Source organism: Rhinolophus sinicus, linkage group LG02, assembly GCF_036562045.2.
Source record: "Rhinolophus sinicus isolate RSC01 linkage group LG02, ASM3656204v1, whole genome shotgun sequence".
NCBI lineage: Eukaryota > Metazoa > Chordata > Mammalia > Chiroptera > Rhinolophidae > Rhinolophus > Rhinolophus sinicus.
In genome coordinates this window covers 118,122,934-118,195,022 of record NC_133752.1, presented here as the reverse complement: position 1 = coordinate 118,195,022, position 72,089 = coordinate 118,122,934, and the positions used below count along the sequence as shown (strand labels likewise).

The 72,089-nt window shown below is 34.8% G+C and overlaps 1 protein-coding gene and 1 long non-coding RNA gene across 3 annotated transcripts; one reads left to right on the top strand and one right to left on the bottom strand.

The window, feature by feature from the left end:
* Positions 1–20,203: 20,203 nt before the first annotated feature.
* On the bottom strand, positions 20,204–58,906 carry DCN (decorin). Of its 2 annotated transcripts, none has more exons than XM_019742150.2 (8): positions 58,550–58,906; positions 54,453–54,702; positions 42,294–42,406; positions 35,887–36,100; positions 34,993–35,106; positions 30,494–30,587; positions 27,086–27,224; positions 20,204–20,942 (listed from the first exon to the last, which is right to left on the bottom strand). In XM_019742150.2, exons 2-8 carry the CDS (start codon positions 54,667–54,669, stop codon positions 20,748–20,750), a joined length of 1,086 nt encoding a protein of 361 aa, XP_019597709.1. In that variant the 5' UTR covers positions 54,670–54,702; positions 58,550–58,906; the 3' UTR covers positions 20,204–20,747. The 2 variants fall into 2 exon arrangements, with proteins under 2 accessions (XP_019597709.1, XP_019597710.1); XM_019742151.2 differs by lacking the exon at positions 58,550–58,906 and adding an exon at positions 55,430–55,603.
* A 1,541-nt stretch (positions 58,907–60,447) lies between these two features.
* On the top strand, positions 60,448–69,540 carry LOC141570068 (uncharacterized). Its single transcript, XR_012493881.1, has 2 exons — positions 60,448–61,919; positions 66,393–69,540. It is a non-coding gene; the product is annotated as an uncharacterized LOC141570068 (long non-coding RNA).
* The last annotated feature ends 2,549 nt before the right edge of the window (positions 69,541–72,089 follow it).

Here is a 72,089-nt window from a genome sequence, read left to right as displayed (position 1 = left end):
GATTGGCTGTAGATATACTCAAAGTTCAAAATAAATTTCTTTTCTTTTGATTAACGCTATGATGGTTCAGAACACATACTTTTCCCAAGGAGTTAAATTAATTAAAGATTTAACTATGTGAAAATAACATATAAGATTAAAAATATTCTGGGATTAATATATTTACAATGAACACTTTCCTACGAGTCCAGTAAGCATATCTTCCTAAAACTACAAAGTGTTGAAGATTTAAATAACCGAAAAGTGTATTTTTCAGTACCAAAGTCATGCAGCATGTTTTGAAAATGATATAATGTTGACTCATTATAAAATAGGTTCCACTAAAAACAAATTGATGTCTAACATCGAGTGGAATAAGTACTCATTATTTTAGTGTTGAAAGCCTTGGTTCTGAAATTTAATATGTACCTTTCATTACAAATATTCTTTCTCAATTATAACAATATTTGCAAGGAAATGGTTGACCTGTAAGATTAAGTAGTTAATACACTTTCAGATGATACACATTTTCCAGAGTTATTTGGTTTTCCCTAAGCTTCAAAAGGAAATTTCACAAAATAGCTCTGGGGTTTTAAAATACAAGTTGTCATTGACTTATTCATAAACCACAAAGATGTTTTCATGATAATTACTTCAAATTTGAAAACTCTACTGTGCTTCTAAGTTTCCCCTCTGCAGAATGTGTATGTTTGGATACTCACCCGAACCTATTATATTCCAAACCACGTCCAATTTCTTCCTTTGCACAACAATGGAATTATATGATGTCAGCAAAAGTCTTTCTAAAGTTTCCACGATGAAAATGGGGCAGATACATTATAGTAATCCTGGCAATGATTTGTTCGTTGAAATATTTTCATATTTAAAAAAAAAGCCATGTTGTTTTGTTCCTCCAGTTAGAATGCTTGTGACTCAATTTTTGAAATAAGTCAATGATTTGCAAAGTTGGCTGTTGATCAAAATCATTGAAGGAATTTTTTTAAAAATGTAGAGTCCCAAGAGATTTTCCTGGGAGGTACTAATTAAATTTGTGTGGCTGAGGAATCTACATTTTCACAAGTACCAAAAGTGATTAGGATAAGAAGAAGAAAATAGGTAAGTTATATTCTATTCATTCCTCTATTTTTGCTTCTCTATGTACTAGAAGATCTGACCACCCAAAGTTTGGAGGCCTCATGCTAATATCAGGCATGATATTCACACTATTGAAATGATCTTCTAAGGACCTCAGGATCCAAATGCCTGATTTCTTATGGTCTTCTGCATGAGCCAAAGAGCCACTTTATAGCTCTTATGCTTTTTCAGTCCTCTTATGGAAATGGTATCTCCGCCTTTTTTTTTTTTTTTTTAATGAAAAATGTGTGAGTGCAATGGAGGAAATTTGAAGTTAAACAGAAGGACTCCAAGAGGGAAGCAGAGATGTGTTCAGCATGACCTGTCTCATGACTATCTTTTCAGTCCACAAATAATGCAAATTGGAGGAAAGTTGTTAAAAAAACTCAAGGTCTTCAGGAATATTCCTATTGGTCAGATATTACAAGTCTGAAAACTGGATAGTCACAGAGTATTTATTCATTTTATATTGATTGAAAATGAATGTACTACATTCAGTTGTACAAAGAAAATTGGAATATTTATTTTTCATTTTTTTGTTTAGTCTCTTCTACCAGCACTGGATGGTAGGAAATTTAAATTTGACTGGCATTTTGTTAGTCTCTATCTATTTAAACAGTCTCTTTCCATTTAGATTGTCCCCTTAGTCTTCCAGGGTTTAACTCCCTCATCATTATCTTCCACAAGATGGAATCTGGATATGGAGGACACTGAATATATCTTCCTGGTGTCAGGGGATGGAGGTAAGGAAGGAGGGCTACTGGGATCTCTATTACGGTTCTTTTGTCCCTCTTGGTATCTTCCTGATTAATCCCTGCAACAGGAGCCTGAGGTTCCTGAGTTTGTAGTCTCTCATCTCTGAGGTCAGTCACGTTGTGTCAGTCCTCCGTGATGGTTCATTGCACACCATCTCTGGCTGGCTTTGAGTAACTTCTGATGTTTGGCTGTGACTCCCAAACAAACTCTCTCTTGGATGGCTGATTCTACAATAACAGAAACAAGGTCAAAGTTCCTTCAGTATAGTGAGGGAGAGAGAAAAGGGACCAAGATGAGTTCCATTATTAGTCTCCTATTGCTGCTGTAACAAATTACCACAAATTTAATGACTTAAAATAGCACAGGTTTACTATCTTTCTGTTCTGGAGCTCAGAAATCCAAAATGAGTTTTACTAGATTAAAATCGAAATGTCAGTGGAGCTGCATTCCTTCGGAGGCTCTAAAGGAGAATTCATTTCCTTGCCTTTTCCAGGTTCTAGAAATGCCCACGTTCCTTGTCTCTTCAGCTCACCATCTTCAAAGTCAGCAATGGTCAGTTGCATCTTTCTCACATCACATCACATCACATCACATCACATCACATCACATCACATCACATCACATCACATCACATCACTCTGACACTGACACTTCTGCCTCTTTCTTCCACTTTTAAGGACCCTGTGATTACATTAGTCCTACCTGGATAACCAGGATATCTCCCTACTTTTATTCTGCCAAGTATCACCCTTAATTTGATCAAGTACCTTAACTCCTCATTGCTACATGATGGAACATATTCACAACTTCTGGGAATTAAAAAATGGACATCTTTGAGAAGCCACTCTTCTGCTTGTAACCATTTCCAAACGTTTTGTCGAACTATAGATACATTTAAATAAAATCTCCAAATGTGTTTCATTATAAGAAAGTCTGCTCTTTAGGTCTATGTCTTCTAATATGTTTCATAATAATTTTTCAAAAATCAATTCTAGGCACATCACATGGTGTCTCCTAATTTATACTCTATATTAGAGAATTAGAGTTTCTACTTTTAAGATTTTAGTATTCAGTTAGGGAAGTGAGTTGAGATGCGATCTTTAGTAGAGTAATTAAGCTGTCACATCACCAAATTGTGAATTTAATATTCCTTTGGAAGTCAGGGAAAATAAAATTATAATGAGTTTATTCTGGGTCTGGTTAATGTCCTTTCTGGGAATAGACATTGGAGTAACTTAAAAAATACACTGAGAAATTTGCCTGTGGGTATGTGGGTTGTATTTCCCAAAAGTGATGCTGTGCTCTAGACTGGGCAACCAGAAGAGGGAGAACATGAGTCCTCGCAGGTCTGCGTCTATTTCTGTGATCTTCATGATCATGACTCAGAGGAATCCTTAAAAATTCATTCTCTCATTTTGCCACTTCGGAAAAAAAAAAAAAAAGAGAGAAAGATGAGTACCTAATGGAGAAACAGTTGTGGAGTTGTGCTGGATTATGGACCACAGTCATTGAAAACATTTCCCCAAATTTCTAATATCCTTTTGTCCATGAACATCCCAGGATCCTTATGAACACTGACTCCCCTCTTTCCTCCGTGTCCTGCCTACTTCCCAATTATATTTTCCTTTACTGTACCTTTAATTACCTTGTGATAAATGCAAACACCTGTCCTTGTCCTATGTACGTGTGTGTATTTAGTAGTACGTATCCTGTCCCCACAGAAGGTGACTAAAATGAACAAGGAAGTAAACAAATAAAGGGGGTGTCCCGTTACTTTTAGACTCACTACTTCAGATTTATTAGCCGTTATATAGGATTCTTACTTACATCCCCTATGACATAGTATATATTTGGGGAACAATCCTTAGAAAAAGAAAAAAACAAGGCAAAGTAATTATTCTATAAATATAGTTAACATATATGTGGTTAGTTTTGAACCCTATGCCTCCCTTCCTCAATTCCAAATATCACTTTCTGCCTAGGAATATTTCAAAATATGGGAAGGAAAAAGCAACACTAGGAAAAGAGCAAGGGTTCAAACATAAATGAAATTCCCAGGTCTCCCTTTCCCACAAATACACAAATCTTTCCACCTGAGGTGGTGAAAGATGTCCAAGATACTATTATGTGTTTGATAACTGTGACTCCAACGTACCACGTCTCATTGTACATGCAGAGCTCCATCAGTAGTTCATTTTAACGTCTTATTTCTTCAAAGAGTATTTCATGGTAATGATTGCCAGAGAAATTCACCAGTTTACCATTCTAGACAAACACAATAACGATCATTAACATTTTAGTGATTGGCAATAGAGAAGCCCTTTCGTGTATATTATTTGACATGATCCTTATTAAAATCCAGTGAAATATAAATTATTAATACTAAGCTTGTGCTAAAGATGAAGAAAAATCAGGCCTCAGCAACAGGATGTCTGCCTCCAAATTCCATGACTTCCCAGCTCTGCCATCTTTGACAGAGGCAATATTTTCTCTAATGTTTTCCATATCCCTTTGTGTACTAGCTCTCTCACCAACTCTCTCCACATTCCCCACTCAACTCAGATTCTTCCACATGCTTAATAGTACCTAGAATCCCTTGGGCTTTGCTCTCAGCGTGTTATCTACCAGTCTCAGTTACTCTTGTTTGTTTCTGTCATAGCACCTATTACAATTTGCCTTTTATTTATATTTCTGTTACTGTGTGTGTGTGTGTGTGTGTGAGTACGCACGCATGTGAATGTGCATGTATCCCTCAACAAATTAGACAGTACTTGCTTTTTATGTTATTTTCACTGTAGTGCCTCCAGCATCTCTCATAGTGTTTTCTGCACAGGGTAGGAGTTCACATAGGTGTGGAATGAATGGACACATAAATGAAGATCATGGTTTAATCTAGTCAGACCTAAAAAAATATTACATATGATAAAGGATTCTGGATTCTATTATAGTAGGAGCCTCTTGAATATCTTGTAAGAATCAACTCATAATGGAGGTAGTCCAGGGATTCTGTGAGGTCTTGCGAAATGTTGGGAGATAACAGAAGTTTCCCACACTTCTCATGCCATATCCTGAAAGCATTTAAGTTTGGTCCTTTTGCACCGCAGTAGTCTTTTAAAACTTCTACTTCTCAAACAATTTATGTTTCAACAATATTTATACTCTGAATCTCACAGATTTAACAGTCTCTCATTGCCAACTTAGCGCATACTATTAACACTAACATTGCATGTGCGTGATTAAAAAAATACAGAACTTGAGGACAGGTGGTAATATTAGTTCTTTCACTAATTTGTTGGTTTTTGTTGGTTTGTTTGTTTTCCTGGCAATCATTTAACTTCTTTGGGCTCTACAATCATTATCATTATAATGAAGTTAGAAAAGTATAAAGAGACAGAAAACAACCACAACAAAAATAATAGCAAACAGAGATAACGAGAAACCATTTGGACCTATAAAATGAAACTAATTTAAGAAACATTGTTTTAATTGGCAAAATGTAGTGGAATGTTCATAGGCTTTGATCCAGTAATCTTCGTATCTAGATATCAAAATATTAAATGATTTATAATCAGAATAATACTTTTTTTCAACATTATATAATATGACGTGGAAAGAAACTCTAAAGTACAGGATTAAAAGCATGAATATGTGACTATGTGGTAAATTCACATAATATAATATAACACATTATGAAAATTATACTCTTTATATAATGAAGTAGAAACATTTCTATTCAAATAAATCAGTAAAAGCGTGGTATGAAAATTCATAATTTTTATTTGCATTGATATAACAGTACGCACTTGCACCAGCATACTGTGTTCCTCTGAAAATAAAACTGGGTCTGTGGTGCTTGGCTTCAAAACACACATTAGGGCTTATGTTCAGGGGATGTCATCCTGAAAAATCATGGCAGGGCTTATTTTCTGGATAGGTTTTATTTTTGAGGAAACACGGTATATATCTAACAATGAAGGAAGTTATAGTGAAATCATTGAAACAATTATCTCCTTGAGCTAAAGATTCCTTTTAACTTTAATATTATACATTTACACAGCTTCATATCAAAATAATTGTCTCAGAGAGAGGCAATACCTAACAATGATTAATTCCTAAATGCTGATGCAAGATTCCTTACTTTATGTTTTTTTTGTTTTTGTAATTATGATCTAATTATCTTATTTATGTATTCTTACCCCAACCAAAAATAAAGTGAAGAATTTGCCTGTTAAACTTATGTGAGCATTTTGGATAAACCTTTGAAAACTTTTAATTTAATTTTCACACTGACAATTATAGTAGTTTTAGGAAATGAAATGATATTTTCTGATTCAAATTTGAGAAAAAATTATAATACAAAATTAATATTATGTATTCTACAAATTGCATCACATTTTCAAATAATGTGATAAATATTATATTTTTTCAAGCACATCTCCCCTCATTTTTATGTCTATATTTATTTTGAAGAAAATAAATACTCTGGGTACTCAGAAAACATTACCTCACCTCAAAAAAATACTGTTTTCAATAGATGTCCAGTCTGATATAACCAAAGAAGGCTTTTCAGACATTATGCGCTAGTGTAAACATAGGAAAACCTCAGACAAACCTTTGCTCTGTTTGCAAAAAGGATTCTTTTAGGTGACTGTTTTTAAACTTCCTTAACTCTGCTTTTCCATTTCACCAGCAACAATACCTTACAGTTTCTGAAGACTGATCCTTAAGGTATCTAAGTCACCAACATTTTCAGAACCCAATACTACAGATGTGATTTTCCCTAATTTGTTTGCTAAAAATAATGTGGTGTTTTACCACAACTGCAGTTTTCTGGGTTCAGAATCCAACCCAGAGAATTTCATTTGGTTTTCTAATTTGGTCCAGCTGTTGAAGAAGAACAATCTTCTTTTCTCTGTCCTTTTCTTTCTCTCTCTTTCTTTTCTTTCTTTCTTTCTTTCTTTCTTTCTTTCTTTCTTTCTTTCTTTCTTTCTTTCTTTCTTTCTTTCTTTCTTTCTTTCATAATTTTTCTCAGAGAAAAATTTCTCAGAGAATAAATTTTCTCAGAGAGAGAGAGAGAGAGAGAGAGAGAGAGAGAGAGAGAGAATGATCATCATCATCATTCTTTGGATGCTCATGACAAAATGGAAGTAACCTTGTTGAAAAGAGTGAATTTTCAGTATCAGAAATGCTACTAGCACACACTCATTTCATAACGTAGGTGTTTACAAGGACTGCATATTTACAAGGAGTGATGCAGACTTTACTAAATGTGCTAAAATTGTGTCACCTTGAACTTATTTTTTTCCCTTCTAGTATCCAAGTTACTCCCTCAGATTCCTCTGGCAGAACACAAGTTACAAATCATCTCTATTAACTGGACTTTTCCCCTGAACACTCCAAATTAAGGAAAAGGAAATAAATAAAAGCAAATAGTTTGCACAGTTTTGAACAATAATCCAAAACCTGAGTAGTTAGTTGTGAGGGTATGTATAGAAATTAACCAACCAGTCTCCTCCGTTCAAGCATTCATTCATTTATTTAATCATTCATTCAGTCAGTCAAGATATATGGAATGCCCAACTATGTGTCTAGAATTATCCTATGTTTTTGACATACAGCAAAGAACAAGACAAAGTCTCTCCTCTCGAGGAGTTTATCTCTCTGGGGGAGAAAAGATAATAAACAAGAAAACAAGATAAACATAAAATAGTTTAAGTACTATGAAAAATAAAACAAGAAAAAGGGATGGGAAGTGATGAAAATGTACGTTGTTTTATAAATGATTATCATGCAAATGACATTGGAACACAGGTCAGAGTTCTAGATAGAGGGAAGAGCAAGTATAATGCCCTGAAGTAGGACAAGCTTGGCATATTAGTTCTGAGAGTTGGACAAGGAATTTTCATGCACAGCCTTATAGATTGAGTTATTGTAGAAGTGGTGTTGTTTAGAAGTGGAGTAGAAAAAGGGAGAGAGTTGAAGCAGTAAAATCACTCAGAATGTATCACATCCAGGTGACATATGATGGTGTTGATTGGTTGGAGATGATGAAAATGGGACAGATTGAGGACATGCTTTGGGTGTTATGCCAGTAGTAGTTGCTGACGGTTTATCAAAAACACTCCCAACACTTGAATGAACAAATCAGTGACTATCATATATTGACAAGAAACAACCTGTGTTTATTTCAATAACTGAAGGCAATGAAAATCATATTATGTTCTCTTGGACGACAAAAGGCTAAGAATATTGCTAATGATTATCAGGAAGTAGAGTTGAAAAATAGGTACACTAATTACTACTAAATGAGTAAAACTCATACTCCTTGTTTAAAATTCAGTGGGTTTATTACCAGTACATTATTCTGTTCCCTAGTAGTTTAAAAGGTTTGCTTTACTCACATTTGTATTTATTCCTTCTTAATTTAATTAACCAATGTGTATTAACTACCTACTATAACCCAGGTCTTTGTGAAATAACATAGACATAGTGCATACACATAATTACAAATTTTTCTATGAAAATTCTGACAATTTTGCTCCATTTTCTTTTGAAGTTTAATGCTGTAGAGAAGTCCAAGGCAGGTATAATAATTTTCCCTCGGTAGACAGTCTCTTTTATTGTTGCTTCTGTCACGTTATGCCTGTGTGATTTTGTGTGTGTGTGTGTCTAGTATTATATTTATTTTTGAAATCCAGTTACTTTACCAGGTTTCATTAAGATTGTTTTTTTCATTAATTTTTTGATACTTCATGGTCCCATTTTAAGTGGCAGATTAAAATTTTCAACTCAGAGAAGGTTTCCCTGTTTTGCCTTTGATTATTCCTTTTGCACTATTTGAATCAGTTCATTTTTAAAGAATAGCAATTACTCACTGGATGATTTTCTTGTACTGTTTTTATTTTTCATCACATTGGATCATTCATCCCTTTGTCTTTTCCTTTTGCCTTATTTCTACAGTGTTGATTTACCAATTTACTGTCTCTGAAACTATATTATTTTTCTCACAATGCAATTTTATTTCTTTAAACTATGTTTGTATATCATCCAGTTTTCTATTTCTTTCTATTTCAGTATCTATTATTTCACACACACTAGTTCTTCAATATTCATTTAGAGTAGAAGTAGAGCTTTTCAAAATTTCTGTTTTCTAGATCAGTGGTTTTCAAAGCAGCGCCTTTTCCCTGCCACAACTTCAATTCTCCCTTTTATTTTATGTTATAGGATCCTTATTATTTACATACCGTATCTCAGTTACTTTTCCTAAGTAAGTTTTATAGTGTCTTTATTATTACCCATTTAATCTTAAAGTGATAAACTGATATGTCTAATGCCACTCATCTTGTAAACAGACACACAAAAAGAGTATCCCAAGTCATTTTGACCATGGGTTTTTAATCTTTATGGTTGCTCTCCACTATCTTGGAAGCTGATTTAGATTCTGAGGCTATAGTTCAGGCTTCCACGTGAGCTGTCTGGGTCCCCTGGGCATATTCTCCTTCAGCTCTGAGACCTGGGCCTGCACTAACCCCATAACCTCTCTGGGGATTTCCACCTCTGAGCCAGAGCTGCCCTGTTCTGACCCATTTGTGTATCAGGGATGTGAACCTCTATGCATGGTGAGAATTACCTTAGTCAATTCAGGCTTCTCTAAGAAAATACCACAGACTGGGTGGATTAGAAACAACAGAAATTTATTTACCAGAAATCTGGAGGCTGGAAATTCGCAATCGAGGGCCAGCACAATTGGGTTCTAGTGAGGACCCTCTTCCGGGTGCAGATGGCCAACTTCTCATTGTCCTCATATGGCAGAGAGCAGAGTAAGGCAAGACCTCTGGAGACTCTTCTCAGAGCACTCATCCCCTCATGAAGGCTACACCCTCATGGCCTCATCTAATGGTAACTACCTCCCCAAGTTCTCACCTCTTAGTGCCATCACATTGAGGCGATAAGTTTCAACACATGAATTTTGCAGTGTCACAAACATTCAGTCCATAAACACGATGAAATGGATAAATGAGAGAATGAGGAGGTAAGAGAGTGAAGGAGTAGAAGGGATACCATAGAACAGGCAGAGGGAAATTTTTCTCCCCAACTCTTGTTAGCAACTCATTTCTTTATCGCCTAGCTGATGAATTAGGTCTTTATTTAATCTCATTTGTCTATCAAAGTCCCTGTCCTTTTACATTATTTATTTATTGTCTCTTTTTTTCTTACAAGAATATAAATCAATTGCACAATTGGTTGTAAAATAACAATGAGACTATATCAGTGAATACACTTGTCAACTAAAAGCTGCCATATCAATATAAAATAGAACTGCTATTATTATAATTGCTACTGAAAGGAAATCCAGAGAATGAATATAAACTAATGGTTGTTAACTAAATTTATTGTAGAAATCATTAATATATATGTGGAGAGAGAGAGAGAGAGAGAGAGAGAGAGAGAGAGAGAGAGTCAAAAAAAGTGTATGCACATCTTAAGAAAGGAAAATTGCATTAAAATTGTAATACTGAATATATACTAATAAGAAAAGATGAATACAAGTCAAGTTTGACTTCTGCAATTATAAGAGGTGCTCAAAGTGGTTACCATCAGAGTCCAGACACTTCTCATTATGGCAAACTACTGCTTGAGCTACGCTCACCAAAGTGTCCACTTGTATACATTTCTTTGTCTCTCTCTCTGTCTCTCTTGCTATATATATCACACCAAATAATTATGCTGTACACCTTAAGTTTCTATGTTATATGTGAATTATATATCAAGAAAGCTGGAAAAGAATTAATGTTTTTTTCATGTAAATAAGCAACAACTTCAAATCAGTTTCCTGTTTGTAAGAGTCAGAAAGAACCAAAGTCAAGGAGTTCTAATACAGTACAAAAAGACTGTTGACATTATTACCTAATTTCCAACATTTGTCAACTAAGGCTGGAGGCATTATTTCTGAGAAAGGAGTTTAAAAATGCACACAGGCTATCAGAAGAAAATGTACGCTTTGTGAACATGACAGCATCTTTTAAACCTTGGCTACCCTGTACAGCCTACTCATGAGTAAAGTTTCCCACACTGACTTTTCCTTTCAGAACTCTATGAAGTGCATTGCCACTCATGTTAGGGAAATAGATCTCTAATATATTTATCAGTGAGACTGAAGCTAGGAAGAATTACCATAGGAAAAAAATCTGTCTATTAATACAGATGGCATGGGAAGGATCTTAATCACAATAACACCATCCAGAAACATCTGGTTTCATAAGCTTTGTTTATCATTCCCGAGACCTCAGTAAAAGCTGTGTGATTTGTAGGTGGCCTGGTATTTCTTACAGTGTTCCAGATGTTTTTCCTAAAGTCAAGGACAGCCACAGGAAATTTGTCTAGCATTATAATTTTTAACGATGAACGGGTACACGACACTTTTGACTTTCATTTTCTCCCAGAACCTTCTCAGACAATATCTTTTTATTCATTTTTAAAGTTTATTGAAATAATATCTCAGTTTTACATCCCACAGTTTTTACTACAGAGAAGAAACTATACTTTTTTTTTATTTTCTCCATATCTACCATAGTTCCTGTAATATTCCAAATCCTCAATAAATGTGTGAATTAAAGGAATAAATGAATGAATAATTAAATTAATTAAAATTTTATTTTCTATTTTATGAGCATGTTAATATTGCAAGAGGATATTCACTCTTATCCCTCATACACACATAACTGGTTTTGTGATAAGATGGGAAAAAGTAAATTATTTCAAGAGAAACATTCTATATTTTTCACTTATCAATGCCAGACCAAGTGACTATATGGATTCTTTATAAACTAGCAATCGATACAAATTACAGAATTGTCTATACTAGGATTCCATGAAAAAAATGACCTTAACTGTGGAATTTATACGTGTTTCCATAGTTTTCTAATTAAGTGTGTTGGTACAGTGCCTGAGGCCCACTGAGGTCTCCTGTTGTTTCAGTAATATGCCTTCTTCATGGTACAAGACTGTGTATTCATAACTGTCAAACCACCGGCAAGTTATCAGCCCACATTTAAGGCAGGCTGCACTTTTGTTAATGTGAGCTCTTGTGGGAAACAGAAACTTGACTGTTTTTATCCCATTTTAAACTCGTAAGAGAAAACAGGGATTTTTTTCAAACACGATAAAATTCTTTCTCCTCAAGAGATTTTTCTTTCTTAGTGTCGTTCAAATAAGGACTGTTTTGGAAATGCTGACAAGATCTCAGCAAAGGCATCCAGTGTGAAACATATAATATGTTTATTTACCTTAGAAACCAGAAGAACATTGCAAAAGGCCAGAATTGGCCCTGCAAAATGTGTTGTTAACATGTACAGTTTGACTGCTTAGGTTGGATAAAGTCAGGTAATTTCTGCACTGATAAAGAAAAACAATCCATTTTCTGGCATCTTTCAAATGTCTAGAACCCAACTCTCTCCCCTGAGCTCCAGACACTTAGATCCAACGCCTCCTTGATACGTCCATGTGGAAATTGAATAGGCATCTCCAAATGAACACATCCAAAACCAAACTTGATTTCCAACCTCTCCACCTCAGCTTCCTCACTGTCTTTCCCATCTCATTCAGTGGTGACTTCATCCTACCAAGGGCTCAGGCCACAATTCTTGGAAGAAGAATCTCTGTCTTTATTATTTTTCCCTCACACCCCATTTGACTTCTCAGCCATCCTTGTCCTCTGTATCTTCAAAACATTTCCATATCGCGACTCCATCCCACTACCTTCTCTGCTACTATCCAGCTCAAAACCATTATCAGCTCTTGCTTGGTTATTACAGTGACATTCTAAATATCTTTCCTGGATTGTCCCTGTCCCTGTACAGTCTATGCAGCCAGAGGTATCCTTTCCCAGACAGTTGAATCAAATCATTCCTCTGCTGTGGACGCTTCAGTAGCTTCCTGTCTTACTCAGAGGAAAAGATACTCTTTAAACAGGCCTAAAAAGCCCTATAAGATTTAGGTTCCCATCACCTCTCTGATCTCATGCCATACCTGCGTGTCTTTCCTCCCTTTAGTCTATTCCCATGTACCCTCTCTGCTCTTACTAGAACATGCCATCCATCTTCCTAATTTAGAGCTCCTTTCTTTTGGTTTGCTTCCTTCCCTCCTTGATATCTCTGCCCCAATGTCACTTTATCTGAAGGTCTTTCTCTGACCATCCTAGTATATAAAATAGCAAGTCCCACCCTCTCACTTTCTTATTTCCCAGTCCTGCTTAATTTCCTCCATTTTGTCTGTCATGCCTCAGACTGTCCCCTGCACTGTAACATCTGTTGCATGCGGGTGACATTGGCCATTGGTCTATCTCACAGGAGGTCTTTAATAAATATGTGTTGAATAAACAAAGTGATCAGTGTTAGTAGGTACTCATATATTGGGCATGCACAGAATGGCTAGAGTATTTTGAGTACATTTTCAAATTGATTTGTGTCTCTATGCTTGCACATGATTGCCTGGAAACATGAACTCAATCCTCACAGTTCCTGCTGGAATAAGGAGCTTGGAGAGAAAGTCTCCTCCATCAATAGCTATACATTGCTGGGAGTCATGTACTAGGTGGCATCTCACCTAGGCCTTTTCTAATTATCTCACACTGCGGAGGTGCAAATACAGTTTCTCTTACTTGAAAACTATTTAACTCCATTTGAAGGTTGTTTTACATTCCCGGATGTTAATGCTTCCATTTTATTTTAATAAGTTTAGTGTTTTCCCTCTCTTCATTTTTCTTTGTTTTTCACTCTTATACTTTGTAGTGTGAAATTGATAGCTGTCCCAGACCTGTGACTCAAAGCAACTGTGACAGATGGTTCACCAGAATACATAAACAGATCCACTGAAAGAAATTATTTCACAATAAGTGTGGGAATTAAAAATGAGCAGCAAAGTCAAGAACAAAATGACTGTACTACCAAATCAGCAACCTATAATACCTGTTCTGTGGGAATCTGAAGGGCCATAGGGTCTTGTAAACAGTTCGGTGTGCATTAAAAGCAGTCTTGGATCAGGCTTTTCTGGAACTTTGGATGACTAAGAAGCTGTGGCATTTTTAGTTTCCTTGTGGAATTGAGTGTTTTGTTTTGTTTTTTTGTATGCATGAAAGATAAGGCAATGAGATTTTGCATCTGTAGCTGGAATGAGCTGTGGAATGAAGGAGTTCCTTGGAACAGTATTATGGTGAAAGAGGAAGGAAATAAAAGAAAGAAAATAGTAACAACTTAGCAAAAGGAGTGAACCAAAAGGAAAGCTGAGACCCACATTATGCCTGATTTATGTGATGAGAATGACATAGCAATTTTCATTGTCAAATCAAGGTCATTGAAGAGAAATGCATTAAAAGAACATAAATACTGTGTTATGGAAGATTTGGGTCGCTCGAATATGGTAAGATGACCGGCCTTAAGGCAGAAAGGAGTACAACCTGTTTAGCATAAATGGGTGAAGGGGGCTCACCCAACTACAAAGGGTCAGAAGCAAAGTCACACTTTCCAACCTCTTATGCAAACAACACAAAAACAAAACTATTAAGAAAAATGAGCGCAGAAAGTAAATAGCCATTTTTATAAAGACAAAAAGAAAGTGAGCATTAATGGTTGAATTGTGTCCCCCAAAAAATATATTAAAGATCTAACCCCGAGTACCAGTGAACGTGAACTTATTTGGAAATTGGGTCTTTGTAGATGATCAAGCTATTCGTAGGATGAGGTCATACTGACTTGGGATGGGGCCTAATCCTACATAACTGGTGCCCTTATAAGAAGAGGAGAACAGACACAGATACACAACGCAAGAAGAGAGAAGGTCATGTGGAGATGGAGGCAGAGATTAGAGTTCTGCTAAGAATACCTGGAGCTACCCAGAAGCCAGAGAAGCACGGAGGGGTTCTCCCATAGAGACTTCAAAGGGAGCTCAGTCTTGCCAACATCTTGATTTTGAACTTCATGTCTCTAGAACTATGAGAGAAGACAATTCTGTCATTTTAAGCCACCCAGTTTGTGGTACTTTGTTACGGTAGCTCTAGGACACTAAAACAGTGGCGGTTTCTCACAGGGGCTGTCGTGCGGGGAGTCTGGCGGGTCTCTGCTCCCGCTCCCCACAAGAGAACGCAGGATATGGTGAGGCCAAAAAGGAACACCCACGGAGCCATAAGTAAGGGAGTCATATCACTATATTCTCGCTGGCGGCATCCGCCTCTCTGCAATCTGCTCTTGCTAGCTCAGCCACCATCTTCTTGCTAGCCCCCATTTTTTCTGCTAGCGTAGCCACAGCAGTTATATTAGTGGCCAATGGCTCACTGGTTACAGCTGACGGCCAACTAGCCACAGCTGATGGCCATGCAATCACAGTTGATGGTCATTTATTACCTGAGCCAACACCTTTCTATGTGAGGCTGAGAGCCTGGAAACTGCTTTCTGGAGCTCTGTCCCCACAGGGGCCAATTAGTGAGAGACAAAACACAGACATGGAACAATAGGAACTGAGAGGACTCTACTGCTTTGTTCCTCGAAGTATGAACCAAGGAGCCGCAACATTCCCGGGAACTTGTTTGAAATACACGATCTCAGAGCCCAGCCTAGTTCTGAAACCTAATATCCCTTGAGATGATGGCAGCGCAAACTATGTGGCCCAGGGAATACCAACAACAGCACCAACATATTTGAAACTTTTTCATGCGCCCGGCTCTGATGTAAGAGTCACACCGTAAGTTAACCCACTTAATTCACACAATCTGCAAGGGATGCACTATTATTATTCCCATTATATAGACAGGGAAATGAGTCACGGAAAGGTTAAGTAACTTTCCTAAGTCATGCAAAAAGAAAATGTTGAAGTCAAGGAAATGAGCTGCATGTATTTTTATTTGAAAGGAAAGATACACAAGAAGAAAAAGTTGATACTTGAAAGAGGGGTGCCAAAAGCTCAGAGTTCTTTCTCCTTTCATTCCTGAATAAAATTAGAAATAGCTTTCCTGCTGCAAAAGGTGTGTTGAAAGATCTGCCTTGCAAATAAAAGTCCAAAATGGTCTTCCTGTTCTATCTCCACACATCCCTCACCCAGTTGTAGGTTAAGCGTGTGTGGTAACTGCGAGCTTTTTCCCCTACAAGAGGAAAGACACCATATGGAAGAGGCAGGAATAGGGGGAAGAGTGCAGTATTCAAGGTCAAGCTCAGAGGAAAAAAGAAATCTAGTGATGACACCAACCTTAAACACACGAATAGAAACTACCTTTTTATGGTGGTTGTGGGAGTGGGATCTTTTGGGAGGTATAAGAGAGAAGAAAACGAAAGACATGTCCCCTCTCCTATTGAACATTCTAGGAAATTGATGCTTTGTGACCCAGCAGTAGTATGGAAAGAGGAAAAAAGGTGACTTCCTCTAACGCTATCCTTAGCTCTGTGTGTATCAAATGTAAGGTAAACTGCGGCCTCTGCTTCAGAAAAAGGTAAGGCAGCCCAGTGACCCTCCTTTATGCCAGCCTATCAGAGAAGATGTGCCTAGGCACAGCTCTGAGTCTTTGAACTTGCTCTTTGCCTTGAGTAACCTCTTCCCCTAAATCTCCCTTTTGAATTCTTCTAATGCATTCATTGAAACCACCTTAACCATTATCTCCTGAGTAAAGTCTCCCATGTTTCTCTGTGCTTATTCTGCTACCCTTGGCAGAATAGACCCCCACCGCCTTCCTTTGAACCACTGCTGTAACTTACATATATTTCTATGATCAACTTTATCCTTCCGTATTTCTATGATTGTGTCCTTTGCTAAGGATGGCATCTTCTTCATTCTTATAACCCCCATGACTAGCAAAGGCCTAGTAAATATTTTTGCATGAATAGAAATCCAGTCTGTATCATGGAAGTCATATTTAAACTCAGTGGGAGCTTTTAGAATGTGACATCCAATATATCCAGTAATTCTATATGGCTAAAGTTTTAAATTCACTAAAATTAAATAAAATTTACAATTCATGTCTTTGGTTCTATTACATTTCTAGTGCTCCACAGCCATATGTGGCTGGTGGATACTATCCTAGACAGTATTAAAATAGGAGATTTTCAAAACTGAGCAGTGTTGTTGTAGAATATTTTCATTTTTTATAAAAAAGTTCATTATTTTAAAAATGTAACAACACTAATTCCTACTTATGGGATTACCCATTATTTTATAGCCCCGCACATTATTTCAGGGAAGATGGAAGATACTGTGGATGTTCAGTGATTTTTCATTATTGGACACAAACATGTTTTTGATTTCTAAAATAGCAAAAGGCAACACACTGAAGTGATGGAAACTTTGTCTTTCTTACTTACAAGCTGTGTATCCATGGGAAATTTACTTGAACCTCTCTGGAGGTTAATTTGCTCATCTGTAAAAGGGAAATTAAACAACCATTCATAGCCCACAGGGCTATTGGAAGTATTAAATGAGATACTGTATATACAGTAAAGACATACTGTTCAATAAAGGACAGTTATTATCTTTATAGCATCTGAACCTCAAGACCCTAACCTATTAACAACACAATGCAGAGGAACTGCATTCATGGAATCTATTCCTGGAGATAAGAACCATGAATAGCTTCCTTTCTTAGTGTTTAAGACCTTTGGTTTTGACAATTCTATGAACTGTTTCAACTATTGCAAAAGCAAAGGCCAACCCTACCTAGATCAGTATACATCAGAGTTATAATGCTGACTCTGCATTTGCTACTTATCTCCATTTCATCATCTGTGAAATGGGAAGAGTATATTCTTATAGGATTTTTGTGATAAGTAAAGACATGGTCCTAAAAGAGGCTAGCACAGAAGCTGGCAATTTTATGCACTGAATAAACTCCAGAAACAAATATCTATTGTTGCTGTTGTTATCATTTTCATTTTTCTGTCTGGAGTTTTTTCATATCTACAATATATCCAGTGATAGTTTATTGAGTGAATGAATGGAGTATGCTAAATAGCCTCTTCCAGTTATTGCCTGATTTACTTGTAAGACTATGAATAAATATCACTAACCTCATCATTTCATGAAAGTCTAGCATATAATTAAATAGCTTATACAAAGCTTTGTGCATTTCAGGCAGTAACTGGTATAAAGGAAAATGTGACTTTAATTGCAACAGCTTAGAGCTCTGCTTCGAGTCTCATGAGTCTCATAATTAACCAGGTATTATTTGTTTCCTTCCAAATTTATATATAATACATAACTGACTTCCCCTTAATATTGACAGTGTAAGTTTTCTGCTTACACTTTGGTTTTTAACACTAACTATATTTATTTAAATAAGTAAACTCTGCTTTAGTCGAAGCCATTTTAAATATAGCTGGTGTTTAATAATGGAAAACCAGATTCAGCTAATCATTTGACAAAGTTTTAAAGTTTCATCAAATATATATACATATATATATAATATATAATATATAATATATAATATATTTCATCAAATATATATACATATATATTATAATATATAATATATAATATATAATATATTTAGTAGCATCTCTGATCAATGCACAAAAGTCTAAAATAATTGTGATTCAGAAAAAGTGCCTGGAATGACATATGATATGCATATAATGTTTATCTGAGATTTGTAGAATTTGTTGTTCACTATTCCTACAATTATAATTAGAGCGCTGGGCTAGTTATTCTTCAAGTGCCTTGACTGGATCCATTTTCCTCCCTTCTCTGCCCTGCCTCAGGAGACGATATCATCTCTCTGTATCAAACTAAAAATCTCTGCACAGCAAAAGAAACCATCAACAAAATAAAAAGGCAACCAACTGAATGGGAGAAGATCTTTGCAAACAACACCTCCAAAAAGGGGCTAATATCCAAAATACATAAGGAACTCATACAACTCAACAACAAAAAAATAAACAATCCAATTTAAAAATGGGCAGAGGACCTGAATAGACATTTCTCCAAAGAGAACATACAAATGGCTAATAGACATATGAAAAATATGTTCTGGCTTTCTTGATGGTTCTCTTCCCTTTAGATTTGAACAATCAGAAGGTCTGTATTAAACGAGAAAGGTAGATGCCCTGCTTCAGTATCTCACTTGTGGCAGGAGTTGTATTCCTCCAGAAACACGGACCCATGGACAGAGAAATCCTCCCTAGTTGTCACCTCACTTGGCTCCAGAATCTCAATTTCTTCCCCTGTTTATTTCGCCATATGGGTGGGCATGGCTTTCCACCAATGCCAGTCTCTGGATGCCTCGTCATCTTTTGTTTGATGCGGTAAACTCAGTGCACACTCTATCATAGTCCCTTCATTAAATTATCTTCATGTGAATTCTCTGGGGGTAAATGCTGTTTTCTACCAGACCCTGCCTTGTACAAAGGAAAAAGAAAAAAGCTTTGTTGCCAAGTATTTACCAGGTATTTGGCCACAGGAAGGTTATTTAATTTCTCCTAACTTTAGCTTACTTTTCTACAAAATGAGAAAAACAATAATGTTTACATATTTACTCTGTAGGATTGTTAAGTTGGTATGCAGTGATTAGTAAGAATCTCATGACTTTTCCTGGAAATACTGCACTAATGTTCTTTTGTGTTCTGAATGGGGTAAATGATAGGGGATATTCCTACATTGCAACCATAAGAGAAGCCAGACTGCAAATGTCATGAAGGAGGGAAGAGCTGAAAGAACTGCAGAGATGCTCAGCTAGAAATCTGATCACTGCAGCTAAAGGCTCACCAAATAGCAGGACTATTTTGTATTTCCCTTTATAGTTTAAACCAGTTTGGATCTGGTTTCCAGTATTTGCAACCATAAGTCATCCAACGTTGTAAAAGAAACAAACTGTCTTCACATGTTTACTTATTACTTGTGGATACCATAAATATACTTTTAGATAAATATGTACTCTTGGTAGATCAGCTCTTTTTCCAGGTTTGTTGAATGGTCGGCTTTGATAGTTGTTTATGGATCCTGCAGAAAAAAAATCTGAAATCGGAGGTTTAACTAAATGCAATAAATATTTCTAACACATCTAGTAATCATAGAAATGTTCAGGTAAGCAGCTTGATTATACACAGGATAGTTTTAAAATTGATTTAGTATCTTAGTAACTGAAAATATCGGTTTTCTAGTCCAATCAGAAAAAGTCAGCTTTGTGCTTTATCATCTTAACATTAAATATAGATAATGTAAGTTACAATACACAGATGTTAAAAGACAGAGGTCAAAGATATATCTAAGAACTTGAAAAGATGTTCTGCTCATATCAAAAAAGCAATGTCTATTATTTTCAGAAAGTTTAGAGAAGATTTACAATTACACTTGCATACAATAGTAATTTTGAATGTGAACTTGTGAATTTATTTTTTTCAAAATAATGACATTAGCAAAAATTTTACATAGCCTGTATTGAATTTACATATTCAAATGAGGCTTTTCCAGTAATAATGGGGACTGATACAGAGCTAGATTTTGACGTTTATGTCAAAGGCACTATCCACTCTATGAGTTACAGAAGATTGATCATTTTAAACTTGATTGCTTCTGAAAATTAAAAACAAAAAGCTTTACTAAATTGTTGATATACATATTTACTCCAAATTTTACATTTAGTGAAATAAGAATATCTGCAATAGCTCAGTTAACATCAACAGAAAACTTCAAAAAAAGGATTCTGAAAATGGCAGGCAAAATATTTTTTTATTGTAGGCAATTATTTAAACTGCATATTTGGCTGTATGCATGATAAGTCATGTGGGAAAAACATCCACATTACAGTTAGGTTTCCAATATCTAGCTTTATTTTCTTTTTATTTTTTTCCTAGCAATGACATTAACAGGATTTTGCCAGATTATAAAAAAGAGGGTTTTCTTGGGAGTTACTTGAAGTTTCCGAGCTGAATGGCAGAGCGCACATAGACACAACGGAAGGTGGATGGCTGGATCTCCCAGTACTGGACTGGGTTGCTGAACAGGCTCACACCCGAGTAAGAGGCCTTTTTGGTGTTGTATCCAGGTGGGCAGAAGTCGTTAGAGCCAACTGCAGAGATGTTGTTGTTATGAAGGTAGACAACCTGCATCATGAAATAGACAATGATTATTTTCTTCTGAATATATTGAGGTCCCTCACACAAATATTTTATTCTTTTTCAGTATTTTCATCCTTAAGTTTAAATACCTTAATGCTTTTTAAACCAAACTTTTGATTTCTCTCTTCCTTTCTAAACTCACTTTTCCCTCCCTTCATCTCCTCATTCAATACATGTCATCTCAATCTTTACAGACGCAAAAGCTAAAAACATTGTCATTGTCCTTGATCTTTCCTTTCTCTTATACTCTCTGCCCAACCATCAACAAACCCTGCCTGCTCAACCTTCAACATGTACATATCGTCCAATTCTCCTCCTGTCTACTCCCAAATCCTTTTCCAAAGCTGCTGTTTTCCTCTTTTGGATTATTGAAGAGGAATACTGATTGTTCTTCCTGCTTCCTCCCTTCTTTCTTTCCTTCCTTCCTTCCTTCCTTCCTTCCTTCCTTCCTTCCTTCCTTCCTTCCCCACTTCCTTCCTTCCATCTTTCCCTCCCTCCTTCCTTCTTTTCTTTTTTTTTTAGTTCATAAAGCAATTATTTTAAAAAGTAGGTCCAGTTATATCTTCTTTACTTCAACACTCCATTGGCTTCCCATGTCATGCAAAATAAAATTCAAAGTCCTCACCTCAGTCTCCAAATCCTACGTGATCTGACATCCTTCTGCTCTGACCTCATCTCCGCTCACTGTTCAATCTAACCAACCTGGCCTACTTGCTTCTCCTCTAATATATAAATCACGGTTCCTCCTTAAGCTGGCACACACTGTTCCCTCCATCTGGAATAATGTTCTCCAAGATGCCTGCGAGGCTTACTGCCTCATATAATTCATTTCTCCATTCCAGAGAAGTCTTCCCTGACCATCCCCTTCTGTCCCATTCTGCCATTCTCTGTCTCAAATACACTCCTTTATGTTTCTTTATAGCAATTCTCACTATATAGCATATTATACATTTTTTTTCCCCTCCTCTACAATAATAACTCCATGAGGAGAGAAACCTAGTCTGGTTTGTTCATAATTGTATCTCCAGCGTCTACTAGAACAGAATAGGTGTTCAATAAACATATTTGAATGAACAAATGAATGAACTCATAGTTATTTCAGAAACTGTGTCTATATGGAATATTATGGTTTTAAGAAAAAGATAATGATAGATAACTTAATGAAATTATTAAATTGTGGAAGTAATATATAGTGAAGAAAAAGAGGGTATACAGCATTAGAATTAAAATAAAGAATCACAAATTCTAGTGTCACAGTGTTTGAAATAAATAGACCTAGAAAGTTTGAACAAAAATTTATTCTATATTTCAAATTCTACTCTATGAACATAATGTTATAGTTCATTAGATTTTTTCCCTGAAATATATTTTATGATTATATTTAAGATAATAGTAATTTGTTCATAGATTTCCTCAGGGAAACTAAATATCAGACTTAAAAAGGGACTTTAGAAATTAATTTTTTTATTTTCATTATGTAGATGTGAATTCCGAAGAGCAAGAAATAACTTGATCATACAACAATACAACCAACGCTAAAATATAATGCTAAGGTGACAATTTATAAAGCAAGCTGTAAAATCTATGAGGTGCTCCCTTAAAATAGTTTACTTGAACTACTGTTTCACCTACCAGAACCCTCACACTCATATGTTGGTACAAAGGGCCTTGTTTAAGAAAGGATTTAGAAGGAAAACAATAGATGTCATACAGGAACAGAAACAAGCGATAGTAAAATCAAAATAATAGCTGTGAGTATTTTTCTTGTATGATTGTCAAACTCTGAAAATATCTTCTTGTCATTTACCATTCTCTCTTTCCTAACAGTGATTAGCAAGTAAAGGGAGAAGTATTTGGTGAGAATTCATGGCTAACATTGAATGTGAGAGAAGAAAATATCAAGACATAAAGCAAGTACTAGTCTATGTGAAAAGGAAATTAGATTCCCAACTCATTCTATGAGGTCAATATTCCCTAACATTAAAGCCAGACAAAAAATCATGATAAGAAAACACCAGTCAAATATCTCAGATGAATACAGACAAAAACTTTAAACAAAATATTAGAAAACTGTAGCTCACAACATGTAAAAGGATTACACAATATGACCAAGACCACGCATGATTTACCTCAGAGATATAAAATTGGTTTAACTGAAAAATCAATAAATTTAATATACCCTATTCAAAGAATAAAATGCAAAACCACCTGATCATCTCAATAGACACAGAAAAAGCATCTGAAAAATCCAACACATATTCATAATAAAAGATTTCAATAAACTGGGACTAGAAGGGAATTTTCTCAACTTGATGAAGAGCAGCTACAAAAGACCTATAGCTAAAATGGCACTGAATAGAAAAAGATTGCCCAACTCCTCTTAAAACAGAAAACAAGACAAAGATGTCTAATTTCATCACTTCTATTCAACATTGCACTAGAGATTCTATCCAGTGCCATGAAGCAAGAAAAAGAAATTGAAAGAATTCAGATAAAAAAGAATAATTAAAACTGTCTTTATTTACAAATGACATGATACTGAACGTAGAATATCCAAAGGAATCCACTAAAATTAATTGCAACTAAAAACAATTTCAGCACACTCATAGGATAGATCAATATACAAAAATCAATTCAATTTCTGTATACTAGTGATAAACAATTCAAAACTGAAGTTAAGGTAACACTTCATTCACAATACCATGAACAATAAAAACATTAGGAATGAACTTAATAAAAGAATTGTTAACCCTAAAAACAACAAAATATTGTTATGATAAATTGAAGATAAAATAGAGAAATATTACATGTTTATTAATTGAAAGACTCAATATTATTAGGACAAAAACTCTCCCCTAAATGATCTATAGATTTAACACAATTCATATCAAAGTCTTAGCAGGTTATTTTAAATAATTCTAAAATTATATGGAAATGCAAAGGAACAATAATAGCCAAAACAATTCTGAAAAATAACAACAAAATTAGAGGGCCTTCATTCTCAAGTTTAAAACATAACCAAATGTTACAATAATCAAAATGTGTAGTATTAGCAAACATAATGTGGCTAATCCATGCAATGGAATGCAATTTACCAATAAACATGAATGAACTTCTGATACATGCTTTGATGTGGATGACCTAAAATCATTTTGATAAGTGGAAAAAGCCAGACACAAAAGCCACACATTGTATGGAAATATCCAGAAAAGGCAAATCCATAGAGACAGATAGAAGATTAATGATTTCCTATGGCTGGGGATGAGATTAAGAACTGATTAGAAACAATGAGAGGGATATTTTAAAGGTAATGGAAATGTTCTAAAACTGGATTTTGGTGATATTGAATAACCATATAAACATTTTGCTAAAAATAATTTGAACTACATACTTATAGAAAAGGAAGCAGAGTAGGTGGAATCCCTAGGAAAGGAAGTAAAATGAGTACATGGGTAGACAATAAGATATGAAAAACCAAGAGTTCGGCCCTTCTGAATGCGGGGCCATGTGTGAATGCCCATGAGATTTGTTGACATTCAACCATGACTTCAAAACAGCATTCTTTATATATATATATATTTTTTTCTATGACCAACAGTACAAAACACATTACATGTTGAGACTTAGTATAGATAAATCTGTGCATATGAAACACATTTTTTAACATTTAAATTTTTATACAGAAGTTCAAGGTTCATAGCAAAATTGACAGGAAGGTACAGAGATTTTTCATATACCCTCTGCCCCACACATGCACACCTTTCCATTATCAACATGCCCCACCAGAGTGGTACATTTGTTACAAATGGTGAACCTAGACTAATGCATCATAATCACTCAGAATCCATAGTTTACATTAGGGTTCATTCTTGATGTTGTAGATTATATGGAGTTGGACAAATGTATAATGACATGTACTCACATTTCAGTATCTATCATACACAGCATTTTCAATGCCCTGAAAAACCCTCTGTGCTCGGCTTATTCATATCTCCCTTCTACACTCCTGGCAACCCCTGATCTTTTTATTGTCTCCACAGTTTTGCCTTTTCCAGAATGTCATATAGTTGCAATCGTATTGTATGTAGCCTTTTCAGATTGGCTTTTTCACTTAGTAAAATGAATTTTGCGTTCCTTCTTGTATTTTCATTGCTTGATAGCTTGATGAATAATATTCTTTGTCTGGATGTACTACAGTTTGATGTATCCATTCACATACTGAAAACCATCTTGGTTTCTTCCAAGTTTCAGCAATCACAAATAAAGCTGCTATTAATATCTATATGCAGCTTTTTGTGTTGACGTAAGTTTGTTTTCAACACAATTGAGAAATGCCAAGGAGCGTGTTATCTCAATCACATGGTAAAAATATGTTAAATTTTGTAAGAAACTGTAAACTCTCTCCCAAAGTAGCTGTAGGATTTTGAATTTGTACCAGAAATGGATGAAAGTTTCAGTTGCTCCACCTCGTCATCAGCATTTGGTGGTGTCAGTGATCCAGATTTTGGTCATTCTCATACGTGTGTAGAATAACAATCTCATTGTTATTTTAATTTGAAATTTTAAATGACATATGATATGGACAATCTTTTTATATGCCTAGGAGTTTTACAGGTTTGCATTTTACATTTATGCTTATGATTCATTTCAAGGTGATTTTTGTCAAGGATGTAAGGTCTGTGTTTTGACTCATTTTCTTGCAAGTGGATGTGCAGTTATTCCAGCACCATTTGCTGAAAAGCCTGTCTTCGCTCCACTGCACCGCCTTTGCTCCTTTGTCAAAGACCAGTTACCTGTACTTTAGGAGGTCTGTTTCTGACATGTCTAATCTAGTCCTGAAGTCTGGTAGCAATCAAGAAGGTGAAAATGATTATTCTGAGAGCTAAACATAAAAATAAAAACAGACCAAAAATAAAAATAGACAAAAAGCCACCACCAGCTAAAACCTGTATAGTAACAATGCTAGCTATTCTTATTAGGTCTTCTAAGCATTTTGGTTTTACTGGTGGCTTCAAACTCTGCTTACTCACTACTCTATCATCCCGAAAGATCCACTGAAAAAGGATGAGAATGAAATGAAATCTCTTAAAAGTTTCATCTTCATACTTGTATTTCAGGTGCTTTATTGAAATCTACCTAAAGTAAATTGTGATGTATCAATTTAATTTGGAGTTTTTGTCACAATTAAAAAATCAACAATTTATTGATATTGTTGAGGGCAGAGTAAAAGATAAACCTATTTTGAACCCCAAACAAGAAAGCTGAGATACTAGATGACCAAAAGGGTTTTATCTATAAGAGAGTGTCAGCATCAAGGCAGTGTTTCTAAATCACCATGATTGAACTAAATACCTGTATAAATTTCTGAAAGAAACAATTTAAATATGACCTTTAAAATAATTGAAAATTTAGATTAAAATATCAAATACGTAAAATCTATAGATGACCACTTTATTGAATTTTTTTAAAATTATGTAATTTGAATAACATGTTTGTTTTGGTTCCTCAAAGTAACAATGGAAGTCTTATTTTGTTACATATGAAATTATTACCACTATTTAAACTAATAAGAATGCCTTACATTTGTAGATTTACAGATTGACCTGTATCTTCTTATCCTTGAATGTACTAAACTTGTTAATTTATATAATATAAAGTTAATTCAGTCACATGCTAGACAAACATGCCCTTTTGAATTATATGGCATCTGCTGAAGCCTAACATTAAAACTACTATTTTATTCCATTCATGTCTTTGCATCACACATCGTATCTTTTTCAACCAGTGTGTATTTGGTACATTGACCTGAGACTTGACCTACCCTGCTTCATAAAAAGCATGACAGTATGGAAGCAAGCACTGTAGTGAGTTCAAAGCAATAGTCCTAACTTAAAAAATATAATGATTTAAACTTATATTTTTCACTTATCTTTTTTACAAAAACATTTTTTTTTTTTTACAAAACTCTAATGATTATTTACAAAACTATAAATGACTATTTATGTGGAAACGGTCAAAATATCTCTCTGCAAAAAGATTTGTAAGCAGAGCTTCCTGCCTCCTGGCATCCCAGCAGGGAGGGTTTGCTCCCTAGATATTACTCCGAATAGTTAGTGGTGTTGCATTACCTGGATGTATTTGTGCTCTGCCAGCCCACCAGGCACTTTGATGAGCTTGTTGTTGTTCAAGTGAAGTTCCCTCAAATGAGGAGTGTTGGCCAGAGAGCCATTTTCAACAGCAGAGATGCTGTTGAAACCCAGTCCCAACCTGCAGAAGAAAACAGGAATGAATGAATACACTGCACATGGATGCTTTCTGACAGGCTTTGTGTGATTAATTGAATCAATAGAAAAAGACAGTGTTCCTGTTTGCACTTCTTCTTTCTGCCTAGAGTGCTTTTTCTAAACACTCTGAGCTTGGACAAAGCCCATTTGTTCTCGGCATTTCAGCTGAGTATTAATTTCTTTGAAACTCTTCGGACAGTACCAGCCTGAATAGGTACCCCTAGTAAGTGCTCATGTAGCATCCTGTTATCACCCTCTTGTAAAACTCAAGAGACTGTGTACTTGTGCGTCTTTCCTTGAGATGAGACTCTCTTGTGTTATATCCAGTATTAACACAGAGCTAGATACGAGCAATGGATGCTGTTGAATTTATTTCTATGTACAAAGAATGTAGTGAATTCACTTGGGAGAAAAACAAAACAAATACTATTTCATTTTGGTCATTTTGGAAATCAAGCAACTGTGTACTTACCACATAAATTTATTTGTTGGAAATACAAGGATCTTATGAGTCAATAAATCTACTTTCTAGAAAGATTCACATTTTGCATTAGTTTGAAAGAGTTCCTCAATGATCATCTATTATTGTCAGAATTCGCCTGGTGCCAACATTCCTGGCTTCTGACCCTGATCTCTGACCTAGACCTAGATCTCTGTTTCTTGTCCCTTTGGCATTTCTAATACAATACCACTAAATACTTTGGCTGTATTTTTTTAATCAAATCTAAATATTTTGGCTGTATTTTTTTAAATTAAATCTATAACAAATGAGAATTCTGCAGCTGTGTTGTCCCCTCATAGTGAATGGGATTCAAAAATTTGAAGAAGTTGACTTCGAGACAATGATGTATTCAACATTCTAGGGATTAATCTGTCAAAACCAGGGTGCTGTCAATCCAAAATGGCAGAGAAAGGATACCAGTGATTAGGTAAGAAGATATTGGAAGAAAGCCAGAAAACTCCAAGGGAGAGAAAAAGGAATAATCCATTGAATTTTTTCAAATGCAGTGGAAGAGACTTTTTATAGGATGGTTTCTGTTTGCCTTCAGCTAGTTTTGATGTTTGAGCCCTTTTGGGATTTAGATGCTTGCTTAGGTAATCAAAGTCTCCCAATTTTAATCATGACTTGGTATTTGAAATAATAGAGATTAAAGTGTATTGATTTTAGGCTAGCAATAGCACCACTGGTTTATCTTAAATATTGATTCTTAATTTGGAATCTTGGCTCAGGATATTTTGGTTCTCCTTCAATCTTAGGTATTTATCTCTCGTTTCGGGCCTCTCCTTTTTCTATTTCAGAATCATGCTTCTTATTTCTTATAACACTCCAAGTCCCGTGTCCAATTCGGGCTAACACATTTCTTAGAACATAATATTCCTAATAATTTATTCAAGGAACTCACAATTTTTCAATGATTTATTTATATATTCAATAATCAAATGTTTTTGAGAACCTACTATGTTCAAGTATTATCCTAGACTTGTGATGGAAAATGATACATGGATCAAAAAAAACAAAAACAAAACAAAACATGATTCATTCCTTCAAAGAACGTTTCACCTTACATAAGGGAAATGATAATATATATTTAATAATAAAATGCCTGAAAACCATTTTATATTTTTGCAGAGGGACATATGCTATTTTCTACGCACTTGTTCCTAATAACTAAATGAAATATTTGCCCTGCATCATTGTTCTGAGATCAGTGACTGCTTTTTTCTTCTTTCCACAATTTGAATTTTCACATTAAAATACTACTCACATTCCAGCATCAGTGAGGAGCAAACAACACCAGAATTTGATAGGCATGTTTTTCTGGACTTGATTAAAAAAATAAATGTGTTTGATAAACTCAAGAGTTAGGAAAGTTCGCTTGATCAATGAGGCAATCTGTTCTAATTTAGTGAATGGAATTCAAATCCATTTAAACAGAAATCCTCACTTCTATTGATCTTCTCAAAGTTAGCACATGATGTTAAGTGCAGAATCTCAAAATATCCGTACCATTTTCAGTACAGAATGAACAATTTTTTTTTCTAAAAAAGCACAAGTATTATGAATGATTTACTAAGTTTAGAATGTTAGACTATTGTTACTCCTACTATTACTTTTACTAATGATCCAATAATAATAGCTGTCCTAAAGACAGTTCTACAGAATAAAGAATGTAACTTATCTTCCTACATTTTTCTGCAGCTAAAGGGACCTAATCAACAAAGACAGGTAGGTGCTACATAACATTACTTTGAAAAATATCTTCTACGTTCGAAGTTATAATTGAAATAGCTGTAGGTAAAGGATTTCTTATCATTTGAGATACACCAGAGTAATACACTGCAATGATAGTCACATCCTGGGGCTCATCTTCAGCTCTCACCATCCACTGGGTCACTGGGGACTAGCCACAGAAATGAGAAAAGCTGCACTACATATCCGTCTGGTCTTAGGTATTTTTCAAAGATAAATGAAACACTTCATATTTATTTATCAACCAGGAAATTTATATACACCAAGAGGAGTGAGGCCAATTGGCATAACAACATGCCTCTCTGTAAGAACGTTCAGTAATAGTTATGGATCAAGAACAGAATGTCTCTTGAAGACAGCCGAAGGTTACTGCCAGCACGCCCCTCTTTTTATTACTGAACCAGGGTGAAAATACAGAAAGACTGAAGTTAGGTTAGAAAGCAAGGCAGGCAACAGTGGTGACTCACAAGGAAAAAAGTGTTAAAGAGGGCCAGAATTTTTTTTTCTTTTTTTCAGACGATATTAAATGTCCAGAGACCTTTTAAACTCTTAAAAGAATGGGAATTAGAGAATTTCATAACTATTCCAACTCTATGGGGTGGTGTGGGATGCCTAATATTTCTATATACTTATAGCTTATATTTTAATGCATTTTCAAATTCTGAACTGTGTTATAATTTACTTAATCTTCTGTTTAAGGCAACTGAGTTAGAACATATTGAGTAAGCATATGGATTTCATCAAACACCTTTAATAAGCTATGTCTTAATCTAAAAACAATATGGTATGGTATTCATAAAATGATCTTGGTGGTTACCATAAGGATACTATTTCATTAGTTTTTTTTTAATGAAATAATTGGGCAAGCTGAAGTTTGAGGTTGTTATAAACAACAAAAATGTGGTACAGTCAAAAATCAATCATGTTTCGAATTCTCAGCACAAAGACACTAATACACCTAGACATTTTACTGATAGAATATGATGAAAGAATATTATTACTTAGCCAAATTATTCAGTCCTTTCAGGCTAGCTGCATCAACTCTGGTGATTTTGTTGCCATCAAGATGTAATTCAGTAAGGGAAGGAGGAAGATCTGAAATATAGAAATACAAAATATTAAATTAACAGATAAACATAATTACAGACTATAGAAAGATGTAATAAGGACATATGCCATTAAACTTTTAACAGACATGCAGTTTTAAAGGATTCGTTTCTCATCTTTTTCATCAATTTTGCTTTTCGCCATTTTTCTTCATCCCTTTTATAATAATGTATGTTTTTAGAAGTAGTATATGCCCTTTCTGCATTTCTTCTAGATTGATTTTAACAAAAACATGGACTGAGTTTATCATTTAGTAGATTTCATTCCTAGGAATTGTTAGGATACAATTGCAGAACTGAGGTGAGACCCTGAATCTCATTAATTTCTTACATCTTTGTTTATGGACTAAAATTGCCATTGATAAAAGATAATAAGTCTAAACTGAAGAGATAAGTATTTGAACTATAATGAAGAGATTATATATAAGTTAAACATATATACACACTTAACCAGCTATTTCATTAATGAGCATCGTTAATAACTAACATTGATATGCTGTACCTGCCTTAGTCTTTTTTTTTTTTTTTAACTTTTTTATTTTATTTTAAGTATGTTTTTCCAGGACCCATCATCTTCAAGTCAAGTAGTTGTTTGAATCTAGTTGTGGAGGGTGCAGCTCATAGCGGCCCATGTGGGGATCAAACCAGCAACCTTGTTGTTAAGAGCACTGTGCTCTAACCAACCGCCCCCTGTACCTGCCTCAGTCTTAATCAACTTTTCCATAAAAACATAAAATGCCTCTGCAACATGGGTGTGTAGAAAGAGCTAAAGCTTACTTGGATTGTTAAAATCAGGACTGTTTCTTTATACAAGAGGAGTGCAATGGTCTATCATCAAATGATCTTCCATATGTAGAGCACCTGGGGAAATAATTTTCGGCCTAAACCTCTAAACCACTAAACCTCTGGATAGTACTTCTTGAATGGCTATGATTTCTAAAAATTTAATAACATAAATATAAAAGTTTAAATATTTAATTTTCATTGCCTCCTGCCATCTGAGGAGGTATTATGTTTTTACATAACTTTTAAAACAGCATATTGTTCCACTTATAAGAATAGCAATAACTAAAAAAAAAACAAAAAAAAACAACCTGGAAATTGTTTACATGGAGAACTAACATCTGCTTAGCAGAAAGTGTTGGTTATCTGTCCATAAAGAATAAAACTGGAAAATTACAGTTTATGTTTGGTCTGAAATTTTCATTGCATCCCACTGAATTCTGTCAAGATTGTCTACTTAATGTAAAAGTTTAGTCTATAGTTTCTGTATAAAAGTGTGTTTTGTGTTGGAGATGCTAAGGAAATAAATTCTGCTTACTGAATATCTGTTCTGTGCCAAACACTGAGAGTGGCACTTTTCCTAGCTTACCTCCTTTAATGTGTTCAATATTTAAATTATTTTTCATTAATCTCATTTCATAGATGAGGATACAGAGATTCAGTTACAAATTTTATAGGTTATCTACCTACTAAGTAGGGAACATAATATGTTTCCAGATGGCCAAAGGGAGTTAAGATAGCATGCTCTTAACTGAAGGAAATTAAGTCACAATTGCATTATACTTATGAATAAGGAGCAGGAAGTCACAGTCATTCTTGGATTAAGGGATTTCAACTACTTGAGTGTCCTTTGCATAAATACAAGTAGATTTTTACAATATTCCTATACGTAAAACAAGGGAGTATATAACAAAGCAATAAATGCACTCCTTTCTTCCCTGTTACCATGAAAATATATTTTTAAAATATAGTGTCTCTAGAACACTAATTATCATCGCACCCATCATTACCTACTTTCTAAGTGCCTCTCTTTTTGAGACTTCAGTTTCCCAAAAGGAAAGTTATATCCAGGAGGAAGTTTGTGAAAGAAACCTTGGCAAATTTATAAAGAACATTATTAGCCTTTGCCATTGTAGCATTTAGCCCAAGATCCTATACTATAGTTACTTTTTTTCTTTTTCTATTTTCCATTTTAAGATAAAATGTATTGATAGTTTATGTTGGGCCAAATACTATATGTGCGCGCATCACAAGTCTTACAACTATTAATCTTCACAAATATTCTAGAAGATAGGTGTCATTAATACCTCCATTTTATAGATAACAAAACTGAGGTTTTAGAGATGTGGAATAATTAGCTTAAAGTCACAGAGCAACTAGTGGCTGAGTCAGACCTCTCACTTAGGCTGATCTTTAATCTCTTCATTCCATTCCACTTCCCTTCTCTTTCTATCAATGATGGAAGATAATATGTGGTAATTAAATCTCCCTGAAGGTTGGTGATGTTCAATCAGAAGAGTCTCAGCCTTAGAAGGCAGACCCATATATTAGGCAGGCATAAATATGCATGGGGTGGGGGGAGACTTAATATGGTAAGTAGCAGAGTGATCTCTAACTTCAGCCCAGTACAAGCCCAGCTCTGCCAACTCCTGGCTCCAAGACTTTGATCACAATTTACTCCATCTCCTTAAGTCTCATTTTCCTCATTTATAAAACAGGTGTGATAATATTAGTTACAAAAGATTACTGTGCGATTCACAGAAGACTCTATGAAAAGCATTTGACACAGTGCCAAAAGCTTTGGGCACCATATAACAGAACCTATGAAAAGCATTTAGCACAAGTGATGAATAACATTTAGTTACTATAATTTTAATATTATTACGTGTTTAGTAAATAAAAGCAAGCTAGAGATGATGAGAAAAGATAGGGAAACAAACAATATAAGAAAGTGAAGAACAACAGATCTCTAAGTGATGAAATGTATTACTGAGTGATATTTAGGAAGATGCATAAAGAAGGACAGTAGAATCAAAGACTGTGCTTAATGCAAGACATCTGACAACATGAAGTGTGGGAAGACCTGGACTGTGAATCCCAGCCACTTTACTTCACCTCCTACAGCTCTAAGGCTTTATGCAAGATATACATATAGCTAACTATATTTTATTCATATATATATGTATGTGTGTGTATATATATATGTATATATATATATGTATATTAAATATATGTACTGGAGATAAAAAAGATTACGTGTTACGTGTTACACGCAACAAGTCAGAGACTCCACATAAAAGTGTTTTATGAACTATAAATCAATCTCCCCCTATTTGTCTGTCTGTCTGTCTATCTATCTACCTACCTACCTACAGTGGTGCTATCATGGGTCAGAAACATCCTCTGTAGCAAAAAGACTGAGGAGATGGCAAGGGATGGGTAAGAACCCATTCTATGGAATGTGTATTCTAGAGTTGAACTTTCTATGGAAGCACAATAAAGGATAATTGTTTCCTGTACGCAAGTAGTTACTTTTTGTACCCAGTCCAAAAACAAGACACCTAAGTTGAGAAGTGCCAGATGGACAGGAAAAGTTGAGAATATAGGGGGCTTTTTCTGAGACAAGAACTCAAGGCAGGGAACAAGAGAACATTAGAGGAATTTATTTTTGATAATTTGATGCTTTTTCTGATTCACAAAGACTGACTTGTGTGCGTCTCCTGGGTAGCCCTTTCAACACAATGAATTTATTCCCATGATTGTGCAGTGATGCTGTTTACTTGTCTGCCTTTGTTCCAGGCAATAAACTCCTTGAAGGCAGGTAGTATACCCATTCACTGCCCTGCCTCCTGTGTTGGTACTTTGCCTAAGCAAAATGAGTGAGCAAAACATTTTTATTGAATAACAGAAGGTAATATTAATCCATTACTTACCTACATGCCAGATATTTCTCTAATAATTTACTTAATTTAAAACAACTCAACGAGGTGGATATTGTTTCCAGTTCACAAATAAATAAATTGAGGCACAGATTTAGAATAACTTGCCCAAGGTCCTACAGACATTTAGTGAAAATTTGAACCCAAGCCAACAGACTACAAAATCCATACACATTACAACACATAACTGTCTCTGTAAGAGTGTGGCCACTGTGCATCCTCGTATTCAGAGAGTAATAACTGAAATGTCCTGAGATGGAAAGGAATTCACTAAGGGACGAAAGACTCAAAGTAAAAATTTGCTCAATTTCAGAGGTACTTCCACATATCTCTTTCCTTTCTATTATTTTTTTTTTCCTTTTTACAAAATACTGCTAAAGCACTCTACTTTTTAAATAATAACTGCACTTTTCTCTTTGTGAAATCACAATTATATAATACAAAATCATTATGCATTAAATTATATCTTAGAAGAGGCTTTAAAGGTAAAAGAGACTAGCCATCTTCACTGGATTGCCTAGTGGTCACCTGGGCTCAGTAGAAACACTTCTGGGGATAGAGAATTTGCTAGAAACATAACTGGCCACTTGAGTCACAATTCAATTTTTCAAAACAATGTTTTTAAGTGTTTAGATTTAGATTTTCAAACTGCTTTGGAGACATTTCTATCACCTCGAGGGATGGCGGTTATATTGGTGTCAGCAATGCGGATGTAGGAGAGTTTCTTCATTCCCTGGAAGGCTCCATTTTCGATTCCTGAGCTCTTCAGAGGGTTGGTGCCCAGTTCTACAAATGCAGTAAGTGCAGAGCGTTTAGAGGACAATTTTAGGATATTGCAAGTCAGAGCACACAGTCTGTTTCAACAAGGAATTTAACAGAAATTTGGTTCAGTAACGACTGAAAATTAAAAGACATGCTTTTCTAAGGGATAGCAAAATGGGGTAAAAAGTCCCTTATTAAAACAAATAACAACAAAAGTATTATGAAAAAGCAATAGCAGCAAAAACAATAACAACAAAATATTTTAAGGTGCATACACAGCTTTGCCCAGAAATTAACACAAGCAAGTGTTTACAAATCACACATTATGAGGCTATCCCTTCTCTAAAATACCTTAAAATGTTGTTAAATAATTTGAATCTATCATTTGGTTAAGTAAGTTATAAAGTTATAGGTTTTTACCACACGTAGAGCAAAGCATTAGAACCCAGTTTTTTTAAAGCTAATGATTTATAGGTGTGCAGAATAGAACTTAACCACACAAGGAAAAGGTATCCCCAAATATCGCTATTCAAGCAGTATTTAGTTCCAGCCTGCATTCTGGGCATGCAGGAGGCTAGCTGCAGCCCTAGCACTTTCTCTACATTCTCAGATCCCCAAGGACAAGGAATAGAAATGTCGGAGTAAAGCACAAATTTAAAATGCCATTTCTCCTGGCTCTGCTTCTGCCATTCCCAGAGGCTTAAGGCACGTCTAGCTAATTTACCTTCCTGCAGCTGAAGCTTACTTGGAATATCTTAAGGTGAAATGTGAATCCTGGTCTTAGAGTTATAAGTATATCTGTACCTACGACGATCATCTGGTTCAGTCCATTGAACACAGATTTCCGCACTTTGCTGATCTCATTCTCGTGGGCGCGTAACTCCTGAAGAGTTCTGGGCATTTTTTCCGGCAGTTCCTTCAGCAGATTCTTGGACAGGTAAAGTCGTTCCAATTTCACCAAAGGCGTAAATGCTCCAGGACTGATTTTGCTAATTTTGTTGTTGACGAGAATCAATGTCTATAGAGAATGAACAAAAACATTTTCTTAATTCCAAAAACTTCCACACACACATATATATATATATATAAAACAAGCGTGTAAGTCTATTCATTTCATAACATATTTTAATAATTGGTTTAGAGAATGAAGATGTAGTTAATATGATATGTATAGACTTAATATATTTTTCTCCTATTTTTTTTTGCCCTTTTTAGATATAAAGGTTTTACATGGTCAAATATATTAATACTATTGGCAATTAAAAAAAAATTGTTTCTGATTTCTCCTGATATGGAGAATTACTTCTAATTCATTATTGTTATACTTATAGCTAAACCTATATAACCAAACCTAATTTTGGACTATCTCATTCTCTTCCAATGATTTGTATGTCTGCAGAATTGCTCTGTTCTTGTTAAGTCTCTTTATCAACTAATCCTAATTAACTTAGATAATTTCATTAAGTTTTAAGAAACTTGAACTTTCCTTTGTAGAACTTTTATGCATATATGAAAACACGGAACAAAAAATGGAACTAGAATAACAGTCTCAGAAATGCAAGAATACTTCCTTATAGTAACAGCTGATAAATTACCAATGTACATTACCATGTAGTTCACATTATTTCACTAATTGAAACTTATTACAAGTAACATGATTTTTTAATCTAATCCTAAAATAATTGGTTGATTAAAACAAAATCCTAAGAAGTTCCAGTGAAAGTTAAAAAACTCATGAGGGTTAAAGTCATAAAAAATGTAAAATGTCCAGGAAATCAGTAAAAGCCAGAGCTAGAAAAAAATTGGGAGGACTTGTATCACTAGAAGTCATCCCAACTAGTGGACGCTTAATTATAACAGCAAAGAAGATACTCAATTGCCATTTGAGGAAGAAAATTCTGAAAGCTTGATATAATTACATGCATTACACATGGTTGGAAAAATCTGTTTTATTTACAGTGTTGAAATCTATTATGAAGAATCAATCTGTTGATGTATTACCTGCTATTTCAGGTAATAAAATATTACTTATTTTACTAGAAAATAATTAGTGCCTCTACCTGTGAATATGCTGTAGTGGTAATTGCTGCTAAATTTTGGTGTAGTGTGACATTTGTCCAGAGTTATTTCTCCCATAAAGTAGGAATAACAATGGCACCTAGAGGGGGTTTTTGTGAGGATAAAAGTAATAATGTATATAGACAGCTTCTTTGCAAAACATCTTTCAAATATTATTGTTAGTCACAAGTTTTAGTTCAGTGAAAAGCATCTCTGCTTTCTGAATAAAATCAATTTGAAAAATAAATGAAATTATACAAATTTTGGCCATAACGAGGTAAAATTTTAAGAACTCTATAAATTAGAACTTTGTATAAAGTAGATCCACATGTGAAGAAAGTTATTTGTGTATATACAGTATTGCTAAATGTGGTTCGTGTTAGTCCATACACAAGGATATATAGTTAAGGAAGCATAGTTATAAAATAACAGGCAATGGCAAGATGTTGAGATAGGAAATAAATGTGACTACACTAGCTAATGACAAAGTGCAGCTACCAGAGAAAAAGTCACAGGTGAACCCCAGGTGGATTTCAGGAGGTCAGCTGATGAAAAGAAGAAAGACAAGTAGAAGTCCATTCTCATTAGTTAGCCCAGAGGCTGAGATAAGTTCAAGTAGCAGAAAACTTGTTGCTTGGGGGTCAGGAAGTACCTCGAATGCCATTTAACCTAAAATTGAAGCACAGACTCAAAAATCAGGACAACCTACTTCAATGGTAACTGAAGAAAAAAGTGATCTAGCTTAGGAGGTAGGGGAGAGGTCACAAAAAATGTGATAAGCAATAGAAATAGGGTGGAAGTAGGGCTAAAAACATTTCCACCACCTTCTTCCAAGAAAGTGGTCAAAAGATACAAACTTTTGATCGTAACATAAATAAATATTGGGGATATACTGTACAACATGATGACTATAGTTAAAACATTTTTTTTAAAAAAATTTATATGTATATGAGATGATGGATGTTAACTAAATTTATTGTCGTAATCCTTTTGCAATATGTATAAGTCAATTCATTATGCTGTACACTTTAAACTTATACAGTTGCTGTATGTCAATTATATTTCAACAAAACAGAAAGAAAAAAAATGTTGAAAGCTGAATTAATACATACAATTTCCTTTAAGGCCACTTATGTAGGGCTTACATTGTATCAGGTATTATTTTAAGGGATTTTATGATTGCTATCATATTTATAGGCAATTATTAGTGTACAGAATCAAGGCAGACTGTACCTGAGTTTAGATGTCAAGCTCTGGCTCTTATTTGCTATGTGACTATGAGCACATAACTTAACTTGTCTTTGCCTGAGTGGCTTCATCTGCATTATCAAGAGCGTCTACCTCATAAGAACACTTACAAGAATTAAATAAGTTAATGCATATAAAGCATTAAGAACAGTGCCTAGTAACAGTAATTGCTAACCAAGTGTTATTATTCAGTCTTTGACAATTTTTATTTATTTTTAATTTAAAAACATTCCTTACTAGATTTCTAAAGCTTCAATTCAAAGAAAATATGCTGAATGTTGACATAATATTTAACTTTCCATTATTTTATAGAAGTTACATAGTTTTTTCTACTATATATAAGTATAAAACTACTCTTATAATATGTGCCACTCAGAATGAGCCACAGATTTATAAATTCATAAAATTATTGAAGAAAAAAGGAACATTTTTCTGTTACATCCTTTCTATTGTAATCTTTGCTAAATTTTCATTTCTCTCTTTCCTTCTCATTCAAGTGTGGCTTTCTTAGCTGAAATTATGATGTTTATTTGCATAATAACAAGGATAGAAAGCTCATGAATGAAAGAGTAAGAGAAAAATAGCGGTTTAACATCCTCAGAATGGTTCGGAGCTCTAATAAACTCTCTCTCTCTTCTCCCAATGTGTACTTTGAAGTAGAAAGAAAGAAATTGCCAAGATGATAGTTGCCTAAAAACATACTCACAAGTAGACATGGAAAAGAAAGAACACATTATTACAAATGCCAGACTTAATGAAAACATCACAGAAACTAGATATCTCTTATTTAAGGATATGAGAAGTTCAAAAAATTATTCAGATTACACTTAAACACACAGGAAGCAGGAATTAGAGTAAGATAATTTTCCTTCCTTAAAACAGTAGCTTTAGGGGTGGCCGATGGCTCAGTTGGTCAGAAAATGAGCTCTCAACAATAAGGTTGCCGGTTCAATTCCCATCCTGGGATGGTGGGCTGTGCCCCCTGCAACTAAAGATTGAAAACAACGATTGGACTTGGAGCTGAGCTGCGCCCTCCACAACTAGATTGAAGGACAACGACTTGGAGCTGCTGGGCCCTGGAGAAACACACTGTTCCCCAATATTCCCCAATTAAAAAAAAAAAAAAAAAAAAAAAACAAAACAAAAAAAACAGCTTTAGGATGAATTCATGAAAATAAAATGGAGCTTCTTAACATTTCAGTTTATTGAAACATAATATTCAGTTTTTCTTATTGCATCTCTTTTAACTTCCCCAATGATGGTTTAAATAGTCATTGACAAATCTTGTTGGCATCACCATCAGCTCACTCCCAGTGAAACCATAACATGAAAGTAGAGAGGTCAATAGGGGCTCAGGCCCAGTAACCTATCAGTGGAGATGGATCCCATTGGTCCACGGTTTGACATACTTAGCTCAAGCCTTATCCTCCACTGTCTCAGAGTTAATCTTTCACTCTAGCCAGTTTCTTTTTTTCTTTGTCTGCTTCTTATTTTTCTGCATTACCTTTCTTTTAGCACAGCAAACCCCCTTTTCTTCTCTTGTTTTCAATATTCTGCTAATCCTCTAAGGCCCTTTTCCCCATATTTTCTCATAACACTAACTGGTAACATGATGTAAAATGATGTCTGATGTTTCACGTACTCTGTGTCCATAACATTACTACTTATAGCATAGTGTGTTTATATTGTTAGACACTTCAATAAATTGACTGTATAACCTTTTATGTGCTATTATTTTTATTAACTGTTCCATGGAGAATCTTAAGAAAAAGATCTATGCTTCCTTTTCAAATTCTAGTGTCTTTTCTCCTACTGGATACGTTTTTATTTTCTCGTTTTGGCTGTCAGAAAGGTGGTAACTAAATCTTGTGTTCCTTATATGAACTCTGTAACATATTATGACCAGTTTATTTTACTTTACATTATTCCCTTAAAAATATATCTATATCTATATCTATATCTATATCTATATCTATATATCTCTCTATATATATTTCATGTTTTAATATATAGCAGCCAGATGATTTATTTTAATATTTAGATTTTACTATGTATTGCCTATTCTTACTATATAACTCCTCAATTATTTTTATAATAGCTAGATGATATAAATGGACATAAGAGTTTTTATATTTACATTCCCAACCTTAAGAATGTATTTCTATGGTAGTTATCATAAGAGGCCATAAAATTCTCTGCCTATATAGGTAACTCATCACTAGGCAATCCTCTATATTATCTGAGAATTCTAGCTTTTTACGTTGTATTTCTAACGTTGAACAAAAATCTACATCCCTGAAGTTCCACTCAATTGTCAATAGGACAATTCTGTCATCTTGTAGTTGAAGGAAATAAATTCAATTTCTCCTCTCTAACGTGCCCCTTCAAGTATTATATTTCACCATAACCTTTTTGCATTCAATTTAGACATCTACCTCTCTGTCAACTGTGCCTGTAAGTTCCAGATTTTTTACCCTTATGATGATCATTCTTTGAATGTCATTCTTAAATTTTTTTGCCCAGGACCAGACTCAATAACTCACGAGTGGCCAACCAGAGTAGAATACCTCACGAGTGGCCTACCAGAGTAGACACAGTGGGACTTTTAGTATTTAATTGGATATCAAAATCTGGCTTATTAACACTAAATGTTCAACAATACCTTGCGGGGAAACCACACACTCATCCCCCAGGTAGAGATTTGGACTAGATAAATTTTACAGGGATTCCAATGACGTACATAAACAGACATTGCAATTGCTCTTATAGAAGGTGGCTTTAGCAGGGCTTAACCCTATTTGATTGGATTGGTCATTCTCCATTTATAACACACACTCTCCCAACTACAGTTATTATATATTCATTCTTTACCATTTTTGACCCTCCTCTATGACCTGGGAGGCTGACTTCCAGAGATTGCATCACTCAGATGTCCTTGTCTTTTGGCCTCTAGTTAGGTTCAACCATAGGAGACACTGGCAGGAAACTAGAAGGTAGGACTACAGCCTCCCACCCCTCTCAAGGCTCTGGGAGTCCCTGGATCCTTTAGACCTTGTGGGCTTGAATGCTTCACAAATGCTTTTTTGGTTCCCATATCCCTTTGTAAATAAATAGTCCATTTGGTAAAGTCTCTACTGAGAAATATTTTCAAGAATGCCATGTTTTTTCTGCTAGATTCCTGACTGGTAGACTGGATGTATTACATTATACTAAATAGAGGTAAATGACAATCACAAGAAAAACAGATACAGATAAGGATACAGCATGCATAATCCTAAATACAGAGCAAGAAATATATATATATATATATATACACACACATACATATATGTATATACATATATACACACAAATATACATATATATGTGTGTGTATACATATGTATATATATATATGTATTTGTGTGTATATATATATATATATATATATTTTTTTTTTTTTTTTGAAGATAGATAAAATATAATTATCCCTGTTTCTGTTGGTGCTAATCTTTGGACTTTTGCAAAGTTATTTACTCCTCTTAGAATATGAATAAAAGAAAACAAATGAAACAAAGAAATGAAATAAAACGATCAGTCCATTTTGTGTTTTGCTTCACTATTGAAGTACAATCTAATTGGGAAGACAAAGACTTATTCATGAAACATGAAAGAAGATTAAGATATAAAGTATTTTTAAGGAGCAAATACTAAAGATAAACGAGGTATATGTAGAAAATTTGCTGACTTTTTTTTTAGGTCTTAATGAATATGATGCTTTCCTTCCCATCATGAACTAAGAAGATAATTTAATAAACACTTATGAGCTTATTAATTTCCTTATAGTACTCTTGGCATTACCTAAGTTTTGTTTTGATGAGTCTGATCATGTTACAACTCAAAAATTAAAAAAGAAAAAACCTTACGTGAAGGTTCTTTAGGTTCTTAAAGTCCCCATCTTTGATTTCGGCTATTTTGTTGTTTTGCAGGTCCAGCAGTGTAGTGTCAGGTGGAAGATCTTTTGGCACGTTGTCCAGACCTAGCATGAGAGTAAAAACAATGTGCAGTCAGGAAAAAGGGACACATGACTGGGACAGAATCACAAAAGATGTGTTTACAAAGAAATCTATTGCAATGATGTTTTTACGAGTACCATATTTTTCTTCTAGGAATTACATCACTTGTAGTTTAAAATATCTGTTTTATCTTTTCCAACCAAGTCAAAGAATTTTTAAAGTAATAAACACAGTATTCTCTCTTATGTAATTACTCTTTTGCATAAAAAGGACATTTATAATTTGTACAGGTGTGACTCAGATCATCAGTACACAGTATGTTTTACTTTGTTGTTGTTTTAGAAAGATACTCCTTTGATAAGTATTAAGTGAGAGTGACTTGTAAATCTTCACCTTTCCACATAAATATTCTGTCGGTAGAGAAGAATTTTAGCCAAATCATCGTTCGAGATCTTTTTGGTAAATCTCACACTGTCACAGATCTACATTTAAAATTAAAATTATATGAACATGCAACCAAGTTCTTGTGTCAACAATTTGAAAATGTATCACTTTTGAGAGAACAGTTCTTCCAATTTTAATTGGAATGGCAAAATATAAATTTTAGTTGATATTTTATGACCAATAGTTATGTTGCTAATCAGAATAATATAAACTGAATTCTTAGTATCACTTCTCTTAAATTTATTATATAAAGCATTATTTTTGGACCTTAAATTTGGTTGAAGGAATTGAATTATTGTTTTTAGTTTATAAATGTAAACACATTGAATAACCAAATGATCTATGGTATTACAAAGCATTTTAGTGGTCATTCAACTAGATATATAAGGATGAACTGTTTTTATTCAAAAGGTATGACATTTTGAATAAATCATCATTAAGAATGTTAATGAAGAAAAATATTAAATGATATAGCCATTTGCCTTTCTCTCTTCCATTGGCTTTATTTCATATTGATGTAGGATGGTAAGCAAAAAATTGATATTCTATGAACTGAAATTCATATGATTATTTATGTATTTTGCAATTGCATAACATAAATCAGAAATGTTTTTCAACCTCTCCATCATATCTAGAACTTGAAGTACTGAAGATCAGTCTTTCATTCGTTTAACAAAGCTTTATTGAATACCTCCTAGACACCACCGATTTATTAGGTCTTGGGGATATGGCAGAAACAAGACAGAAATTGCCCACATCTTCATGGAAAACATGATTCAATCTGTAGTTTTCAATTAAACTACAGATTAATTGAAAATAAAGTTTAAAAAGAAAGTTGGAACAGGGTCTATAACCAGTGCTATGTGGGGAAGATATCTCTCCAATTTTGAATCTTATGTAAGGGCATACTGTTAAATTGTCATGGTAGCCATATTCTATCTTCATATCTTCCTTGAAAATTACAGAAAAATGTATCTGAAATCACCTACCTTCTAACGTTTTCCAAATAAAATTTTGTTCACATTATCACTGCTCTGTTGATAGTGGAAAAAATGTCTAGTTCCCAATTCAGTGCTCAACTATCATTGCAATTGAATATCAAAAGGCAGCTGATCCTAATAATGCACAACTATATCCCAAGAACTCACTATAGAAACAGCTCACAGAGAAATAGAAGTGAAGTGTTTTCAGTGACAAACAGCATACCACCAAAACAGCTGCCTTGTAGAAGGATATTCAACTACACTATTTTGTTGTGATTAATGCCGTTTTTAGAAATGTCAGTTTGTTAATGTAATGCAATTAGGAGTCCTAGATTTCTGCCAAATCTTTGATAATCAGTGTTTACCAACCAAGAAAAGGCACATTTCCTTTCATGTGGAAAAGCTCCCACCTACATTTCATCATTACTTCATGGGCTTCTTTGTCACAGTCTTAATTTCCACTTATGCTTACTTTTATACATTGTTGAACATAAATTCTAGTGGCCTCTTAATATTTGTTCATTGCCAAAGTGCAGTTAAATTTCAGATGTGAAGCAAAAAAAAAATACCTGGATGGCTGACAATTTTGATTATGTTGTCATCCTAGAATTGTATAATATAACATAAGGAACTGCTTAGAGTGAATTATACACTTTTTTCCTGAAGATTTAGCATTTAAAAAAAAAAATCTTCAGGCTTATAATTTTAGCAGTTTAGTTTTTAGAAAGCCACTTTAATGAACAAAATCATAACCTTACAATCTTCTCTGAATTACTAGTAAATTCATATCCACTTGGGGGTATTCACATATCAGTATTTTATTATTAACACTTTATGTAACTTTACAGTTTATAAAAAATTAAAAATTAAATGTTACCTTATTTACCTCTCAGCAATCCAGGGAGATAACTAAGGTGGTATTATCATTTCATTTTTCCAAATGGTTTTTAGAAAAGTTTTAATGATATGAACAAACTCACGCAGCTAGGAGTGACAAAATGCAGACTAGAAGACAATTCTCCTGGCTTCCAACAGGATTTTTTTTTCTGTCTTAACTATGTGTATTCCCAAAAAGAATTGTTCTGACAGCAGACCCAATAACATGCTGTACATTTAAGGGCTAGACAGAGCAGTGAGGTGTTAACTAATTTGCTCAACAACTATAGGAAGAGTATAAAGGGGAAATGATCCCAGATATGCTTTCTAAGAATGTCACAAAAGGATGGACCATTAAGTGTCAGCTAGTCTGTGGTTCCCAAAGGCTGATCAGGCAGACTCTGTGATGAGGTTCTTATCAGTCTATACCAAAATCAGAAAAAAATGAGGGCAATCTGGTTAATATTAATATGAATTATAACATACACAATACGCACGTACACACACAATGCCTCCATTTTAAATAAATCTTATTTTAAAAATGATTCTGATAGCAGATGGCAGGCGGTTGTTATTTTGTTGGATTTGGTTTTGACCTTAATAAGAAATTAACTTGTTCAACATTCAAATAACTTTACTTGTCCCAGAAATCAGGGAACTTCTAAGTTAGTCCAATACTCTCTTTTCACAGGTAAAGAAACAGAAACCCAATGAAATTCCATGGATTATCCAAAGTGCCTCATAGCTGAACTAGACCAAGACCAAGATGGCATGAGTCCTCACTCTAGAACTACCTGATGTGCCAATTATGCGTATATATACTGTGCATGTTTTTAAAAGATGCTAATCTACAGTGTGTCTTGAACATACTGTGCTTATTCCTAGCTACTCATTTTTGATCCTATAATTTATGTCTTATGGAAGACTCCACTCACTCATTTCCTTCTACTTCCATTCTAACGATCCTTTAAAACACACTCATTATTCCCTGTACTCTATATTCATCCTAACCACCCCAGATAACGACGATCCCCACCCTCCAAACTCCTTATGCATAAGCTTCTGATGTATTGTCCTGAATTTTAGATTTATTTCTTGTAAGTTCTGGGTAAGCAGGGGCAAATGACTCTTTTTCTTCAGAGCTTTGATCATACTGCTTTACACACAAGAGATAGCTTTTTGATTGATTAGTTTTAAAACCATAGTCTGCTCTGCTGTCCCATGGTGAATAGTTCACGTCATGTCTTCAAGATCTTTTCTCTGGTTACAATGATCTCTTCACATCCTGCTTTTCTGAGGGTTCTTATTTTTCCTCAGAAGTATTAGGATATAATTGGCTATCATAATCATAATTTTCTTTCTGATTCTTGGTTGTCCAGAAACATTTTAGAAATGAATGCTACTATCAAACATATCATCCTCATTATCTGCACCTGAAAGTTACTTTCACTTTATGTGTCTTTGATATATTCATGAGGAAACTTTGTCACTTATATATCTAAAGAAAACTACCTTTTAAGTCCCACATGGTGACAGATCCAATGGTAACAGTTTCTTTGTATGACATATATTTCTCACAGGGAGGGATTGATTATAAAGCTTTGGAGGGAGATTTTCAATTATCAATCACTATTGTCAAAAACAAGCAAGCAAATAATGCATCCTGAATCTAATTAAGCCTCTAGATGTAACTCCCAATTTACAAGAAACAGAGAGGCCAAAGGAACATGTTACAGTCTACTAAAAAAATGTATTCGACAAAATCCTAGTTTCTTCAACAAATAAATTGCATGGAAAATGAAGAAATGCTGGTAAAACTCTAGTTTAAGAGAGACATAAGAGCTACTTAAATAATTGCACTGCATATACTTCACACAAATAAAATGTAAAATAAAACATTTATAGTATGTATGAGATGCTTGAAAATGTGTACATTGATGAGTATGAGATGACATTAAGAAATTATTTTTAATTTTAGGTGTGATCTGGATATTATGATTGTTGTATTTATGAGTTTTAATCTTTCAAAGACATATACTGATATGTTGTTGGATAAAATGATGTCTGGAATTTGCTTCCAAATATTATGGAAGGCGAAAGTGGGTGGGATATATAGGAAAATACTGGCATGAGCTGGTATCAGTTGAAACTTGGTGATGGGTACACAACTGTCTCTTATGTTGTAGATTTTGTGTTTTTAAAATTGTTTCCATAACATCTTTTTATATGATTGTTACTTGAAATTTAATTTTGGTTCATTTCTGGATCCTTAACATCATTGAGCAACATGCTTAAGCTCTCTATGGCTCAGTTTTTCTGCACCTTTGGCAGCATTTTTGTGAGAATTCAAGAAGTTATTTTACAAAAGCACCTCCTACTACAGTGCACAGCAGAGCCCCAATTATTTGTATCTATAATTATTATCAATGAGGATAACAATTATCTTGCTTATTATTAGTCTCTAAGTCTGTAACAAGTGATTGTTTTTTTTTTTCTTTTTCTGCACAATATAATAATAATGCATATTATCCTGGAAGCTGAAATTTCTTTTGCAGGTGTATCACACACAGATTTTTCAACTAAAGCTCTTGATCTTGGGTGTTTTTTGTTGTTGTCTTTTGTTGGATTGTTTTTTGTTTTTTTTTGTTTTCTTTGTGTTTTTTCTGTTAATCATTTTCTGGTCTTGTTGGATTCATCATTGTTCCTAGGAAGGGCCTTTGGAGAGCTTATCTACCAAGCTCCATTTTGGGATGGTAACCCCTCAATTTAGTAACACATGTTGCCAACAAATAATTAGATCCCCTACAAGCTGTACATGGTTAATTTAACTCTATTTCAATAGTAGCAAATCTGACACTCTTTTGCAAATCTATAAATATCAGTCTTTATTTATATTAGACTGATATTTTGCTTAAGAAATGTATATAAATCCAAGTGAGTGTGTAGATAATTTCATTTTTCAAACATAACATTAATCATATCTCTCACCTCAAATGCTCTGATTCAGTACAAACTTGTCTCAATCCCATCAAAAAATAGAGTCAAAATCCCCTCCTCTTGAATCTGGCATGACCTCATAATGTCTCTATGAAATAATGAAATGTGGGGGAAGTGACACAGCTTAATTTTTGAGGGTAGGTTAGAAAAGATTGTACAGCTGTAACCTAATTCTACTGGGATGCTTGCTCTGGGAGCAGCCAGAGGCAATGCAAGAAAGAAGTCTGTCTAGGCTGAGATCACCATGCTGGAGAGGCCACCTGAGGCACTCCAAGTGACAGAGCAGTAGAGCTCTCAGGTGACATCAGCACCAACTGCCAGTCTTGAGAATGAGCTGTCTTTCTGGGATGTCTAGCTTAGGCTAGCTTCCCCATGGCTATGGCCACAGCTCCACCTGACAGCAAATGAGTGAGAGACTCCAAGTGAGAACCACCTTTCTGAGCCCTTCTCAGATTTCCTATACCTCAAATCATGAGCAAAATAAAATTATGTTTTTAAGTTGACAAGTGTTGAGGTCATATTTATTCAGCAATGGTAATAGGAACAGAGTGGTTTCCTAAATTTAATTATGTTTCAATGAGCGTACTTTAATATCATCCTCAATTTTCCATGAAAACAGTTATTTCTAAGGCTAGTCTGAATTATTTATTCGTTCCCCCAAATTCTGCAAATGGAACTTTATCTTCTTAAAAATAGGGTGATGTATTAAAGTAAGTATAAAACTCTACTTAAGAGGTTAGCAGAAAATTATTTCTGAAATAAAAGATAATACAACTTGTACTTTTTCCCCCTAGTTGTCCCAGTGATGAATAGCATTGTTCTGCTAACCAGTGTCAACAATCTGGTAAACATCATTTGGACAAAGCCCAGCTGTCCTAAAACATCATGCTTTTTTTTTTTTTTTTTTTTCCTTCCCTGCAGCGGTCCAAACTCCAAGATATATTCTTATTGATTTGCAATAATATATTTTTATATTTCTATCTTCAATTCAATAGTTAGGATAATGCTGATATACTTCAGTTTGGGGCACATGACCAAAACAATCTGTAGAAGTCCCAGCCACATCAAAAAAAACTTTCTGATTTGTTTCCCTTTTCTCTCCTAGAAAAAGACAATTTGATTGTAATGGTGGTTGGATCAGGTTTGAGAAATAGAAGATTCCCCATTTAATTAAATCACCTTTACAAATAAACTTTAGACTCAAGGAAGGTTTAAGCTTCCTGGTTCTACGGTCATCCTCAAAGAGAATAAGAAAAGGTGAACCACAGCTCCATGAAACCTAATTCCCAGTCGGACGTATTCCCTCCTGTTTCCAGATTGATATAATCAAGAATATTGTAGAATTATGCACTCATCCATGCACTAAGCCATGCATATATTCTTTTGTCAAGAGTTTCTTTTCTTTGGAGAACCTATAGCGTGTAAGGCATTTTATTGAGTAGAGGGTCTACAAAGATAAATTATCATAATTGATATTTAAATAGGTAATTAAAAGATATTGAATGATTATTATCATATATCATTGATTGTTACAGAATAATCAAGGCAAATATAGATTACAGTGAAAACAGAAGTAGACAAACTCAGAAGTTGCCTCAAAGCAATCTGCAATCTAAATCAAGAGTTAATTGAATCTTGAGTATTATAGTGTAGCTGTTACAGGGCTTCCTCCTTTTATTAAGACTAGATTGCAAATTGGTTTAATTCTTTTTTATCCCTATTTTTGAAGAAATTATACTCTTCTTACTACTCTTTTGAAGGAGAAAAGTTAAAATTAAAGAGTCTCCTGCATTTCCTCTTTTACCCAGGGAATTGAGATTCCGGCTAACCTATTCCCACCCAGTCCTCTGGAGCCAGGGATGATCTTACAAAGGAGATTGCATGCATCCCAGCTGAAGTCTAACCAAATGCCTTGATCCCACACAGCTGCCTCTTTTTCCCTCCTGGGACTGGGAAGGAAACCAGGGATGTGTCAGTTCTCAGGTCAAAAAGACAGAAGCTTCTTTTGGCCTTCTCCGACTTCTCTCTTCCCCCTGCCCACCTTTAACCCTTTGAGTCAAGAGCCTTAGTTATCTGGGTCACTCCTGAGCATTAGTCTTGCTTCTTCTGAGATCTGTGATACTCCATTCCTACCCAATATTAACTTAGGCAACCCACTGGGCATGCTCTGTGCACAGTATTTTTCTTATACTACATCTTAAAAATGTCTTTATGGTGCACCTAACTTCTAATGAGGGTTGCCCCACATCCCTGCTACTACAGAGCCAGGCACAAATGATGAAAACTACTGAGTGACCAGCATTCTCTCTACCCTTCTACAAAGCAGCCCTAATTTATTCTTCTGGGTTAACTTCGTGGAAGAAGGCTGAAAGTTCATTAGCTCATATACAAGGTTTGCTTCTAGAAAACCAGTTTCCCCAGACAAGAGACAAGCTGTACCACAGTCTGTCCCAATTGGTGACCACTAACATTTTTACCAGTTGAAGCAAAGCAATTGCAAAGAATGAAACTATGCAATTTAAAGGATTGTATATTTTTCCTGAGTTTATTTTTTTTAATTAAAATATCCTTTGCCATATGAGGTACATTTTAGGAACCAGTAGTCATTTGTACTGCATGACAAAATATAATGTTCCATCTTCTGGTATCATCTCCACAGGGCTAAGTAAGTGGATGCGAATCATTTATGATTATAAAATAGCTGAGTGCTTCATCATTCTCTACTCCAAACCCATTTTGTTTTCCAAATGAATGGTGTTTGGAGAACACTGAATTGCTTAATAATTGTACAATTTTCTAAGTCTTGTCTATTTACATTTGGAGGTGATGTGGCCGTCTTTAGGGTGGGGTGGGGGGCAGGGAGAAGATGCTACTTTGTATCTAACCAGACCAGACATATACTTATTAGAGATTCTCAATTACAAAGAAAAATAAAAGAACTTAACAGAAATAGCTTCTTGGTATTAGCCAACTTTGTCTGAAATAATAAACTGAATGTGACAGTAAATATGATAAATATTCCTAAAAACATTTTAAAAATATATGAGGATATATTCCCATTTATGAAATGAGGAAACAGATTTTGAAAGTTACAGGTATTAACTAGGAAAGTACGACTTAAGGTCAGAGGTGTTGAACTGCATAACTTAAGTTATTTCCATTATTAAACAATTTTAAAAGGTATTTTCAATTCTTTTGAAACTTGTTTATGAGAAATATATCAATAATTATTACTTTAATTTGGATGAATAATCATAAAACAATGTTTATGCTTATTTCATCCCTCAGGGCTTACCTGCCTTTTAGCAATAAGACACAAGTCAGTACCAAATAACGCTATTTGTTGACAATTGATCCAAAGGTGAGTGGTTGATCCGAAAAGCACACAAGTAAGAATAACTGTCTTCCCTCAAGATACACAGTACATAAAACAGAGCATCCAGTCACAGGATCAATATGAGGACATTTTTAAAAGATCTGACAAGAATGAGTTGCATTGTGAGTTTATTATTTTAAGGTATCCCACAGATTTCTGAATTTGCTATTCCTACATTTATTTTTATATTGTTACTTTTTATAAATGCTATAATTAGGAGTGAATTATTTTATGTCTTGAGAGGACAGATAAAGAAAGACGATGTGGGCCTCATAAAATTCTGGTTCAAATCATAAGCTAAATGGCAACAATTTTAGCCAAACTAATTTGGCCAGTACCTATGGAGAATTCATTACTTCCTTGGATAGATTAAGATGTGTGTTTACTTTCTCAATCCCTCCTGCTCTAGAAAAACATAATGTAATAAATACTATTCTGCTAAATTAGAACTAGCAACTAAAACAGTCAATGTATCTTCCTGAAGGTCTCAAGTTTTCCCATGGAATCATTACTGAGTTCTAATTTCATGGTTTTTACTTCTTAGCTTTGAAAGAACTATTTAAAAAATTGATGTTGTTTAACTTTGTCAGAAATCTTAGTGGCAAAAAGTCAACTATTTTAATAAAAAAATGTTTGTTGATATTAAACATTGTTTAGATAATATGGTGACAAAGGATTTGGTCCTTTCATACTGGGGCTCCTCCCTGCTAATTAAAAGCTCTGGCAAGGACAATCCTTAAGAAAACATTAGCCTTTCATACAGATAAGCATTCACATTTCTTATCCCAACAAGCACTGCATTTTTTCTTTATTATAATAACACAAGCTTCATGTTCAGATCACTAGAGAATGTAAAGCTAAATGTAAAATAAACGGCATTGCCTTTACTATGAATGAGGTTGTCCATTTATTTTTCCTTGCGTTTTTTTCTAATTTTCTTTCCTCTTTACTCCATATAATCATCATCTAGAAAAAAAAATATTTTGAACCTCTACTATGAGTCAGGTACCTCACACATATAAAAAGATCTCTAAGACTGATTGTGATTTTTCTGCAGATAAAGATGTCAAGGCTCTGAAAAGCTTGCCAAAACCATAAAGTAAGCAGGAGTAAGTAGCTAAAATGTGGCCAGAGTACTTTCTTTATGGGCAAGTGGATTGCTCTTCCTTTTAAGGAATGCATTTTCTGTTTTAGAAATATCTGACCAAAATTTTTGATAGTATATTTAAACATGTATCTATGAATTGATAAAAACTAAAAGTAACTTGGATGAGCCCTTGCTCATTGGAACTCAGTTATCTGACTTAAACATGGTTCTCCAAAACAAATCATCACTGCAATTTTAGCTACTTCTTTTTTATATACGAGTCGGTAAGCCTATGTGTAATAAAAGAATGATGTACACTCTGGGCTCCTAGAAATAAGACCTCATAAAAAACATTCTCATCTAAAATCAACACAAAATAAACAAACAAACAAAAAAAAGTAAAAACAAGAACGACAAAACTATGAGACACCCAGGTCAATGAACTTGATGTTTCTTTCTTAACACTACACTTCTCTGTTTAGTTTTGAGCAATAGGCTAGGCTTCTTTATGATAGACAACTGGAAAACTGTCCAACGCTTTTTATCAGAGTCAAGCTTTATGGACCATTTATCATGCAAGCAAAGTAAAACCATATTCATGGAAAAATAAAACTTCAGTGAAGTGACTGGACAAGTCTTCTTTCCTTAAAAACATCAACCTTTCATTGTGGCTAATATGTGGTGGGTGTAATCATGAAATCTTGTTCAGAGGCAAAGTGAGATTTAACTTGTATCACATTTCATGGAAACTCAGCCATTTAAGTACCTTCAGAAAAAGTTTACCACTAGTACATCCATCAAATGGTGATTCCTTTGTTAAGATATTTTCAACCTCATTGTTTTCTGCCTAAACCAATAATTCAGGTAACCTTTAGATGCTTATAAAAGTTCTATTGAATTTGATGGCATTCTAATCTCTCCCGTAGCAAATACACCATTCAAAAAAAATAATAATAATAATCACCACCACCAGTACAATATCACTCACAAAATCAGGGACCATATCAGTCTTTCTCATCCCTTTGCCCCCAGGGCCTAGAACAGATCTGACCCATTGTAGTTTCTCAATATATTTGCTGAATGAATGAATGAATGAATGAATGAATGAATGAATCTATGGGAATTATCCGATTGTCTTTTTATAGCCTTTCCATACACTTATTTGGGTTTCAAATGTCTATTCAATATGTCAGTATTGACGAAGCTATCCCAAAGTGTGTGTTTTTCTGATGTTATTCTTTAACAAGTTTTATGTTTTCCCGAGTCCCTGTATATAGTTTATTCCAACTGTACAAATTAGTGGCATTTTTTTCCTGCAAAATCCTATTAGAAAGCATGTTTTGAAAAAATATAGGGCTTCTGAAAAAGTGCCCCACTATGCTATGGGGTTTCTTCCACAAGGAAATGCACTATGGTAGAATCATTCTGAGGATTTTTTTCTTTTTTCTTTCCAATAAGAAAACGTACCAAAAGAAAAGAGGACCATGAATCAGCTGACATGTAAACTAAATTCATTCCCTTCTGTCCCATCTTCTGGGACTCAGATTTATCTTCTGAGTATATTGCTCTTGGAAATTCCAGGCCAAATTTTTCTTGAAAGATGATAAGTCAAACTGTATTTACAGTATTAGGCTAAATATATATGCTCTGTGATTATATTTGATATTTATCCCATGCTTTAGTTATAAAGATTTACTCTGAAACTTTCTAAAGAATATAAACAACTCGATTACAAAATACCAACAGTAAAAGCAAGACTAAGCCCCAGAGATTAAGGAAGTATTTTGGTACTGGAAAGATAATTTTTTGTTCTCAAAGTTTACTTGTTTTGCTTCTGATAACTCTGCATACTTTATAATTTAGTAATGTTCAAACTCTTATCTGGGCTAAGCCAAAAGTAGAGAGATTGCCCAGGTTTTCTTAATATCTAAGATTTCATGAAAACAAATCATCAAATTAAAATAAACCATCACTCTGGAATCACAGCACATAAGACATTGTCTTGTCCACAATTTTATTTTATAGAATGGGGACCATGAGACCCAAAAAGACTTTTTTTTTTTTAAGTGACTTATCCCAGATTGCAAACTGATGGAGCCGTGACTTTAAAAAGAAAGAAAAAATGTCTCCTAACCACGAAGCTACTTCTTTTTATTCTCCTTTGCTTCCTTTACTCCACATTAGGTGGCACTGTCCCTCACATTTGGAATTGCAGAGATTTAACCTGGAAATGCTGAACTCTCAGGGAAGCCATTGCCAGGAATGAAACAAACAAGGTAGGTAAAAAGAGCCTGCACCCCACTCACCCAAATCAGAACACTGGACAACTCGAAGATGGCATTGACAGCGGAAGGGACACACTGGTCCCATAGGCTGTAATTCGTCGTGAAAAATAGGAAAGTGCTCTTCCGGGCTTATCCCAGAAGCCTCATCTTCTAGCATAAAGTCAAATAAGCCTTTCTGTTGAAACGGTCCAGCCCAGGACACTTGAGCAAGCAGGAGGAAGATGATCGTTCCTTTCATGACTTATCTCATGTATTGTCACAACCAAGGAACCTAGGAAACAAACAAAAGGTTTTGTAACACCCCACAGTAGAGTGAGCATAGAGAAAAGTATATAAAAAATATTTTATTTATTGTTAGGAAGCAGAACATTAGAAATGTAACTAAAAGGCAATATGGTACATTGTCGACTAATCTGCACGATTAATGATGAAGAAAAATTTGAAAATTATTTAAATCTGCTTGTTTTGAATTTTGGGTCTGAATTAAGATAACATTCTGTATATTCACATTATTTGCAAAATTGTTATGGATAAATCTTGTTGAAATTTTCAATGCTTACTCAACACAAGCCATGCCACAGTCAAATGAAGTTTTTTGTCCATACACATGAGAGATATCGAAGTCCTGCTTCAGAAATACGTGTGAAGCTAACCTCATCTGTCCATCCTACTGCATTTATCTTGGCCCAGGCCCTTCTCATGGTAAGAGTTTCCAACTGGTCTCTGACTTGAATATTCTCTCTATGCCAGGCCACCTTCCAGTCTGCTGCCCAAGTCACCTTCTAAAAATTAAACTTCATTGTATTAATCCTCTACTGCAAACCCTTGTTTGACTTCCATGACTTGCCAATTAGGTCCACATCTCCTACAGTGCATGTAAGACCATTCATAATTTGGTACCAGCTGATACTCTAGCCACAGTTCTCTCCAGTTTCTCTCCACTCCCAGTTCCCACCTCAACCCGACACTCAAAGCTAATTACCATTTAAAATACCAACCTTGTGAGAGTGTTGCAAAGATTAAATGAGATAATGCGCTTCCTCCGTGTACTGCCTGGGTTATCCAGGCAGGATGCTGCTTTCTCCCTCTTCTGGACTCACAAAGCACGTTGCTCTTACCTCTTTTAAAGAACTTATCACATTATATTGTAATTTGTTTTGCGTGCTTGGTCTGCCCCCCCCCCCCCACCTCCACTAGAAGATGTACTCCTTCAGGGCGTGTCTTATTATTCTTTGTTTTGTACCCGGGCCTTGCACAATATTTTGCACATAAGTGACTCAACTGACCATCAATTTATTAGCTCAAGTTATTCAATATGTTCTTAGTGACCAGTCTGATTTTTCAAACACAAAATTATCGTTTTTCAATATCAAATTTCTAGCATAAGAAAGATGTTGAATTGAAAACCTCAACTTGGTAAAAAAAGATTCAATTTTTAAAATAATTCTATTGGCTAGTTTCCCAAACTGATCATTTTTAATACACCAATAAACACATATGGAAAATCCTAACTGATTTTTATATGACATGTATTATTTGGTTTTATGTATAGGACTATTATGAAAAACAACAAAAAAGTAGTTTCCATAAGTCCATGCAATATCCATTCATTCAATAAGCACTTATAGATATATACATCTGTTGTTGAGCTGATTGTTTAGTTTGCTGAAGTGAACTAAAGAAAACTGACTAATTAAATCTTAATAAATCTCAATAACCAAATGTAGTTGATCATGTAGAAAGCAAGCTATTTTTGAGTTGATATATTTTAAAACTTCATTCACACTGTTCTAAGTATTCCCAAAACATATTGTAGATATTATCTTTAGTCTCATCATCTCCACTTTGAATTGTACAACTATAAGAACCCAAATTAAAACTGCACATTCATAACTAGAATTAAAAAACTATTTGGCATCACTATCTAACTGCACATATGTAGGGGAAAAGAAATCTGTATGCCCTAACCCTAAGGTGTCGTCTGGAAATTTTTGCCTAGATCCACTAGAGAGGAAACAAATATTTTTCAATTTCTTATACTTTTGTTCTTAGTTTATATTTCTTACTGAAGTATGTCAAAGGCAGTACATATACTCTATGATCTTGTGGCTTTCCATTTAAAAATACTATGAAGGTTATTGTTCACACTGCCCCTTTAAGTTCAGTATCAGCTTTTCCCTAGGAGCCTATTCCCACTCAGTTACTACATGACTTTTTCACCGAGACCCTATTGTCTTGGCTGTGTTCCCTTGAACTGGATTTAAGGGAGGGGTTTTCTGTCTGTTTCACATTAAAATGCATAGTTTATGGTTTACCACAAGTTTGCTAGCCTTGCATATTTAATGTCTCACAATTTTAGAAGAAAAAAAATGAAGCAAAGTAATTGCAGATTTAATAAATTGCAGCTAGAATTAATACAGATGTCACTTTTTGATCTTTCCTCCAGAGCAGAAAGTGCCTGGTTGTTTCACTAACCCACAAAAGAAAATGTTGAGCATTAGCTCAAGGGAGTATTATCGTTTGTATTTGTTTACTCTTGTTAAAATGGTGCAAATTCTCTACACAGAATTCTCTTTGGTTGAGGCTGAATGCAAACAGGCAACTTATAGCTGCCATTAGTTCTATGCATGTGTGTGTGTGTGTGTGTGTGTGTGTGTGTGTGTGCATTTTAACTCTGAGTGTCCTGGGGAATAATAACATGTCCAGGAACTTTATACAAATCCCTCCACGAATAACTTCTTTTAAATTAGTGTCATGATGCTTGAAGACTCAGCATCTTCAATGTGGACAGTAGATACTAATGATTTCTTTAATCATTCCCTTCCTTCTTTAAGAAATCAGAAAAAAAAAATAACAGAAAACAGCAGTTGCCCACATAGAAACCAGGACACAATTATTGAGATGATACACTTTTAAAATTTCATTAAACTGTTTTAAGCACTCTCAAAACGTATGACTGTTTTCCTAAATGCTAATTGCTAAGAATAATGTGAGTTCACTAAAGCTCCTTGTCATCATTTATGTGTTTTAACAAAAATAACAATCTCTGGTTCCTTAAATTACTCAGCCCATTAAATTAACTATATCACTCAGATCAACATTACATGATGTCATTTATGCCTTTGGAGTGACTTTCAAAGTCAAAATTTAACCCTCAGGAGCTAAGTGAAGCTATAAATGCAGAGCAAAATTAAAATCCCCCAGCACTAAGCAAATTAAAAACCTCAATAATAATAGAAATAATTTTAAAAGAAACAATAAAAACACATGTATGCATAAATAAAGACACTATAGGAGGCATTTGGTTCTTTTTCTGGTCAAAACAACAATTGGAAGAAAAAAACCACAGGTATTTGCATCACCAGGAGGCCACTTAACCAGTGGTCATCATTTCACCCTGTCTTGAAATTAGAAAGAAAAATAACCTATACCTTCATTTCATAATGAATGTATCTTATAATCAAATTTTATTTGCATTGAAAATATTGGTAGGGTCTCTTCTTTACATTTAAGGAATTATGGAGTTGTCAGATTATTTTAGTTAGGTCTTTAATAATCAGCATAAATGTTTTCAGTGTTTATTTTCACCTCTCTGGTGACAATTTCTGTTATTTTCTAGGTTGTAGAAATGTATATCAGACTTTGACAACTAATGACTAGAGTTCACTTCTCTGGATTTTAAAAATTCTTAAAATATACAAGAATTCAGGAGGAAAATATATCCTTAATTATATAATCCAACTACAAACAGCATACTAGTCTAGAATACTTTTCTATAATAAATACTTTCTAAAAAGCTAAACATTTCATTAGTACGAATACAAAATACATCAATATAGATAGTCCTGGTGTTTTGGTTACAGATTTTTTAATAAATACCTTTTCTTGCAAGAACAGAGAGAAAGAACTAAAACAATGCATTTAACCATTTTACAAAATATTTAACTTCTGTTGTCAAGCAATACTTTTTTTTTTAATGCTGCATAAACGTTACTAAAAGTTTAGCACAATTATTATTTTTTTCTTTTCTTTTTCTCATCAAATAATTCCTTTTTCTTAACTTGATCAACGCTTTATTAGTCTGTAGCAGAGTTCAGGACAATTATTGAAAACCATACCTTTTAATCCGGGAATTGCCACAGGAGCCCTCAAAGCTGAGATGTAATTACACTAAATATTCCGCTCAAGCAAAAGAGTTTGCAGGTGTGGAAAGGAGGAGGGGGTAGGTGCTGCTCTATGCCTGTCACTAGGTTAAAAACCTCCTGCTTCTACTCCATAGCACAGTTAAAAAATAAGGTTTCCCTCAATGAACGCTACCCGGCTGACACCCACATTAGATCATATGGTAATGATATGTCTCTTGTATTGTAGCCAGAAACTTTATCGGCCTTTTTTTCTCCCCAATTGCTTTACTTCTTTTACATCTGCTTAAGATTCTAAACTGCTTATGTAGGCTAGCTGTAGCAAGTTGACTTGAAATTTGGTTTATTGTGTCGATTCATTTCCCTAAAACATTGTTAACTAAAGGCTTTGCTTCCCCACCCCCAACCCCACTCCATTACCCAGGCGTTCTAGTCTTGTTTATAAGGAACATTTATTATACTTCCGAAAGGACAGTTTTTCTTGCTTTCTGGATGTGTAAATCTTGCAAATGGAATGAAATGAATCTTGTAGTTATTTTAAATATGGTCTCTGAAAATAAATGAGTAGTCTTATGTGAAAATACTCATTTGGATTCTTACTTGCCTTGGGCTGTTGGTACAAATTCAAGTACTATGCTATGTAGGTTTTCTATATATTTTGAATGCATTTCTAAAGTGTCCTGGATGAAAGCCATGGTGTTATATGAACAGCATGTCATTTATTACTTTCATTACTCATAGTTTAAAATCTTTCTTGTTGTCTACCAGTGTTTGGTTTTTTGTTTTGTTTTGTTTTTTAATACAACACAGATACTAGAAGTTGGTCACAATTTCATTCAGCCTCTATATGGAAACTTTTGTTTTTCATAGGCTACACTTTCATATAATCCAGCAATTTGAAGACGTAATAGAGTCTATGGCTTATTCCAAATCTCAGTACATAGAAAAAAGAAAGTGCAATATAAGAAAAGTTATTTATTTAGCAACTGGAAGGCTTTTTTTTCTTTTTCTTTTTTTTTCTTCTTTTTTTTTTCAGTTTTTGTAATTCCCTTGCTGGATGCTTTTGGTTTTTCTGTGTGTGTCTGTCTGTTTTGACTTGTATCTTTATGCTCTGGCCTGTAGGCTGTTACCAGGTGGAAACTTGAAATCAGTATCTGTGAAACCTGAGAAGATACGCCTCCATCCTCCACCCTCCCCCCTGCCCTCCTCAAGCCAGCTAAGTATACAATTCTACAGTAAATATGCTTTTGCCTTGATGAAACTTGAAGGAATTAAATTATTGAATGAGTAACACAGGGGGGAACTGTGTTATCAAATCATATTTTGCTTTATTTTCCAAGCCCCGACTCCCTAATTTTAACACCTTATCCCACTCCTCTTTTCCTTGACATTTAAGAACCACAAAGCTAGTCATTCTGATGGTTTAGAAAAAGACAGGTATTATTTTCCCTGGACATTGGTGCAAATGAACCCCTTCAGTGGACTAATTCATTTCTTCCTCTGATATCCACTTGTATGGTATTTATCTCTTTCTTTAGACCTGCAACCACTTGTTCATATTGTAGTTATTTATGTACAGCTCTTATCCCACACCGTCCTCATAATTGTAGAGCCCCCGCAGCCAGCACAATCGTGGCACATAGTAAATCCTTAAGAAACACTGAATGACTCCATAAAGACAGTGATGACTATTTTGCCCTGTCCTGGTTTGCTCCTCGTCAAAACCCAATCCTACTAAAATATATCTGATGAATAACAGCAATAAATGTTGAAAGAGGGAGGGAGAGAGAAAGGAAGGAAGGAAGAGAGAGAGGGAGGGAGGAAAGGTGGGAGGGAGGGAGACAGGGAGGAAGGAAAGAGAGAAATAAGGGTATTCAAGAAAAAGTAGAAGTAGGACAGGAGAGAAGACATGATACATAGATCATCTTAATTTATAAAGCAGAACCATTATGGTTAAGGTTCACATCTGGGCTCTTCCCTCTGATAGTAAGCTGTGTCAACTTAGACAACTTACTTCACCTTTCTGAGCTCAGTTTCTATATCTGGAAAATAGACAAAAATTATCGCCTAATTCGTAACGTTGGAGTGAAGATGAAATGAGGCAATATATATACAGCATGTTCACTCAGAGCACGGCCCCAGTAAAAGGAGCTCTTTTTAAATGAGCAAGGGAAATCATATTTACTACCTGCATTTTACAGATGAGAAAGCTGATCTCTAATGATCTGCCCACGAGCACAGAGCTGGTAAGAAGTACAACAGAAAGTAATACCGAGGTCTGCTATCACCTAATTTAATTTTCCATTACTATACTACATTTTAAGAAAGATCAAACTCTTAAGACATAGAAACTTAACTATCAAAATTCTTGGATAACATGTCTTTGCAGACTATTTTAAAAATTGTGACCCAGTTATAACTCTTTTTAAATTCTATATTTGTGCAGAAATGGACATTTCTGTTTTTTAAATTTTAGTGAGAACCTCGTCTCCAAAGCCTCAAGGATTTTACCAAACATCATTTTTTTTAAAATGTGTACCTTTAATCAGATGTTGTTACATATGTTGTCACACCCTCTTATAGATAGAAGAAACTAAGTCACAACAGTCATACACAATTAAGTCACAAAGAAACCATGGGGCTGTCATCAGAATCCAGGTCTCTTGCAATCTAATGGAAAATGGAACAATTTTGAGGCTAAAAGCCGTGCTTGTATGGAGACCACTGAAACTTATCCTGGTTTGGAATGTGTGGGGGTCGGGTTCACAGAAACCTTGGCTGCTATATAGATATTTGAAATATTCAAATTCAGAGCACATACCACATCTGCTGCTCAAACCACTTAAACTGTGATTTCTACTGACAACCCACTAGTTAACAGGGTAACTATATTCTCTATGCTGTCAAAGTTCATTTCAAGGCTAGTCTCTCTTGTTCACTGACATCAGCTACAAGTGATTTAAATTGTACCTGCGTATTAAGGATGTGAAGAATGCCAGAGCCTAGAAAGGTCTCCTGACACCCTTTTATTTTCTAACAGGTCTAAAAGCAAGTGATTATCTTCACAAACCTGGTGTGACCAGATTATTCTTAGACTGATTCTTCACAATCAGGTCAGGGGCTGCAATGGGTTGTCTGACTCTTTCTGTTGCCACCCTAGTCAGATTTTTCTCCTTTAGCCAAGAACGAAGGCTGGGGTGCAGTTCGGGTCAGCCTTGAATGGGTGATGGCTTGAAACAAAATGAGGTAGTAGAAAACTGTTACGGTGGCCATTATTACCTGTCTTCTCCACAGGACTCCACTCCCCGGACCCATCACCACTGTGTTCAGTGTCCTTGTGCCTTGTGTAAGTAACTTAACTTCTCTGTTCATCAGGTTTTTAACCTATAAAATGTGGATAACCATTGTACTACCTACTTTATAGGTTTGTGGTGAGGTTTAAAAAGTTTTCGGCATAAAACATTTAGAGCTGCACCTGACTGATCTCAAATGATATATAAGCGCTTGCTGTCACTGCAGCTGCTGCTGCTCTTGTGGTGGCTACTGTGGATGGGTCAGTCCAACAACCAGACTGCATCCGTTTCCTGGCTCAAGGTGTTTTCTGCTGCGCAATGCGCCAGACCACCTAAACCATGATGTAATTGGAAAAACAAGGACTCTAGAGTTCGATAAGCTGGGGCCTAAACCTGTACTTTGTACTTGTTAAATTACCTGGTTTTCTTCATGAATAACATTTTACCAGGTTCCAAGTAAATCCCGGTGGAATCCATACATGGACTTCATAAGGGTCCAGAGACTCCAAAGTGAAGAATTTCTACTCTGAGCGATGAAACAGAAATAACAATAGAGATAAGGACAGGGTAAGTTATGAATGAAGATATGGAGATATGTACCTCTCTTTAACCCAAAGAAGTATTCCGTTCCTTAGTTCTCTGACTCTTCTTGAATATCCAAGAACATCTCTTTTATCAATTGCAGTCAGAATTTTTATTATTCTTTCTATGATACTGATTAATTCATTTGTACTGGGACAACAGGCCAACACTTATTGAATATGAAGAAGCATGCACAATGCACATATCTCTCTGTTAAATACAAGGAAATTTCCGGTAACCTATCAAACAATCAGCAAATATTAACTGAGGAACCACTATGGGAGAAAAAGTTAATACTAGGCCCTGTGGAAGATACCAGAAAACAAAAGTATAAAGTGAAAGGCATGACTTCCAAGGACTGACTGCGTAAGGAGATAGGGCATAAGCAATATATACATAGACATTTTAGAGTTATCATACCAGACAACTTATAATGCATTATGTAATTATAATTCCTGGCCAAAGTAAAGTAGGATATAGTTAAAAATAGTCATCTTAGCAAGTCAGAAAAGGGATTAAGGAGAGATCACTTTACACAGGGGTAGTTAGGTAAGTGTAAACGGAGAACAAGGTACCATCTGAGCTGAATCCTGAAGGATAAAAAAAATGGGAAAGGAAAAAGACAGCTTTTTAGGCTGGTGAAACAACTCTGTCAATATCTTGGAAATGGGAAAGCAAGAGACAATAAATAAATCAATGCAGCTTAAGTGGACGCTTTCTTTCACAGAAGGCTGAGCTCTGTCAGGTGCAGCTCTAAATGCTGTGCATCTATACAGCAGCCAAGGTTTCTTTACTCATCCTTGAATATTCAACACTGCTATGGAGTCTGACATGATGAAGTCAGACCATTAGTGTAATTCCACGCCTACGGTACTAACTAAAGGAGGATGAAGAAAGAAATGAGGGTAGAGTCTGACTGTGGAAGAATTTGAAAGTCTCCTACGGAGCACTTCATTTATTCATTCATTTGGTGATTAAATCGTGCCAATTACTGTGCTAGTAGCTGGATGTTATCAAAGGGAATTGAATGAGGTAATAACATGATAAAAGTTTTATTTTAGCAAATCAAATCTAGCTAGTCTATGCAGGGTAGTGAAACTAGAATCAAGGAAACATTAATTAGTAGGTTATTCCTTTCATCTTGGTGCATTAATATCTTCGTAACAAGAAAATGAGCATGGCAAAAACAAGACTGCTGCTCAGGAAGCTGATGCAATATATTAAAGATAATATTATTTTTAATATGCAGTAGTTAATATGCAGTTGTAAAGATAAACGCTTGGAGAACCTATTCCGTACCAGGCACTTCGGTGCATTATCTCAGGTAAGTCTCATGATAACCCTATCAGTTCAGCACTTATCAGAATCAGTTTTAAAAGAACAAAGCTAATGCTTGAAGAAGTCATGTTTTCCACACTCTGTTCCCTTTACCACTCCAACCAGCTGCTTTTGTTATGTAAGCAATGGTAGGGAAATTGTTCACTTCTTTGCTTCCATCTTTATCTCGAAGGAGAGCATTATTTAAATGGAAAAAGCGCAACAAACAAAAATGACAAACTAAAGCTCTGGATATACGCAAAAATTCTAAAATGAAACATTTCATCTGAGTTCATTTTTTAGGGTACAAAAATAATTTGTGGTCTTGATAGTGACTGTAACATGAGTAATTATTAAGAAATCATGCTCTTTGAGTGATAGAATGAAAAAAAAAGGGGGGGAAAAAAGGAAGGATTAACATAAAATCTTTCCCTGTGAATTCTCCCGTGGGAAGGACACTATTTTAAGGAAGGCTTCCCACACAGTGATGGCAGAAATGCTGATATTGTACAGATGCGACCAGCTTTGGAGAGGCACATGTTGAAAGTGAGTGGAAACCACAAAAGAGAGAGATAAAAGCCAGACATTACCTGAAGACCACCTCCTAGCTGCACTCTTGTCTGTTTACTTATTAGTTGACTAGGGCTGCTGGAAATAAGGCCTACTACCATAAATTCACCAAAGTAGCTCCTTTGGAAGTGCTATCTACTTCCTTTTCAAACAAAGAAGACCATTAAAAAAAAAAAAAAAAAAAAACTGTGGCCAAACACAAGAGATAGACTAGATGAATGTGCAATGCCTGAACTGTAGAGAGCAAAGGAGACCCTGTACTTGTAATTTCCTGAAACGAAGGCGATCGCTTTTCTTCACTCGCTTTTCAAAAAGGTAGCACAGTGTGATAGCTGGGCACAGAGACCTGGGGCCCAGACTGCTCAGGTTTGATTTTCAGCTCTGCCACTAAACCTGTCTGTGACCTTAGGCAGTTTCCCCATGGATATTACACAGGAAGATAAAACGAGTCTGTATTTGTAAAGGTTATAGAACAGAGCCTGTCACATAGGATAAGCTGTGTTAAATTCATGTCAAGTAACAGAATTTCAGAACGAACGGAGGATTTTCAGAGATTGTTTTCTTCTCTGTCTTGCCTTTGATTCATACTCTAGCCTGAAAGTTATGTCCTGTTTAGTTTGGAGCATTCAATTGCAGGTCATGTCTGTGCAGTGTGTATTTACTGCATGGCACCTACTTGGTCTGTAAATATTCTCCTTTCCACTTATCCTGTATCCTAGGAAAAGCAAATGCTCCTCCACAGAATATAGCCACCCAGAATTTAAGTAGGCAAATGGATGAAAAGTTTTATTCTAATGCCTAAACTGGAAAATAATGACTTAGTTTAAAAACTTTTTCTGAGATAGTTATTGCCCCTTGAGAACTATTTGATTTGATTCAAGTTGTCCCTTCAATAACAATAATCTCTCCTTTCTAACAGGCCTTGTTGAGGTATTTCCTTAATAACTCATGAGATGAATTTTTTGATATAGATATATATTAACATGAGAACAAAGTGGAACACGCATTCTCATTTAAATCATACGAGTGTTTTTACATTTGGAAATGATCCTGTATTTTTAATATATCCACTTCAAATGCTTGAGGAAATATGACTGTTTAGAAATAATTTATGTGCCCATTTTTTATGCAGTGATGTCTGAGCATATTATTTATAAAAGCATTGAATCATCAGTATGTGAGCTTACTATATAATTATGAGTCTATGGGGATAAGAAAAGAAAATTGAGGAATGATCACATTTGGTGTTTCAGGTTTAAATCTCCTTGGAGCTTTCTTCATCAAAAGGTTGGCTTCTCATGAAACATCTTCAATTTTGGAGGCCAGTTTCAATACCTTCCCTAGCATTACTCATGGTCTGAGACAATACAAAATCCAACTCGAAACAAAGTATTTAATTCTTCCCATAAGCCAAGAACCATAGAAGTTTGTGCTATCAAAACAGCTCTCTGAAATAGGTGATTTGTTAACCTTCTGAATGATAACATTATGTGCCTGTCTGTGGAGAGTAAAACCACCTAGTAGTAAAAGCTGCTGAGAGATTACGGGAAATACCATGAAGATTATTTTTTGTTTTCCATTTCATGTAGTTGCAAATCTTGTCGGTTGTCAGCTGGCAATTAAAACGTGGTGGTATCAACATTACATTAATCAGTACTTAATGATGCCATTGTAAATCTCCTGGTTTTAAGGGTGTTTTTTTAAAACAAATTGTGGTTAAAATATACATAACATAAATTTTCCCATTTTACATTTTAAGTGTTCCATTTAGTGGCATTAAGTACATTTACAATGTGCAATCATTACTACTATCTGTTTCCAGAACTTTTTCATCATCCCAAACAAAAACTCTGTACCCATTAAACCATAACTGCACATTTCCTTCTCCCCTCAGTCCCCAGTAACCGCTATTTTACTGTCTCCATGAATTTATCTATTCTAGATACCACATGTTAAGTGGAACCATAAAACACACTTTTTAAATTGAGGACGAAAAAATAAGTTTTTTTGCTGTTGTTTTGACTAAGTATTTTTTGTTTGTTTGATTTTTGTTTTAGATGTGGAAAAAGTGGAATGGGAGGAAACTATCAGAGGCAATGAAGGTGGACAGTTTCTTCTGAGAGGATAACTTGGCTTCAGTCAATAAACTGTGATAGATGGACCTGGGAACTTGCTGTAATTACGTCAAAGATGTAATTTGAAGACACCTAGCATTCTTCATTAAGATCAATAGCAAATAAAAGCATCACAATTAAAATGTACAGACTTTCTGTAGAAAGTAATATAGCAAAGAAGCTTTACTATCACCAAATGTTGTTTACGAAGACTGAGGATAGAATTTAAAGACCAGCTAATGCATTTGGAATAACAGTGCTGACTCCTTATCAGTAGGCGTATGTTTTTAGATCTGCTCAGTACTGCTAACTGAACATCAGTAAAATATCTGTGTCTTACAGCAGTTCTGGGAAAGAAGGAACATAAAGATATGCTTTGTGACTATAACATACACTTAAACTAACTTGGCAAGGTCAAATAAACTTTTAATCTGGATCTTACTAGAAATATTTCCTACAGCAAGTAACTATTTATGAAAGTACTGAAGACAATATCTTCCTGAAAAAATAGCACATATTTCTGTGAAGTGCTTTTAAATTTTCTTTGAAAATATTGAGCATGTTGAAATTAAAAACGAACCACTTGAATGTTTCATTCCAAAACAATAGAAATAATTTGAGTGTCAGGTAAAGATTTTTAGAAAAAGAGATCAGTACCAGAAAAAAGCTATGTTCAGAGACGTGAACTTACTTTCATTCGTAATTTAAAAAACATAATTCAGTTCACTCCAAACTTAATTTATGCTAAGGCATCCTGGATATTCATATCAGAATGAATGCCATCAGAGCAGGGATATCTGTGTCTTTTGTTCAGTACCATATCTCTTGTGCTTAAAATAGGCATGACACATAGTGGGCCAAGGTAAATTGTTGTTGAATGTAATTAGCCTTGTAGGACTAAGGGTTCCACAAACCTTCAGTTATTCCTCTTAACACCTATAAGAATCTGTCTTCACTGGCAAAGGTCTCTTGGTTTGGCAAAGGAGCAAGTCCAAGTTCCACTTGAACTCAATATCCTTGCAGAGTGGTGATTTTTGAGACCTCAGTCCTTCCGGCTTCTCTGCCATGTTCCAGAGTTGAGACTTCATCATCTCTATTTGTTTTCCAAAGCACCAAAAATGATTCTCAGGCACCCACACATAGAATCGCAAACCCTCACCTGTGTAAACTTCCGTATGTGCCTCTTCACTTTCATTTCCATACCTCAAGGCATTTCCACACCACACCTTTTCCATCATGACCATCATTTTTGCCACTCAGTGAGCCTCAAAATTCAGTTGATTTCCAACATCATAACTTTCTATCTTCTCTGTTTTACTTAATGATTATTAATCGTTGATCTAAATAATATTAGAGTCTGCAAAACCACATTATTGTATGGTAACTGTATTTCTGTTATATGCTTAAATAAATGTATAATTATTAGAATTAAAACTATTCATCATTGGATTACATAAAATCATGTTGCCTACTATCAGTGGTAGAGGTTTTACCTTTTGGAAAATATGTAATAATCCCTAACCCAATGCTCTTAAAACCAAATTCTAATGTTTCATATTTAAGTTAATGTTAGTAATGATTAACCCACAGTAGATGTCAAGCATACAGATATTTGGGGGCTTTCTACATAAGGCCCCTTTAGTTTGTTGGGATCAGAAACATATCCCCAGTTTCCTATGTTTGTGAGGTAATTCAAACCTCTTTTCCAAATGTCACAGAGATTCCCAATAACAGAAACCTAAAGGCTGCACTAATTGCATTGCCTATGTGTTAAACCAATTCTCTACGGATCCCGGGATGATTACCCACGATGCTCTTTTTGGGTGATGTTACCTGGAGCAACAGAGTCTAGGCCAAGTCTTATGTATGTTCTAATTTCGCATGAGATCTTCCTAAATAGATTCCTTATTTTAATGCATTATCCTATTTCCAGACTGGCTTGTCAGCATTTTCCCTGGCACCTAGGACTGGAAGAAAGCTTTATCAGAGGATCTACCTTCTGGTGAACCTGACCTCAGACATCTCTGATTATATACATCCGGCTCTTTCTTCCTTATTTGGCTCCTCCGGAACTGTCATGGCGTCAGATGCATATGGGAGTCCTAGTAACCACAGTGTAAATGAGATGATAATAACATTAAAATTAGCTACCTGGTCTCAGCCATAGGGATTAGCCTTGTTGGATGAAACTGGTTCTTGTTTTTCTCCAGCTGCATGTGCCAGATATAGTTACTTGTTACTTGTGTGACCAGTGAGGCATGTCACTTTGTATCATCGAGGAGGCGGTCAATTTCTTAGGCTACTTACCTTGCCTCACACTCTCATGACCTAATCACCTTTCAGTGGCCCCACCTCTAAATACCATCACATTAAGGATTAGATTTAAACATGAATTTTGGGATGATACAAGCATTGAGTTTATAACACACTATAGTACAACTTCTCATATGAGTATTTACAAACAGTTGTAAAGTAAAATAATTATAAGAATATAAAAATTAGCTCTATCACGTCATTTTAAAAACTTGTTATAAGATTGATAAAATATTTTTAACTTTGTTTATTTTCCTAAGATGATATGGAGGCTGTTGATTTTAGATCTTTCTTCTTTTGTAATATAGGCACTGAATGTCATAAATTCCCTCTTATCACTGCTTTTACTGCATTCCACAAATTGTGATTAAGTTGTCTTCTCAGTTTTATTTACTTAAAGTATTCCAAAAATTTCTCTGTTTGACCCAAATATTTGTCTTCTTTAATCCAAAAGTTACTTAGACGTTTATTGTCTAATTTCAAATATTTAGGGATTTGTCAGCTATCTTTCTGTTTGATTTATATTTAAATTTCATTGTGTCTGAGAGTATACTCTGTATGGTTTTATTCTATTAAATTTGTTTAGGTGTATTTTATGTCCTAGAATGTGGTTAATCTTGGTGACTGTTCAGTGTGATTTTGGTAAGGATGTGTACTCTGCTGTTGTTGGTTGAAGTACCCATAAGTATCAATTACATCAAGTTGATGCTGATTGTAAATATATTCTGATTTTCTGCCTGATGACATTATAAGAATAAAATATTTTATTTTATCTTCATTTATTTACTTATTTTTCTCTGATGCTCTTTCTTTAGGTAGATCCAACTGTGTGGCTGATATCATTTTTCTTCTGCTTAAAGAAATCTTTTAACATATTTTGTATACAGGTATGCTGGCAATGAATTCCTTCAGTTTTTGTTTGTCTAAGAAAGTTTTTATTTCTCTTCCATTTTTATATTTTGAAGCCAAAACAGTACTTGGTAAATAATAGATACTTCAAAAAGATTAACTAAATAAATTGATATGTGAATGAATGAATAAATGCATGGAATAAATGCATCTATTCTATTGGAGTTTTAGGTATGCCAAGAAGAGCCTTCTCTTCAAACTATTTCACCAATAGCCTGCTTAGGCTGGAAGTTCTTTGGGAGTTTCACAGATTTCAGTCTGGACATTTTTTCACACTTCTGGAATTGTATTAATGCAGAGAAGTCAATACCACTTAACAGTCCAGCAGAAAATATCCATAAACCTAAATACAATTGTTTGAAGACTGTCAATACTGGCAAAATTCACATATTTACCTTGGTAAGATTTTCTTCCTTGTGAAATTTTGAAAAGAAAATGTCATTAATATTATTAAGTCCTTTCCTTTATCACAATTATATCTGCATATTTAAAAAAATAACTGCTGAATTATTATGTTTACTGAAGAATTTCCATACATAGTTTATTAATCCAATGCCTGGAACATAAATAGTTCTTAATAAGTAGTATTTTCTAATTGATTCAATAAATGAATGCCTGGGCTTAACCCACACATTTTTTTGAGAGATGTGGGTTTGCTATACTGCACATCTATCTCTTACTTTACAGCAAGAATCAGTAAACTTTTGCTGTAAAGGGCCAGGTATTAAATATTTTTGCTTTGTTGTCCATAAATGTCTATTGTAACTATTCACTCTGGCATTTTTTAGCAAAAGCAGCCATAAACATTATGTGAACAAGTAGTCATCATGGTGTGCCAAGAAAACATTTTTTTTTTTTTTCAATCAGGAAGTGGGCTGGATTTGGGCCATGCACCAGGGAGTCTTGACATTTGTCCTGTGCCCTATAGTTTTCTATTTCTTTCTAATGAACATTCCCTCTAGGATATTCCATATACACCTCAATCTCAGCATGTTGAAAACTGAATTTATCACTGTTCAACAACATAAACATTCTCTGTACATTTTCCATTTTAGGAATTGCCAAAACCATCTACCCAAATAATCAACAGTCTAAGTATTCTTCATATGATACATCTCTTCTTTACCTTCACTGGTGCTCCCTTCACTGAGCTTCTCCCTCACAATGTGGCAAACAAACTATTGTTATAATTTGCCTCCAATGTTGCCTTCCCCTAATCCATGATCCAATAAGCCACCATGATCCAATAAGCCACCATATATATACACTTTAAGAATCTTATTATGATATTTGTTTCTTAAAAGCCTTCAAAATTTACATAAAGATAATAGATAAGAGGATAAACTTTCCACATGATCTTCAATTCAATGTTACTTCATTTAATTTTTTGAACAATCAGAACATCTAGCAATATTGGATTTTTTTTTTTTTTTCCTAATTGAAAACATTTAAGGAAAGACATGCGATGTGTTTGCCACAGCACCAGGAATCATAATCCATCAACAGAGCCTCAGAAACCATCATATCTTATTAATAAATGAATTAATATCTCTCAAAATGATTTCATATGTCCTTTAAAGTAAAACACAATATAGGAGCCCATAAATCCCCATCCTCTAGAAGGAAAGCTCTATGAGAGCAAGAACTTTGTCTTGTACATTGCTCTATCCCAGCCTCAAAACAATGCTCATAGTAGACACTCAGGATATACATGTATATCAGGAGAGTGATCAGAGACAATGCTAACTTCTAGAATTGGAGAGAGAAGGGAGCTGGTGGGACCCTCCTCTTGCTTGAAAACTGTGTTACAAACAAACTTGCCTGTGTTGAGTTAGTGGCAGAGAGAGTGTCCATCTGAAAGAGCACACACCTCTACTAACAGGATCATTACTACTCACCTCCAAGAGTCCAAAGCCATTTTAGAATATCAAGGGTGAACATCTGGACTTTTATATGACATTCAACAATTTTAAATATTTGCCAAAGTTCCTTTTGGAATACTTTCAAGTCTAAACAGAACACAATTGCAGGACACATACACCCCACAATCTACCCATTTGCAACACCTGAACTCTACTTTTGATGGCTACTTAATATTACAATCATTATCAGATCTTCAAATCATTATCAGATCTTCAAATCATTATCAGATCTCCCTCTGATATCAAAAAAGGTTAGCAACATCGTTGCAACAAGTTTATGAACGATGTTGCTAACCTTTTTTGATATCAGAGGGATTATTCGTTATGAATTTATACCAACTGGACAAACAGTTAACCAAGTTTACTATTTGAAAGTGCTGAAAAGGCTGCATGAAAAAGTTAGGTAAGAATGACCTGAACGTTTTGCCAACAATTCATGGCTCTCACATCACGACAATGCACCAGCTCACACGGCACTGTCTGTGAGGGAGTTTTT

Bases quoted from the DNA above. Each gene is read 5' to 3' on its own strand.
- DCN (XM_019742150.2), bottom strand. From the start codon at position 54,669: ATGAAAGGAACGATCATCTTCCTCCTGCTTGCTCAAGTGTCCTGGGCT. The intron at 42,407-54,452 runs GTGAGTGGGGTG...CTCTCATGCTAG, and splicing joins TGTCCAGTGTTCTGATTTGG to GTCTGGACAACGTGCCAAAA. The intron at 36,101-42,293 runs GTAAGGTTTTTT...CATTCTCTATAG, and splicing joins AGAACCTAAAGAACCTTCAC to ACATTGATTCTCGTCAACAA.